Source organism: Salmo salar, chromosome ssa05, assembly GCF_905237065.1.
Source record: "Salmo salar chromosome ssa05, Ssal_v3.1, whole genome shotgun sequence".
Taxonomy (NCBI): domain Eukaryota; kingdom Metazoa; phylum Chordata; class Actinopteri; order Salmoniformes; family Salmonidae; genus Salmo; species Salmo salar.
In genome coordinates, this window is record NC_059446.1 from 28,332,806 (window position 1) to 28,404,811 (window position 72,006).

Sequence of the window (72,006 nt, forward strand, 5' to 3'; positions counted from 1 at the left end):
GAGAGCTGAAACGCGTAGCGCGTACAAAGATCTGTCCACGGTTGCAACACTCATTTCCAAACTGACTCTGGAAGCAACTTCAGCACAATAACTGTTCATCGGGAGCTTCATGAAATGGGTTTCCATGGCCGAGCAGCCACACACAAGCCTAAGATCACCATACGCAATGCCAAGCATTGGCCGGAGTGGCGCCATTGGACTCTGGAGCAGTGGAAACGCGTTTTCTGGAGTGATGAATCACACTTCACAATCTGGCAGTCCGATGGATGAATGTGGGTTTGGCGGATGCCAGGAGAACGCTACCTGCCCAAATGCATTGTGCCACCTGTAAAGTTTGATGGAAGAGGAACAATGGTCTGGGGCTGTTTTTCATGGTTCGGGCAAGGCCCCTTAGTTCCAGTGAAGGGAAATCTTAACGTTACAGCATATAACGACATTCTAGACGATGATGTGCTTCCAACTTTGTGGCAACAGTTTGGAGAAGACCCTTTCCTGTTTCAGCAAGACAATGCCCCTGTGCACAAAGCGAGGTCCATACAGAAATGATTTGCGAGATTGGTGTGGAAGAACTTGACTGGCCTGCACAGAGCCCAGACTTCAACCCCATCGATCACCTTTGGTATGACTTGGAACGATGGCTGTGAGCCAGGCCTAATCGCCCAACATCAGTGCCCGACCTCACTAATGCTCTTGTTGCTGAATGGAAGCAAGTCTCCACAGCAATGTTCCAACATCTAGTGGAAAGCCTTCCGAGAAGAGTGGAGGCTGTTAAAGCAGCAAAGGGGTGACCAACTCCATATTAATGACCATGATTTTGGAATGAGATGTTCGACGAGCAGGTGTCCACATACTTTTGGTTAAGTAGTGTATTTAGCGATAACAAACAAGAATAAACATTTCTCATCTGCTATAACAATAAAGTGACTCAGAAATTACATAAAAATGGCTACAACATAGCTAGCTAGTCAGGCAAAATATGGCTAACAGTAGTTTCTTAGCTGGCAAAAAACAAGTGCATAAAATGCTGTACAATGACTAAAATATGACTAAAATATTGGCAACTATGTCAGGAAACATAAGGAAACAAATACTGTACTCACAGTTCTTGCATTCACACACAGTGAAGGATACAACAGTTAGAATAATAATGTTAGAAAACCGTATATTCTGAACTTGGGAGTTAGACTAATTAACACTGTGAGCTCGCGCTTGCAGTGAGATCATCAGTCACTCTTAAAGGGACAGGTTTTCTTACAGGTGAGTTAAACAGAAATGCATAAAGAAGTGTGCCCTCCCAGGCTCACCCATGGCTGCACCCCTGCCCAGTCATGTGAAATCCATAGATTAGGGCATAATGAATTTATTTCAATTGACTGATTTCCTTGTATGAACTGGAACTCTGTAAACATTTTGAAATTGTTGCATGTTGCTTTTATATTTTTGCTCAGTATATATGATAAGGGTCCCCATGACAACTCCTTGTGATAAACAAATTGAACCTGGATGATTAATATGATTATGAGAATTCCCTTTTGGATTTCTGAAAAATGTTTTTTTCAGTTAAGGAGAAGGTTCACTTAATGCAGCAGAACATAGCCAAGGGGGCTGACAGGCTTAACCATTCTCTCTGAAAAAAGGGGTTATCTGGGTGGGCTGGGTGGGAGAGTGTTCGACACCTCTAAAGAAACACCCCTCCTCCTGGTCTCAGGGTAAGGGGCTGTTTTCAAGGCTGAGCCGGTGTTTCTACCATTGCCTCTCTAAGCTTTCTGTTTTCTGACCACCTGCGCCTTCCTGCAAACATACTTATTCCTGCATACTGAGACCACCCTTTTCCCTCACCACCCCCTGTATTCTCCACTGTTGAGACCAGGTTTTCGGCACTTGCCAGAGCGGCTCGCGATGGACAGCGCTGTGAAGACGCACTGATCTCTCTCATAAATCAACGGCACGACTACTTGAATTAAATCTCTGCTGACAAGCAGTCTGAACACAGAGTAGAGAGAGAGAGAGAGAGAGAAAGAGAGAGACTTCTGTGTATCCCTCAGCCGACAATACACACAGAAACAGAGTTCTGAGCTTTTGTCACATCAGTTGCTCTACATCTAGAATAGCCCAGATGGAAGAAGATATGGATGAGGGGCAGACTCAGAAAGGTAAGGAAAGAGAAGTGTATTTTATTTTTAGGTGGATGGATTGAGATTCCATTTGAGTGAAATCCTGCACTAATTTATTTGTCTGTTGTCAGTGAAGTACTTATGCAGAAAGGTTTGAGAAAATATTTGGTTAATACTCTGGGTATAAAAGAGCATCTGTTTGGGTTGTTCCTTTGTCCATTGATTGTCTGATTGACTAAAGTGTGTGTGTGTGGTGTGGGTGTTGTCTGCTGTCGAAACAGTCAGAGGGGTGTGACCTGCCTCTGTGAGCGTTGACTGTGAAAGCACAGGGAGGATTGTCTTTGTTCACGGGTGTCTCGGTAAGGCTCTCCCATGCCTGTCAAGATGGCTCAGGGGAACTTTGAAGACAAGAGACATCGAGCCAGTCCGCTTTCGCTAATAAAACCATTGCATCCAGACCATATGCATGTCCAGCTATTGTATTCAAATCAAAGCGCTTTCATGCTTTCAGCAGACATTTTTTTGACGCATGTGAAGATTCCTTTCTTGTGCATATGCATGCAGGGTATGTTGTTTGCATTGTGCAAAGGGGTTGCCATTTAAAATGCAAATCCACCCCTTCGCCAGTGTTGCAGAAGTGTAGGCTTGAGCCGAAAATAGCAGTCTATAAATACATGATGTATAAATACATTGATGTTTACAAACGGTTTGTTTGAATGAGCCTTCTTCCATATTAATTCAAATGCTCACTGGATGAATAAAAATGCTGTCGTTCTCTCCACTCTGAGGTGTAATTCTCCCCCTCCACTCCTCCTCCTCCCTTCCTTCCTTCCTTTTCCCCTTCTTCCCAGGTTCTGTGCATGTGACAGGGCTTCGTATGTCTGTGCTTCTTTTCTTCCCTCCTTCCTGAAAACCAGTCCTTCACAGGCATGAGTGCTGTAACAGTTGCCATGGCACTGGCCAAGTCTGGTCATTATCCCTGCAGCCACTCTCTGCTCTCTGTTCTGTTCCTGCAGATGACATTTTGGTATCCTGGACACACAGTTTGCACACTGTCTGTGTGCGTGTGTTTGTGTGCGTGTTTGTGTGAGTGTCATGGATGGTCACTCGTAAAACAAATGGTGCTATCTAGAACCTGAAAGTTCTAGATAGGTTTTTCTGCTGTCCCCATAGGAGAAGCCCTTGAAGAACCCTTGTTGGTTCAAGGTAGAACCCTTTTGGTTCCAAGTAGAACCGCTTTGGGTTCCATGTAAAACCCTTTCCACAGAGGGTTCTACATGGAACCCAAAATTATTCTACCTGGAACCAAAAAGTTTTTTTTACCTGGAACCAAAAAGGGTTCTGCTATGGGGACAGCTGAATAATTGCATGTACTACAAAGTGATAGGCCATTATTGTCTGGTAAGATGTTAAAACCATTGGTGGCTGCAATATAACATTGGATCAGGAATTCTGTTTTCACACTATGATCCATGCCTCTTTGACACTAAGATGTCTCCAACCTGTGGGATGACTACCGGAAACTTATTGATAGCAGTTTTGATTGAATACCCATCCGTCTCCATAATAGAGACTGATGGGTATTGTACTCGCTCTCTCTGTGTGAATTATACATCCTGGAAGGCCAATCTGTCACATCATACAGTTGGCCATCTCCATCAATGTTCACTATACTGAAAGACACCAGCACCCAGACTGTGCATGCGTGTCTCTAGTACACCATGCCCCTTCATTTGAGTGAAGGCCTTGTTAGTCTTTCTATAATACTTATCCAAGCACTCTTTACACTACTAGCGCTGTGGCCCCACTGGCCCAAAGGTGGCTAACTGGCACATCTCTTCTCTATCAAATTTGTAAAGTTATAAATAAAACAGGGTGCTAAAGCAGCTTGGCTGAGTGCTGCTCCACATTAACACTCTTCTTCTATAGTGCTTCCTCTCCGAATCAACACACTGACTGATGAACTTCAGTTGCCTGGTCCCAGAACTGTTTGTGCTGTATAGCCAAGTCCTATGGTTCTACAACATGCTAAACCATAACAATGATCATAGGAGTCGGATACAGCACAAACAGGTCTGGGACCAGGCCACTGAAGTTCAGCTAGGGACACTTAGAAGTCTAGTGCTTGAAACAAGATGATTTGACCCTCCTGTTTCCAATTATGAAGTCTGAATGAATGCATAGTGTAAATGCCATGTAATAGGTTGGCCTACATGCTTCTAGGCCCACTACAGTATGTGCAGTGTGTCTTGCCCACTAGCAAATAATGGAATTTTGGTTCTCTGTTGATATTGGCCATTTGGTTCCTCCATGCAAACCTTAGCCCTAAAACCACCCCCTAAACAGAAAAGGCATCAACCTCAAACAAACATGAAATTGCCCCAAAATGTTCATGACATTCATAGTATTGACACAAGGAAAATACATTTCACTTTACAAAGCTAGAGTAGCCATATTGAGGGGGACTTGGGTATGCTCTCACAGTATTACCCTCACAGTGAGGGAAAGGGAAAGGGAAAGTGGGATACATAGTTGTACAACTGAATGCATTCATCTGAAATGCGTCTTCCGCGTTTAGTGAGGTAATGTGGTTTATGTTATTCATCTTTTAATAACAGTAATAAAATCCTCAGTGCAGCCATAAATAAACCTATTATTTGGCAACGACCAAAATTGTAACTATTTAATAATGATTCATAAACTACATATTATCTAATGATGATCTATAAACTACTTATGTAACCACAACCAGTCATAAACAGTACTTCTATTAATGTAAAGTAATACCAAGTTATAGATTACACCTTACTGTTATATTAAGGGTTCTAAGTCTCTTGTCGCTTGTTTGAGACAATTATTCACATGACCACTGTAAATCTACTGAGCTGAAAGGCTGGTTTAAGAGCACATGAAAGGGGAGATTTAACACCCTCCTGGGAGTTAGGCCAATTAATGACTTTGGGCCTCCGCCTTGAGGGCCTCTCAAATGGCTTTATAATGCTTATATTTAATGTTCAATGTGTTTTTTATGTTTTCTTAGATGACAAATTCATTTCAGTTTTCATTTCCGTGGAGTTGTGGAGATTATGTAATACATTTTAGTATAACTTGTATGGTAACATTGCTCCTGTAGTATTGTTTTTAGTCTGAGCTGAAGTCGTTGATCTTTTAGTTGTCAGGCCACCTTGCTTTAACCATGCATTATATATACATCTGAGCAACTCTCAGGGAGAAGCAGCATCAAACAGTTATGCTTTTATCTAGTAGTTATATTATAATCTACAGTATGTGACCTATCATTTTGGGGTGACTGGTCACAGTCTGACCCCCCACCTCAGAGAACCCTGAGTTCATGACATCTTTAAGAGGACAAGCAGATGTAAGTGCTCTTTCTCTGGGCCATTCCTCTAGCAACTGCCCCCCTGTCACCTCCTATGAGGACATCCGTTATGTGTGGACCAGAGCTCTATAGATCGTCTGTAGCCCTGTCCTGACCTTAGGGGCACCATGGACCAGCCAGGGGGCTACCATGCAAAAATAGTAAAAATGGAATGCACCTACTGTACAGAACATCACACTGTATGGTTTCCAGACACAACATGACTGTACATGCAAATTTAAAACTGTGCATTTTATACCTCTCATGGTTGCTTTGTAAATCCTCAAAATAACAATAAACACCCCCAAATAGTTTACATCACATTTAGTTTCACCGTTAACAAAGAGTTACAAAATCTATTTAAGTCGTTTTTTGACAGGTATTTATCATCTTAGTTTTGATTTTCTGTTGTATTGCTACTAGTGCTGCAGATCTATTTTGGCTGTCAAATGGAAGAGGCTAAGCTTTTTCAGCAACCAAAATCAACCAAATTGGATTCACAATCATCCCATAGCCTGAGGTGTATTGCATTATGATAGTGTCCATACCATAGAGATCTTATAATTCACTAGAGTGGCCGTTGGCATCCAGGTAACATGACAAAAAAAATCATCCCTCTTGGTCAGGAATGTCATGGGCGTCGTTAAGATAGGACCAAGGCGCAGCGGGTAAAGTGCCTATACTTAATTTATTAGAAGTAACGTGAACACTTAAACAAAAATAACAAAACGATGAAACAGTTCCATAAGGCACACAGGCTATACAGAAAATAACCACCCACAAAACACAAGTGAAAACAAACCCAACTAAATATGGCCTCCAATTAGAGACAACGACAACCAGCTGCCTCTAATTGGAGGTCATTGCTAAAAACCCAACATAGAAATAGAAAACTAGATAAACACATAGAAATAGATAACATAGAGCATAAACCAAAAACACCGAAACACACAAAACAAACACCCCCTGCCACGCCCTGACCAAACTACAATGACAAATAACCCCTTTTACTGGTCAGGACGTGACAAGGAAAACTTTCATTCTAGAAACTGGAATTGGAATTCTTGGAATCTATCAGATTATTACAAAAAACATTAATTCAAGTAGGGAGGCCATAATACATAATAATAATAATAATAATAATAATGGCTGTCATATATTCAATGTCATATAATAAAAGATGCAATTTGCAAGTGCGCGAGAAGGGGTAATACAACCCATTGATCAGATAAAAGTAGACTATTTTACCCCATAAACTGGACATGTGTGTCAAGATGCAGCATAACAAATGTTGGGGTGGGGGGTGGGGGGGGTATAGGGAAAGCGAACGTTGAGACACCTACTCTTCCGACATTCACAGACTGAAACATCCCCACTGCTTAGTGTAGGCTTATTTTCCCGTACTCCGCCCCCCATGGATGTCTCCAGGCCACCAGATCAAATGAACGTTATTAAATGTGAAAATGTGCCTTGTGTACACCACAAGCCATTCTAACCAGAAACTAATTAGCTTTTTCTCTTTGAATCTATCTCCTTCTCTCTCACTCTCCCCCTCTGTTTCCCTCCACCCCTTCTCCGTCTCTCGCTCCCCCCTTCCCTGTTTTAATGAAACTAATGCCACTATAGATCTTGTGATTGTGCGGCTGATACTATATAGATTATTTTCTGAATGATCCTTAGGAGTGCTGTTGTCTTCAAGATGCATTATCAATGTTTTCTGAGAGGTGACCATTACATGATGGTAACCTCAACCTTTTAATGAGCCATTGGGTGCTGAGGGTGTGTGTGTGTGTATCCCTTTTGCCTGTCGGACATGACGCTGACAGATGGGAGAGTGGTGACAGTGGTAGTGAGGAGGTGGCATGGGAGGGGCCTGTCCTTTCTCTTTGTGTTAGAGAGAGAGACGGCTTCTGTTGGTTGAACTGGAGAGACATGTTTGGGGTCACAGCCGAATTACAGACTTTACTTTTTGAAGAGGGGTTGTTTGTGTGGAGTACAATTGAAGGTGGAGCTGGAGCCTGCCTCTTGATTCAGCATTTATTGGCAGTTTAGAGATAATCCACATGTAGCCATGTTTTCACATACTGTAGTGATTACAAGTAATATTTAATGGCCTCCCTAATTTGAAGGTTTCATATGAATAAAGTTCAAGAACAAAGTGTGGTCATCATGAGATAAATATAATCCAGGCATAAAGGACTGCAAGTCCCACAGTTCTCTGCAACTGGAACTCTAAAAGACTGTTGAATTCTGGTGTGACTTTTCTACTAATCCAGAACAACAATTTACCACCATCCATTTCGAGATGCGGAACTAGTTGTTTTATATTTTGTAATTACATGTCATTGTTGACCATTAGCCACTATTGGAGGAATGGTTTACTAATGCCAATCTGTAAAAACAACAATTCATTTAACTTTTCTGTTATGCTTGTCTCCAAGAACAACTGTAGCCTAGTCTCAGATCTGTTTGTGCTATCATGACAGCTCCTTGTCATCTTAGTCATGATGACACAAACAGACTGGTGCCCAGGCTAGAAAAACTGGTCTTGTTGTTAAATACATTGCTAGAGAGAGTGAATGGTCCCTTTCATAACATATACCCACCTAAACTGGGCCAGTTGATACCCAACAAGTTCCACAACACACTCAACCCTATTCCACTGTGAACATGATCAATTGGAACCCCAGTGGCAGCTCATTAAACAGGCATCTTTCTCATCCCAGGTAATGTAACAGTAAAGCAGCTGCCGTAAATAATGGATGGAAGTGGCTGGCACTGTGCTGTTACTGTGCTGCTGGTGCTAAATTATGGATCAAGCATCCAGTGGCTCTTTCAGTCAATTCACACTAGTTGTCATTTTCAGTAGCATAGCGCCAACACTCAGACAGATTGAGTCAGGAATCTCAAGTTCAATGTAAGTCTGTAAAAAGGCTGGTAATTAGACTTATGATGGGAGGAGTTGCTGTTGTTTTCCAGTGGAGAATTGTTGAACTTGTTAGAAAACAATAGTGCCATGCAAATGTCTGATTATAACCATATCTGGTTCCCAATGAATCCTTAAGACTTCATACGTATAACATTAAATGGCAATATGGCCACCAGTACTACCGCCCAATGCCCTTGCAATGAAGAACCGTATGAGTTTTGAACAATTCTAATATTGTCAAATATTTCTATTTTTTCCCCAAACTTTTTATAATGATTCATGAAGTCCACAAAACATTTTCAAAACGCACCAGTGGCGGTCGGTGCAGTTTAAGATGAGGGAGGAAGATAATTTTTTGAATCAGCATGGCCTTATTTCTATTACAGCATATTGGATGACTGTCCTTCATATTCCATTCACCCAGCTCAATGTAACATCGACAGGTTTAGATTACCACATGATACTCACATTTTCCCTATACCCATCATGAGGCCTATGAATGAAAGTTTACAACATAGGTGCACAGGTCTTGATCATTTTTTTGTAATCAACGTGACAGACAGTAATGCATTCAATACCGCCTTGCACAGTCTTGCCTGCATCTAGCTGATCTAGGATGTTATCATTAGTTCAACATTTGCTAACGAGAGTTTCTACTGGACAAATTCAGGTATGTTTATCCCCATTTTGTTCCGTTTGATTCCGTTTAAGAAAAGTTTTTCAACAAAATCGACGGAATGTATACACCTCTGATCACATGCAAACACAGTTCACTTTCATAGTAGCCACATACAAACAGCATGATCACTTTGCATGTTGTATAATTCCTTCTTGCATCTACATGCTATCCTCCTCTCACCTTTTCCCTTCGCTTGTGGATGTCAGTGCACAACACATCATCTGTCTGTGACCAGGCGAAAATTACCGCTAAACTCTACACACAGCCTACATCGTTGTCATCATATTAGCTAACGTCATAGTCAACATAGCTAATAGAACCCGCTACAATCATGCAGTACAGTGTACAGTCAGCAAGCAGTTTAGTAGTTACACTTGCGGGCCAAGGTGGAAATAAATTAATAAAACCAAAAGCTTACTTTGACTTGGAAGAGTTCCAGTGTTGGACAGCCATAGCCAGCTAGCTAACATACGATCCCTCTCTGTTTGAGTCATGGTGTTTGAATAGGCTAAACTATCTAGCTGCATTTGCTAGCTAAATAAGAGAAAGTGAAAAATAAAAGGAAATATAGCTATCTCTCTCTCTGGCTTCTCCTTAATTTTTTTAATTAATTTGTTCAAAACTGTTCAACTATTGTCTTTCTCTCTCTTTGAGTCAACTACTCACCAAATGTAATGTACTGCAGTGCTAGCTACAGTGAGGGAAAAAAGTATTTGATCCCCTGCTGATTTTGTATGTTTCCCCACTGACAAAGAAATGATCATTCTATAGTTTTAATGGTAGGTTAATTTGAACAGTGAGAGACAGACAACAATAACAACAAAAAAATCCAGAAAAACGCATGTCAAAAATGGTATAAAATGATTTGCATTTTAATGAGGGAAATAAGTATTTGACCCCTCTGCAAAACATGACTTAGTACTTGGTGGCAAAACCCTTGTTGGCAATCACAGAGGTCAGACGTTTCTTGTAGTTGGCTACCAGGTTTGCACACATCTCAGGAGGGATTTTGTCCCACTCCTCTTTGCAGATCTTCTCAGTCATTAAGGTTTCGAGGCTGACGTTTGGCAACTCGAACCTTCAGCTCCCTCCACAGATTCTCTATGGGATTAAGGTCTGGAGACTGGCTAGGCCACTCCAGGACCTTAATGTGCTTCTTCTTGAGCCACTCCTTTGTTGCCTTGGCCGTGTGTTTTGGGTCATTGCCATGCTGGAATACCCATCCACGACCCATTTTCAATGCCCTGGCTGAGGGAAGGAGGTTCTCACCCAAGATTTGACGGTACATGGCCCCGTCCATCGTCCCTTTGATGCGGTGAAGTTGTCCTGTCCCCTTAGCAGAAAAACACCCCCAAAGCATAATGTTTCCACCTCCATGTTTGACGGTGGGGATGGTGTTCTTGGGGTCATAGGCAGCATTCCTCCTCCTCCAAACATGGCGAGTTGAGTTGATGCCAAAGAGCTCCATTTTGGTCTCATCTGACCACAACACTTTCACCCAGTTGTCCTCTGAATCATTCAGATATTCATTGGCAATCTTCAGACGGGCATGTATATGTGCTTTCTTGAGCAGGGGGACCTTGCGGGCGCTGCAGGATTTCAGTCCTTCACGGTGTAGTGTGTTACCAATTGTTTTCTTGGTGACTATGGTCCCAGCTGCCTTGAGATCATTGACAAGATCCTCCCTGTGTAGTTCTGGGCTGATTCCTCACCGTTCTCATGATCATTGCAACTCCACGAGGTGAGATCTTGCATGTAGCCCCAGGCCGAAGGATATTGACAGTTCTTTTGTGTTTCTTCCATTTGCGAATAATCGCACCAAATGTTGTCACCTTCTCACCAAGCTGCTTGGCGATGGTCTTGTAGCCCATTCCAGCCTTGTGTAGGTCTACAATCTTGTCCCTGACATTCTTTGAGAGCTCTTTGGTCTTGGCCATGGTGGAGAGTTTGGAATCTGATTGATTGATTGCTTCTGTGGACAGGTGTCTTTTATATAGGTAACAAGCTGAGATTAGGAGCACTCCCTTTAAGAGTGTGCTCCTAATCTCAGCTCGTTACCTGTATAAAAGACACCTGGGAGCCAGAAATCTTTCTGATTGAGAGGGGGTCAAATACTTATTTCCCTCATTAAAATGCAAATCAATTTATAACTTTTTTGACATGCTTTTTTCAGGATTTTTTGTTGTTGTTATTCTGTCTCTCACTGTTCAAATAAACCTACCATTAAAATTATAGTCTGATAATTTCTTTGTCAGTGGGCAAACATAGAAAATCAGCAGGGGATCAAATACTTTTTCCCTCACTGTAGCTGTAGCTTATGCTTTCAGTACTAGATTCATTCTCTGATCCTTTGATTGGGTGGACAACATGTCAGTTCATGCTGCAGGAGTTCTGATAGGTTGGAGGACGTTCTCCGGAAGTTGTCATAATTACTGTGTAAGATTATGGAAGGGGGTGAGAACCATGAGCCTCCTTGGTTTTGTATTGAAGTCAATGTACCCAGACGAGGACGGAAACTATCTGTCCTCCAGATTTTTCCCATTCTTCCCTACAGATCCTCTCAAGCTCTGTCAGGTTGGATGGGGAGTGTCGCTGCACAGCTTTTTTAAGGTCTTTCCAGAGATGTTCGATCAGGTTCAAATTCGGGCTCTGGCTGGACCACTCAAAGACATTTGGAGACTTGTCCCGAAGCCACTCCTGCGTTGTCTTGGCTGTGTACTTAGGGTCGTTGTCCTGTTGGAAGGTGAACCTTCGCCACAGTCTGAGTTCCTGAGCGCTCAGAGTGCTCTAGTGCAGGTTTTCATCAAGGATCTTCCTGTACTTTGCTTCGTTCATATTTTCCTCGATTCTGACTAGTCTCCCAGTCCCAGTCACATAGCAGCACCCACCCGTAGCACGTGCTCCAGCAGGTATATTTCACTGGTCATCCCCAAAGCCAACTCCTCCTTTGGCCGCCTTTCCTTCCAGTTCTCTGCTGCCAATGACTGGAACGAATTGCAAATATCACTGAAGCTGGAGTCTTATATCTCCCTCACTAACTTTAAGCATCAGCTGTCAGAGCAGTTTACCGATCATTGCACCTGTACACAGCCCATCTGTAAATAGCCCACCCAACTACCTCATCGTCATATTGATATATATATTTTTTTTCTCCTTTGCACCCCAGTATCTCTACTTGCACATTCATCTTCTGCACGTCTCAACTGGCCTACCTGGTTAAATAAAGGTGAAATTAAAAAATAAAAAATATAGAGTTCCATGTAGCCATGAGAGATGTACATGCATATTATTAATGTTAGCTCTCTGTTTACATTTAAGGGCCAGCCGTGCTGCCCTGTTCTGAGCCAATTGTAATTTTCCAAGGTCCCTCTTTGTGGCACCTAACTACACGACTGAAGTTATATCAACATGTTTTGACATGACAGTTTACAATCCAGGGTTACTCCAAACAGTTTAGTCACCTCAACTTGCTCAATTTCCACATCATTTTTTACAAGATTTAGTTGAGGTTTAGGGTCTAATGAATGATTTGTCCCAAATACAATGCTTTTAGCTTTTGAAATATTTAGGACTAAATTATTCATTGCCACCCATTCTGAAACTAACTGCAGCTCTTTGTTAAGTGTTGCAGTGATTTCACTAACTGTAGTACATGACGTGTATAGTGATGAGTCATCCGCATACATAGACACGCTAACTTTACTCAAAGCCAGTGGCATGTCATTAGTAAAGGTTGAAAAAAGTAAGGGGCCTAGACAGCTGCCCTGGGGAATTCCTGAATCTACGTGGATTATGTTGGAGAGGCTTCCATTAGAGAACACCCTCTGTGTTCTGTTAGACAGGTAACTCTTTATCCACAGTATAACAGGGGGTGTAAAGCTGTAACACATACATTTTTCCATCAGCAGACTATGATTGATAATGTCAAAAGCCGCATTGAAGTCTAACAAAACAGTTCCCACAATCTTTTTATCATCAATTTCTCTGAGCTAATCATCAGTCATTTGTGTAGGTGCCGTGCTTGTTGAATGCACTTCCCTATAAGCATCCTGAAAGTCTGTTGTCAATTTGTTTACAGTAAAATAGCATTGTATCTGGTCAAACACAATTTTTTTCAAAAGTTTACTAAGGGTTGGTAACCGGCTGATTGGTCAGCTATTTGAGCTATTCTTGGTTAGCAGAAAGAATTACTTTTGCTTCCCTCCAAGTCTGAGGACACCACTTTCCAGCAGTCTTAGATTGAAAATATGGCAAATATGAGTGGCAATATCGTCTGCTATTATTCTCAGTAATTTTCCATCCTAGTTGTCAGACCCCAGTGCCTTTTCATTGTTGATAGACCCCCAAAAAATTTCACCAATAGCGTCCCTCCACAAAAACCCATAATCAATAAAAAACACAATTCTTTTTGCAGCCTTTCCTTATTGCTCTGTGTTCACCTTGATCACACCCATATCCAGCACGAATGCCATGGCAACTCTATCCCATTATAGCTTTAGTTCTCATAGTCAGGTCCCAGGGATATTATATCAGCTTTAATATTGTAGATAAATTGTGGGTTCCATCAAGTAATTGTCTGCATCATTTCCAATACCCCATATATTTTGGGGGTAAATATTGACATATATATTTTTGGAAATATATTTTCCTTATTTATTATTTCAATGTGCTATGAGATAGCAATTGCTTTGTAATAATAATTAAACACAACTTTCATAATACACCTCAAATAAATGGGTCCTCCATTTAGCAGTCATACTGTATCTAAATAATGCATAGGTATGTCTAATTAAACCTTCATAACGGACATGACACTTTTTGTCACCCATTCCCACTGAAAGGGACAAGAGCCCCGCAAATGGAAATATCATAGCTGGGAAACGATGGGAATCGGGCTTGATGACGTGACAACACTGGCGGTGGATTACATCTGGAGATAGGCTCGGATGAGGAAAACACATGATTTCGCATGTGGAAAATCACATGATTTTATGAAAATGTGAAATCATGTGAAAATGTGTTTTTGGAACACTTCACGTGATCGGATGTTTTCAAATGTATCGTTTCATGTTATGTTGCTTTATATGTTGTCACGTTATCACAATAATGTAACATAAGATCACATGTGATCACATGTGTTTTTGGAACACTAAACATGTGTTCACATGTGAAATTCATGTGTTTTTTCAATAAAGGATCCCCAACCTAGCAGACTGAGGCGGAGGTAGATAGCTAGCTTACTTGCTATTCCAGTCACAATCTGTATAGAAACAGATGCAGAGCATGGAGGAGGGAGGAGAAAGAGGGCTATTGCTTTCGCAATGAAGTGCGATGGAAAATCGACACGAGGCGTGATAGAGGAGATGGCAAATAAATGACTGCTTGGCTGAGATGAGGGAGATGTCATTGATTGGTATCTCTGAGAATTGCAAATAAAATAGAGTCAGCTCGGTTTTTCAGACTTTTTTTTAAAATGGGAAACATGAGCGGGGATTGAATGGGGAAGAATTAATCAATGGTTCTAATGGTGATGTAGAGGCACTGGAGGAAATTCTCCAGTCGTATGAGCGTGAAATTACATTTGTGCATTTCATTAGTGCTGCGCATTGATTTGGGGAGCATATCAGCTCATATCTGGCCATGAAAAAGAGTGGGGTTCACTAATGAAATTGGAATGGGACAAACTTGATGCATTTGACATTAGTCTGAAACAAAGTTGTGCATGTATGACATGCATTTGTAGAGTATGTAGGCATAGCTGCCGTTAGGATGATGGATGAACTCACTGTCCAGACTGCTTCCATCAAACACATACACAAACCCTAACATACAGTAACACTTCCATGGGATTGTGATTCTGTTATAATATGGCCACAACATTTAGAAACACACCAATCCAGTCAAATACACCCAGACATCCCGCCCACAGACACTTAGACTGAGGCACAGTCTCACACTCACACACGCACACACACACACACACACACACACACACACACACACACACACACACACACACACACACACACACACACACACACACACACACACACACACACACACACACACACACAGACAGACACACACACATACTTCTCGTAACAAGGATTATTCACCCTGATCCCTGACCCATGTGTGGCCAGATAGAGTGGATGCCCGGGACGCCTATGGGTCAGTTCACCTAGGGCTCAGGCTGAAAGGGTCAACCACACCAGGGCTCTGCTGGGTTCAGTAGGGTTTAAGTTGGGTTCACCTCATTCCTCATACTAGAATATCTGTAGCAAAGAGGGGAGTCACTCTCTCACTGCTTCACCTCCGACTGCATTTAACCACCAGTGTGTAGAGGATGACCACTGTATGTGAAATACCATACGGTACCATATTGTTCTTAGGTGAAGGCTGCTGTGTCAAAACCCCATGAAGTGTGCCACGCAATCACATAATATCCATTTTTAGAAACAGTTACCATGTTGATTATGGTACCTACTACTATGATTGCTATGCACCTCATGTAACAACATAATTTTAGTGGTTGTGGTGGTGATATAAAGGCCTTGTACTGACCACAGCTTAGTCTGATTGATTCCTCTCAAGATATCTTCCTGCATTCTCAACCAGTACTCTCAATCCAGTGTTTCTCCCTCTGTTGTCCTGTGATTTACTGTATATAGTGAACATTCCCTCCTGTCTTTCATGAAGTCTGACCTTCTCTGTCTCTCTTCTCTCTGTGTTCTCAGGATGCCTGGAGTGCTGCATCAAATGCCTGGGTGGCATCCCGTACCCGTCGCTTATCGCTACCATCCTGTTGTACGCCGGGGTGGCGCTGTTCTGCGGCTGCGGGCACGAGGCCCTCTCTGGGACCGTCACCATCCTGCAGAACTACTTTGAGGTGGTCAGAGGACCCGTGGATTCCCTTGACGTGTTCACCATGTGAGCAGGCTACACACCTATGACCTACACTGTAAACATTCCAGATACACTGTTGTGTATTACCTGAAAGTTACCCCTATACCGAGTAGCTCTCTGTACTTTAGAAGAACCTGCATTGCAGATGGGCTAGATAAGACCGACATTGTATTCTGGTGAAAGAACACTGTCTCGATTTAAAATGGGTTTCAAATTAGTCACTTGTATAGTTACCGTGTAAATACACTATTCAATGTAACTTGATACGTTTGACCAAACAGAGTTACAGAAGATGTAACAATTTGTTTTTAATGCACAATAACAATGAAACAACAATGTAATAACTGTACATTACAGTTGTTTTCACACACTTTTCACTTTTTCCATCTAGGATTGACATCATTAAATATGTGATCTATGGCATCGCCTCAGCGTTCTTTGTCTACGGCATTCTGTTGATGGTGGAGGGCTTCTTTACCAGCGGAGCCATTAAGGACCTTTATGGAGACTTCAAGATCACCACCTGTGGACGTTGCGTCAGTGCTTGGGTAAGGGGTAATTCATCACTGAATGATGAGGTTTAGTGATCTTCAAGAGTAGCTGGTAACGTTTTCTATGAACAACCTGTGTGTAATGCAATGGCCCTAAGGGACAAAGTAGCTTTTAAAATGGCAGTGCCATCAATCACAATATTGTGGCTAAAATGTGACTATTCTGTGTAAAGGGCAGAATTTAGGCCTCTCTCTGAGTACCCCCATCCGTTCCACTTTCTATACTGGCACAACTGTTTCAAGTGGCCAATCATCAAGTTTAAGTGGAATTAAGTGTGCTAGTACTGGAATAGATCAAAAAGTGGAATGTGGGGTATGTGAGGAGACATTTGGGAAACACTGATATAGACTCAGTCACAATAAATCCTGATGGGAGATACTAACAGCTCTTAATGTTATTGCTAATTCACTTGACACGAGGTATACCTGGAATCTGGAATCTACTGAGTCTCCGCTATCCTATGTCTTAGTTCATCATGCTGACGTACATCTTCATGCTGGCTTGGCTCGGGGTGACTGCGTTCACCTCCCTCCCCGTCTTCATCTACTTCAACATCTGGACCATTTGCCAAAACGCCACCATCCTGGAGGGAGTCACTCTGTGCCTGGACCCACGCCAGTATGGTAAGGATTCATGATATACAGTAGTTGGGTTTACTGCTTCTCTCTGGGTAGTTTCTAACGTATTACCCATGAATGTTGCATAGACATCTGTGGTATAGATATTCTGAGATAAATCAAAACTAATATGAAAATGTCGGAATGGCCAATTGAAATGTTCTCCTCTCTTTTCAGGTATTGTGCCAATTGGGGAGGGGAAGACTGTATGTACTGGATCTGACAAGTTTTACAAAATGTGTGAATCAAATGAGGTAGCTGATACAAATAACATAACTTCAAATACATTGAATGTGAATAACATATGTTTAATAAATAATGTGATACTTGGTTTCAAAGTTCAAAAGCTTTTGCAAAATGAACATTTACGTGCAACATCTATGAAGGTTGTAAATAATGCATATAATAAAATGTGTGTGGGTCTTTGACAGGTTCACTAGGGTTTTTATGGGGAAGCCTGACTCATTTTTTCCTTTCCTTTGTCTTTGATACAGCTGGACATGACATTCCACCTGTTCGTTTGTTCCCTGGCTGGTGCTGGAGCTGCTGTCATTGCTATGGTGAGACACAAAAACCTATTACTTTTCTATCTCTGTTGATATAGCTGATATTACAGCTTTGATTTATATCCATATGAGGGCAATGGATACATGGACCATGTAATCTGTATATGAACGGCTGAGATCTGTGCAGGTCGCTGCATCGATTATATCTCATGTTCCTCATATGACAAAATAGGAATCAGACATGTCAGTAATTTTCCCCTGCACTAGTTTTATTTAACTAGTCCATAGGTAAACAATTGTAACACAAGGTTCTGATTTGACATGGCCATTTTGAAAATGACAGTAATAGGTCAAATACAAGTGGTAACGGGGTAAACCAAATGTCGTGTTTTAATGGGCTCAGTTGATTTCTGTAGCTGAAATCTCTGTTTTGCTGTAAGTCTATGGGAATGGCTGGGGAGGCAGTATTTTGGCGCAGTGGAGAGACAAGGTTTTTCTTTGGCTCAGAGATGCTAGGCATTTCACAGCGTTGTCATGGAAACTGGGAGAAGAAAGGCCCGGAGCTTGTTGAAAACATCTCTCAGTAATTTGTGAGGAGCCATTTTCTAAGAAAGAGAATGTGGTCATCGTTAGTCAAAGATGATGGTGCAAATTGCAGTGAGACATTGCCTCCCATTTTAACAAAACAAATGGCTGGGAAACAATGGTGGTACGCGACAGACACCCACCAACAGAAGGGTGGCAGTAAAAAAAGGAAACTACAATGTTAAAAAAGAATCAATGCAAGTCTGACTTCTATCTCATGATGAACTGAAAAGGTATTAATACAGTAAAAAATGCATGGTCCTTCCATTTTATCTGATTATTTAACTGATTACTGAAACAAATTACTAATTATCAACATCAAATATGAGATGAGATGTTAAATGAAATGGATGCAGTATTTTCACTATTCCAAGTCCTCGCAGCTGAGACTGCAGCTTTTGTTGGAATCCTTAAGAGACCAGTAATTTGGTCTTTGTGTTGATTCAAATCTATTAGTTTCTTATATTGATCTGATTCAGTCTGAAAGGTGTGGCAAAGTAACAACCAGAGTAATTTAAGCAAAATACATTCACAATGGCTGTGCGTCTCCATGAGCTGGGTACTACCGACTGCTTCTACTGTACTGCCACCTGCTGGCACATCAGCAAAACACACCATTGTGAATTGAAAATAAAATAATTCAGAATTTGAGACATTGTTTTTCAGCTGTAGAATACTTAATTTGACTCATTTTCTAGGTTTAATTAAAGCTGTGGGCCACATAATAGCACTTTATATTTCTGCTGATGATGTGATTATGTGAAAATCCATAGAGATCCTATTAAATTACTATATTCTAATTCCTCATTCTATGTGCTCCGTTAAGACAGTATCATGAAATCTGTAGTGATAATACAATATATAAATATGGTACACTTTCTTCCATTTCCTGACAGGCATTCATCTTTCCCTAATGGATGTCAGTGGAAAAGTGAAAGACCAATAATTTTGTTAGATTTTTCTCCCTGACTGAACTTGTTTGTGACTCATCTCTGTTAGATCCACTACCTGATGGTGCTGTCAGCCAACTGGGCCTACGTGAAGGACGCGTGCAGGATGCAGAAGTACGAGGACACCAAGTCCAAGGAGGAGCAGGAGCTCCACGACATCCACTCCACCCGCTCCAAGGAGCGTCTCAACGCCTACACATAAGGCCAGCGTGACACCTGGCCCTGCCACCCTGCCCCTCCATCTCCACCATCCCCTTTAAAGAGGGGGGTGGGTGGCGCCCGGGGTCCTCGCCACCGCTGATGTCACTGGTGCGTCATATGACAAAGTGGTCCAGGGGACCCTCACAACCCCTCCAAACAGCATTTCAGATGATGAGCCCTATTACCTCTCTTATGGACTGTATTATGATTATGATGATGATTATTAGTATTACCTGTATTATTATGGCTTCTATAGTAGTTGGTAGTTCAGTACGTAGTAGAATTGGAAGTATCTAGCAGAAGTTTTTTTCATTTACTTTTTTACTTTGGAGAATTTCTTTGGATTTTTATGAGTTTGTAGTTTTATCAAGTGTCACATTTCCCCCCTTTATAATTTATTTCTATTCATTTTTTAGGTGATCAGTTAGGGCTTAAAGGGTTTCAAGCACATTTCTCATGTGTGTGTGTCTGTATAGATCTCATTTTAAAGCACTATGTACATGGATGGGTGATCGGTGTTGAAGACTACAATATTTTCAATCACACAGGGGAACTTTTAAAGCTTCTGAAGCTTTAAATACCAGTACTGCCAGGGATCTAAATAATAACTTTGAAGTGAAAAGCTTTGTTTTCTACCTGCGGTTACACAATAGCATTACCAAATTATAATAATACAAAAACATGATTTACTAGATGTACCAACCCACTGGGCACAGATGTCAATTAAACGTCTATTCCACATTGGTTCAATGTAATTTCATTGAAATGACGTGGAAACAACATTGATTTAACCAATGTGTGCCCAGCGGGAAGCCTGTTAAACAGGAAACACTTAGGTCTTTATCAAAGAAGAAATTAGTTGCCAATATGATAAACAATGGATTATTTTATTACAATATGAGGCATCTTGCCAATTTAAAGCTATGTATCTAAGGACTGTGAATGATTCCATCGTCTTTAATCATATGCCACACAAGCACACGGACACATGTTCTCATACCCCCATTTTTATTTCATAAAGTGTAACTTTATAAATACAAGTATGAAAGTTTTTGCAGATTTCTGCACTGCATATATTGAGATATAAATGCATACTTTGGTCCTATATGTTAAGCTCTTCAAATTCAGGACAATTCATAAGAGAATAAAAATAAGTTACTGTGGTTTATTTCACTATGAATCCCTCAGTCTTTCAAAAATATTGACGCAAAAAAAAGTATTTAGTGTAAAATTGAACTTTTTGGTGGATTTATCAGACTTAAGAAAAGTGTATGTCACAGTAAGTTATTTTGTTTATGACAGTAAAAGTTGGATTGTATTGCCTACACATCATTATGCCATAGGACTCCGAAGGTGGCCTACCATTTCATTGCCTGGCAATATTTGTTTTGTCAGTATTTCTAAGAGCTAGTTTTGTGCACTTATTTGAACATTTCTGTGCTCTCTCTAGGTGTAAGCTCATTGGTGTTCAACTCAGAGTTGGATCACTGTACTGTTAGGTAAAAACTGTGAATTTAGATGTGTTTTCGTGGCATGGACAATTTATTTTAACACTTTGCCTGTCTTGCTGGGTCAACCTTTTGTTTACATGTGCAGTACTAAACCCCCCCATGATAACAGCATTATGCTACTGATATTAGACGGTAGTGTTTGAGTTGTGTCTGTTTAGTTTGTAATGAGCTTTCAACCATGTCTTGAACTGATTATTGTACCAACGTTGCTTATTCAGTAAATGACCTGAAAATGTTTTCAGCTTTCTCCTCGTATTAGTCTTTTGTACTTTCACAAAGAATGCTTACTTATGTGATAATGCCCTCGAAGCCGATGTTACTAGTGGTGTTATCGGAGGATATACCAGTGTTTTCTGTTTGTCTGTTGCCAGTTCGTCTTGTTTGTCAAGCTTACCAGCGTTTGTCCTGTCAGCTCCTGTCTTTTAGCCGGTGATATCGGAGGACATATTGGCACGGGTGTTGTTAGTCCCGAGACGAAGTCGGCAAACCGTCCCAAAATATCCTCCAAACACCGGCTTCAAGGGCATTATCACTTTTATACAAAGGGTTACCAACATATTTAAATTATGTTTGACTTATTTTAATTAAAAACTTTATTAATACTATTTCATCCCTCCACAAGATACTGTCTAGACATTTACATTTTAGTCATTTAGCAGACGCTCTTATCCAGAGCGACTTACAGTAGTGAATGCATACATTTCATACAATTTTTTTCTGTGCTGGCCCCCCGTGGGAATCAAACCCACAAGCCTGGCGTTGCAAAGACCATGCTCTACCAACTGAGCTACAGGGAAGGCTATCTAGGGTTGCTAGAGACGCAACCCATTCATTCAGTCTTTTTGTTCTGTATCTGTGGACGCGAGCCAGTCGTTCGTTCTAAGTGTTACATAGTAACATTCTCTTAATTGAATCTGTTTTGTACATACATGTGCCAACAGTTGAAGTGGCTTTTCTGGCTTGTAGGATCAAAATTTGCTTATAAATAAAAATCACTGTATTCCCTGTGAAACACTCCACAGTGTTCTTATTACAATAACTGTTCCTTTAAGTACAGTTTAACAAGTATTTGAATTTCCAATGACCAATTGGGTTGGGGTAAGAGTTAGGGTTACTGCAGTAAGTACAGTGTAACACTGAGTAATTACAAACAGAAAATAGTGTGTATCAAATCAAATTTATTTATAAAGCCCTTCTTAAATCAGCTGATATCTCAAAGTGCTGTACAGAAACCCAGCCTAAAACCCCAAACAGCAAGCAATGCAGGTGTAGAAGCACGGTGGCTAGGAAAAACTCCCTAGAAAGGCCAGAATTTAGGAAGAAACCTAGAGAGGAACCAGGCTATGAGGGGTGGCCAGTCCTCTTCTGGCTGTGCCGGGTGGAGATTATAACAGAACATGGCCAAGATGTTCAAATGTTCATAGATGACCAGCAGGGTCAAATAATAATAGTCTGCATGGGTAACTGTGTACAGGTAACTGCCAAAAATAAAATAAACACTTGAGTAAATGAGGGATACTATCAGGAATCAAGGTAAGACCCAGGTGCAGACTGTGTGAAGTAACAATGTTTATTGTAGCCACAGGGGCAGGTAAAAGACAGGTCAAGGTAGATAGGGGTCGATAATCCAGAGCAGAGGCCAAGGTACAGGATGGCAGGCAGGCTCAGGGTCAGGTCAGGCAGAGATCGGTAATCCAAAGATGGAGCAAAGGTACAGGACGGCAGGGTCAGAGACAGGCAGTGGTCAGGCAGGCGGGTACAGGGTCAGGACAGGCAACACCAGGAGGATGAGGAAAAAGAGAGGCTGGGAAAAGACAGGTGCTGACAGGACAAATGCTGGTAAGCTTGACAAACAAGACGAACCCTGCAACAGCCAAACAGAAAACACAGGTATAAATACACAGGGATAATGGGGAAGATGGGCGACACATGGAGGGGGGTGTGGACAAGCACAAAGACAGGTGAAACAGATCAGGGTGTGACAGGATACAAAGTATATTGAAAGTGTAACCGATGTGAAATGGCTAGTTAGTTAGCGGTGATGCGCGCTAATAGCGTTTCAATCGGTGACGTCACTCGCTCTGAGACCTGAAGTGGTTGTTCCCCTTGTGTTTCAAAGGCATGGCTATTGTGGCGCGATGGGTAACAATGCTTCGTGGGTGTCAGTTGTTGATGTGTGCAAGGGTCCCTGGTTCGAGCACGGGTTGGGTCGAAGAGAGGGATGGAACCTATACTGTCCTGACCAGTATAGGGGTTATTTGTGATTGTAGTTTGGTCAGGACGTGGCAGAGGGTATTTGTTTTATGTGGTTCGGGGTGGTGGTTTGTTTAGACGGGTGTTTCATTTATTATTTCCTGGTTTTGGGTTATGTTCTATGTTTTTGTATTTCTATGTTCTTTCTAGTTTAGTCTTTTCTATGTTAGATAATTGGGTGTTGGGACTCTCAATTGAAGGCAGGTGTTTGTAGTTGCCTTTGATTGAGAGTCCTATATATAGGGATGTGTTTTGTTTGTTTATTGTGGGTAGTTGTTTTAGCACTGCTGTTATGTGTATAGCCTGCGAAACTGTTTCCTGTCGTCGTTTCTTTGTTTATTGTTTTTCCGTGTTCACAGTTTAATAAATAATAATGATGCGCACGCAACCTGCTGCGCCTTGGTCCTCTCTTCACGAAGACAGCCGTTACAGTTACAAAAGCATAGCTTCTAACATGTGTGGTTCCTGAGTTAAACAATTTATATCCCATCATGCTTAGGGTCATGCATAAAAATGTCCAGTTGCCTATTATTTTTGCTACCATGGCTAGAAGAAGAGATCTCAGTGACTTTGAAAGAGGGGTCTCAAAGAAGAATAAGGGGGTTTAAAGTTTGTGTGTGTGTCAGTCACCAGATCTCAACCCAATTGAACACTTATGGGAGATTCTGGAGCAGCACCTGAGACAGCGTTTTCCACCAACATCAACAAAACACCAAATTATGGAATTTCTCATGGATGAACGGTGTCGCATCCCTCCAATAGAGTTCAGATATGTGTACAATCTGGTGGTCAAATGACCTAAAAAAGGCACTTTATGTTGGGGTTTCCTTTATTTTGGCAGTTACCTGTATATACAGTTGAAGTCGGAAGTTTACATACACCTTAGCCAAATACATTCAAACTCAGTTTTTCACAATTCCAGACATTTAATCATAGTAAAAATTCTCTGTCTTAGGTCAGTTAGGATCACCACTTTATTTTAAGAATGTGAAATGTCAGAATAATAGTAGAGAGAATGATTTATTTAAGCTTTTATTTCTTTCATCACATTCCCAGTGGGTCAGAAGTTTACAGACAACCAATGAGTATTTGGTAGCATTGCCTTCAAATTGTGGTCAAACGTTTCGGGAAGCCTTCCACAAGCTTCCCACAATAAATTGGGTGAATTTTGGCCCATTCCTTCTGACAGAGCTGGTGTAACGGAGTCAGGTTTGTAGGCCTCCATGCTCGCACACGCTTTTCCAGTTCTGCCCACAAATTTTATATGGGATTGAGGTCAGGGCTTTGTGATGGCCACTCCAATACCTTGACTGTGTTGTCCTTAAGCTATTTTGCCACAACATTGGAAGTATACTTGGGGTCATTGTTCATTTGGAACACCCATTTGCGACCAAGCTTTAACTTCCTGACTGATGTCTTGAGATGTTGCTTCAATATATCCACATCATTTTCCTTCCTCATGATGCGAATTATTTTGTGAAGAGCACCAGTCCCTCCTGCAGCAAAGCACCCCCACAACATGATGCTGCCACCCCCGTGCTTCACGGTTGGGATGGTGTTCAAGCCTGCCCCTTTTTCCTCCAAACATAATGGCCAAACAGTTCTATTTTTTTTCCATCAGACCAGAGGACATTTCTCCAAAAAGTACGATCTTTGTCCCCATGTGCAGTTGCAAACTGTAGTCTGGCTTTTTTATGGTGGTTTTGGAGCAGTGGATTCTTCCTTGCTGAGCGGCTTTTCAGGTTATGTCAATATAGGACTCGTTTTACTGTGGATATAGATACTTGTGTACCTGTTTCCTCCAGCATCTTCACAAGGTTCTTTGCTGTTGTTCGGGATTGATTTGCACTTTTCACACCAAAGTACATGGCTGATTTGTTTTGATTTTCCCATAATGTCAAGCAAAGAGGCACTGAGTTTGAAGGTAGGCCTTGAAATACATCCACAGGTACACCTCTAATTGACTCAAATTATGTCAATTAGCCTATCAGAAGATTCTAAAGCCATGACATAATTTTCTGGAATTTTCCAAGATGTTTAAAGGCACAGTCAACTTAGTCTATGTAAACATCTGACCCACTGGAATTGTGATACAGTGAATTATAAGTGAAATAATCTGTCTTTAAACAATTGTTGGAAAAATTACTTGTGTCATGCACAAACTAGATGTCCTAACCGACTTGCCAAAACTATAGTTCGTTAACAAGAAATGTGTGGATTGGTTGAACAACGTTTTAATGACTCCAACCCAAGTGTATGTAAACTTCCGACTTCAACTGTGTATGTACGTATGTATGTATGCAATGTATGTATTTCCCACACAGGCAAAAGTACTCCAGTATATCTCTCCTCAACCAACTACCATTCTAACACCAGATGTCCCTCTTTCACTAAGTCAGGACCAAGCTAAGACCAGCAGCAGTCTGTTTCTGACCCACTCAAGGGTAAATACACAAAAATCACTAATAATGAAATTAATAACTCTTATTTTTTATGAGTATAATGGTTAATTAATCCATCTTTCCTAGAAAGATGTGTATTCTGGTGTTCTCCATACAATAAATATGTGTTAAGTATGTAACGCGTGTCGAGGACCAAGACTCAACAGGGAAGTGTATACTCATCTTCTCTTTTTAATATATAAGAAGGAGAAACAAAATAAACACGTATACAATTAACAGAAACGACACTAACCGTTCTGTCAACTACCCACAACCCACAATACAAACACACCCCTAATTATAGGACTTTCAATCAAAGGCAACGATAGACAGCTGCCTCCAACTGAAGGCCCCAACACCAATTAGCTAAACATAGAAATACAAACGACTAGACTAAACTAACATAGAACAATAACCAAAACCCTGGCCTAATAAATCAAATACCCCTCTACCTGGACACATACACAAAACCACCCTAAACCACATAAAACAAATACCCCCTGCCACATCCTGACCAAACTAAACACTAACAAATAACACCTTTACAGGTCAGAACGTGACAAAGTAACCATTTCTATACCTTTTAGATTACAGGTGGAGCTCATTCAAGGCAACTTATCTTATATTACATAAATATATATATATATATATATATATATATATCAAAAAAATAAAGGGAACACTTAAACAACACATCCTAGATCTGAATGAAAGAAATAAGAAATAATCTTATTAAATACTTTTTTCTTTACATAGTTGAATGTGCTGACAACAAAATCACACAAAAATAATCAATGGAAATCCAATGTATCAACCCATGGAGGTCTGGATTTGGAGTCACACTCAAAATTAAAGTGGAAAACCACACTACAGGCTGATCCAACTTTGATGTAATGTCCTTAAAACAAGTCAAAATGAGGCTCAGTAGGAGGCTCAGTGTGGCCTCCACATGCCTATATGACCTCCCTACAACGCCTGGGCATGCTCCTGATGAGGTGGCGGATGGTCTCCTGAGGGATCTCCTCTCAGACCTGGACTAAAGCATCCACCAACTCCTGGACAGTCTGTGGTGCAATGTGGCGTTGGTGGATGGAGCGAGACATGATGTCCCAGATGTGCTCAATTGGATTCAGGTCTGGGGAACGGGTGGGCCAGTCCATAGCATCAATGCCTTCCTCTTGCAGGAACTGCTGACACACTCCAGCCACATGAGGTCTAGCATTGTCTTGCATTAGGAGGAACCCAGGGCCAACCGCACCAGCATATGGCCTCACAAGGGGTCTGAGGATCTCATCTCGGTACCTAATGGCAGTCAGGCTACCTCTGGCGAGCACATGGAGGGCTGTGCGGCCCCCCAAAGAAATGCCACCCCACACGATGACTGACCCACCGCCAAACCGGTCATGCTGGAGGATGTTGCAGGCAGCAGAACGTTCTCCACGGCGTCTCCAGACTCTGTCACGTCTGTCACATGTGCTCAGTGTGAACGTGCTTTCATCTGTGAAGAGCACAGGGCGCCAGTGGCGAATTTGCCAATCTTGGTGTTCTCTGGCAAATGCCAAACGTCCTGCACGGTGTTGGGCTGTAAGCACAACCCCCACCTGTGGACGTCGGGCCCTCATACCACCCTCATGGAGTCTGTTTCTGACCGTTTGAGCAGACACATGCACATTTGTGGCCTGCTGGAGGTCATTTTGCAGGGCTCTGGCAGTGCTTCTCCTGCTCCTCCTTGCACAAAGGCGGAGGTAGCGGTCCTGCTGCTGGGTTGTTGCCCTCCTACGGCCTCCTCCACGTCTCCTGATGTACTGGCCTGTCTCCTGGTAGCGCCTCCATGCTCTGGACACTACGCTGACAGACACAGCAAACCTTCTTTCCACAACTCGCATTGATGTGCCATCCTGGATGAGCTGCACTACCTGAGCCACTTGTGTGGGTTGTAGACTCCGTCTCATGCTACCACTAGAGTGAAAGCACCGCCAGCATTCAAAAGTGACCAAAACATCAGCCAGGAAGCATAGGAACTGAGAAGTGGTCTGTGGTCCCCACCTGCAGAACCAGTCCTTTATTGGGGGTGTCTTGCTAATTGCCTATAATTTCCACCTGTTGTCTATTCCATTTGCACAACAGCATGTGAAATGTATTGTCAATCAGTGTTGCTTCCTAAGTGGACAGTTTTATTTCACAGAAGTGTGATTGACTTGGAGTTACATTGTGTTGTTTAAGTGTTCCCTTTATTTTTTTGAACAGTGTATATATATTCATCTGGTACGTCACAGAAGAAAGTCTTACTGTAAAATATCATATTGCAGTGCGTAATATGCTTGATATACTATAAATACAAACTGTCACGTCCTGACCATAGTAAGTTGTTATTTTCTATGGTAGAGTAGGTCAGGGCGTGACAGGGGGTGTTTGTCTGTTTTTGTATTTCTATGTTCAGTTTCTAGTTTTGTATTTCTATGTTGGTGTTGTTTGGGTTGATCTCCAATTGAAGGCAGCTGATCCTCGTTACCTCTAATTGGAGGTCATATTTATGTTGATGTTTGTCCCACCTGTGTTTGTGGGTGATTATATTTTGAGTAGTGTGTTTTCTCTCTGCGTCACGGTTTGTTGTTTTTGTGTGGCAAGTATTAATGTATTGCATTTCAGATTCACGTTAAATAAAATATGTGGAACTACAAACACGCTGCATTTTGGTCCGATCCTTTTGACAGCCGTGACAGAATCACCCACCAAAAATGGACCAAGCAGCGTGCCCAGGAGGAGCAGGGATCCTGGGCCAGGGAAAGGAGAGAATGGAGGACGTCCTGGACATGGGAGGAGGTAATGGCAGGGGACAAGACCCTGTCATGGAAGCAGGTGGAGACAGCGAGGGAGGAACGGCGACATTACGAGGAGCTAGCCCAACGAAGGAAGCACGAGAGGCATCGGCACACGGGAAGTTTGGCAGAGTCAGGATGAAGACCTGAGCCAACTCCCTGTGCTTACTGTGGGGAGTGAGTGACGGGGAAAGCACCGTGTTATGCGATGATGCGCACTGTGTCGTCAGGGCTCATTCACAGGCCGGTGTGATCTGTGCCCGCGCCCTGCATTAGTCGAGCTAGGTTGAGCTAGGTTGAGCAGTGTGCCTCCACGGCCCAGTATATCCTGTGCCTGCCCCATGCATCAGGCCTCCAGTGCGCCTGCCCAGTCCGGGGTGTCCTGTTCCTGGTCCTGTTCCTGCTCCCCGCACTCGCCCTGAGGTGCATGTTACTAGTCTGGCGCCTCCTATACCAGCCCCACGCATCAGGCCTCCAGTGCGCCTGCCCAGTCCGGGGTGTCCTGTTCTGCTGACTCGCCCTGAGGTGTTACTAGTCTGGCGCCTCCTATGCCAGCCCCACGCACAGGCCTCCAGGCTGCCCAGTCCGGGGTGTCCTGTTCCTGCTCCCCGCACTCGCCCTGAGGTGTTACTAGTCTGGCGCCTCCTATGCCAGCCCCACGCATCAGGCCTCCAGTGCGCCTGCCCAGTCCGGGGTGTTCTGTTCCTGCTCCCCGCACTCGCCCTGAGGTGCGTGTTACTAGTCTGGCGCCTCCTATGCCAGCCCCACGCATCAGGCCTCCAGCGACACTCCTCAGTCCAGAGCCTCCAGTGACACTCCTCAGTCCAGAGCCTCCAGCGACACTCCTCAGTCCAGAGCCTCCAGCGACACTCCTCAGTCCAGAGCCTCCAGCGACACTCCTCAGTCCAGAGCCTCCAGCGACACTCCTCAGTCCAGAGCCTCCAGTGACGCTCACAAGTACGGAGCCTCCAGCGATGCTCCCAGCCCGGAGTCTTCGATGGCGGTCTGCAGCCCGGAGTCTTCAGCGGCGGTCTGCAGCCCAGAGTCTTCAGCGGCGGTCTGCATCCCAGAGCCTCTAGCAATGATCTACAGTCCGGTTCTTTCGACGACGATCCACGGTCAGGTGGTAAAGAAACAGAGGGATCAGTTGGTGGGGTGGGGGTTACGCCCCGAACCCGAGCCACCTCCATGGGGGGAGGCGCTAGATAAGAAGGTTCTGGGTACTGCATATGAGCCGCCATAGACATTAGTCGCCCACCCTACCCTCCCTTTGTGTTTTGTTGTTGGGGGGGTTGTTGTTTGGGGGGGTTTGTTTTTGGGGTTTTAAAAAATATATATATTTTTAGGTGCGGTCGGAGTCCGCACCTTTGGGGGAGGTACTGTCACGTCCTGACCATAGTAAGTTGTTATTTTCTATGGTAGAGTAGGTCAGGGCGTGACAGGGGGTGTTTGTCTGTTTTTGTATTTCTATGTTCAGTTTCTAGTTTTGTATTTCTATGTTGGTGTTATTTGGGTTGATCTCCAATTGGAGGCAGCTGATCCTTGTGACCTCTAATTGGAGGTCATATTTATGTTGATGTTTGTCCCACCTGTGTTTGTGGGTGATTATATTTTGAGCAGTGTGTTTTCTCTCTGCGTCATGGTTTGTTGTTTTTGTGTTTCAAGTATTAGTGTATTGCATTTCAGTTTCACGTTAAATAAAATATGTGAAACTACGAACACGCTGCATTTTGGTCCGATCCTTTGACAGCCGTAACACAAACGTATGTGGAGACCCATTCAAATTAGTGGATTCGGCTATTTCAGCCACACCCGTTGCTGACAGGTGTATAACATGCGAGCACACAGCCATGCAATCTCCAAAGACAAATATTGGCAGTAGAATGGCCCGTATTGAAGATCTCAGTGACTTTCAACGTGGCTTTCAATAGGATGACACCTTTCCAACAAGTCAGTTCATCAAATATCGGGCCTGCTAGAGATGCCCGGGTCAACTGTAAGTGCTGTTATTGTGAAATGGAAACGTCTAGGAGCAACAACGGCTCAGCTGCGAAGTGGTAGGCCACACAAGCTCACAGCATGGGACTGCAGAGTGCTGAAGCGCATAGCGCGTAAAAATCGTCTGTCCTCGGTTGCAACACTACCGAGTTCCAAACTGCTTCTAGAGGCAATGTCAGCACTGTTCGTCAGGAGTTTCATGAAATGGGTTTCCATGGCCGAGCAGCCGCACCCAAGCCTAATATCACCAGGCGCAATGCCAAGCGTCGGGTGGAGTGGTGTAAAGCTCTCCGCCATTTGACTCCGCAACAGTGGAAACGCGTTCTCTGGCGTAATGAATCACGCTTCACCATCTGGTAGTCCGACTGACGAATCTGGGTTTGGTGGATGCCAGGAGAACGCTACCTGTGCCAATTCATAGTGCCAACTGTAAAGTTTGGTGGAGGAGGAATAATGATGTGGGGCTGCTATTTATGGTTCAGGCTAGGCCTCTTCGTTCCAGTGAAGGGAAATCTTTACGCTACAGCATTCAATGCCATTCTTCCCACGCCACCCCAGTCACACCCCACCCCCTCCACTCCGGTCCCCTCCATGAGGAGATAAATCACGCCCCAGACTACAGCTTGCACCCTTGTGTCACTCGGAGATCCCTCACACAACTCTTAGGAAAAGGCCCAGCCTAGTGTCAGCACGGGTAGGGCTAGTGTCATAACAGTGAGGGTTAGAAGAGCGGTAAGGGAGGAGAAAACAGTGGGGGGAGTGTGTGTGCGGGAGGGAGGTCTGGGCTAGGTAGACTGGGTTGATGAATGCTGTGGGTGTGTGTTAGGGGGGTTCAGGGCTGGGTAGACAGTGTTGATGAAGGCTGTGGGTGTGTGTTAGGGTGGGTCAGGGCTGGGTGAACTGGGGTGATGAAGGCTGTGGGTGTGTGTTAAGGGGGGTCAGGGATGAGAAGTCTGGGGTGATGAAGACTGGGTGTGTGAGGGTTTCCAGGGGATCGGGTAAGGGGAAACCTCCCCGCCAAGTGTGCTAGCCGATTAGTGTCTGTGTCCCCAAGGCTGATTTCTATCCTCCCTGTCCTGGCTTGCGTGACCTAGTCAGCCCGTGAAATCCTCCACTAATCTGGCCTTACTGTCCTCCCCTCCCCCTTCTCCCATCCTAACGATAGGTCACCTGTAAGCACTTCTTATGCATGCGGGACTTTGGGACTATTCATATTTTCTCCTCTCTACAAAAGATGAGGTGAATTTATTTCAACCTTTCTACTTGAGTTCCGATGTCTTTACCTCTCCTCTTTCTCCTGACCTTGTGGTGTGATCGTCGTGTTTGGTTGATTTGGTGAACCATGCATCTTCTTCTCTACGCCCATGTCTTCCTGTGCTGCTTCAGTGTGGCCCATTCCTTCTGTCCTTCCCAGTGTACCTGTGTCTACCATGGACGGAGTGATGGAACGGGGACCAGGTATTTGCCATGTTTCTTATAGGAGGTTGTCTTTACACATTTTATTATAGTTGAATCTGGACCATTTTCCACAGATATACAGTATCATTATCTTTATTTAAATTATCCATGTATTTTGTATTAGTATTAGAACCTCCTGTCCCTCATAGTATTAGAACCTACTGTCCTCTTAGTATTATAACCACCCGTCCCTCATAGTATTATAACCCCGTCCCTCTTAGTAGTATAACCTCCTGTCTCTCTTAGTATTATAACCCCCTGTCCCTCTTAGTATTATAACCCCCTGTCTCTCTTAGTATTATAACCACCCGTCCCTCATAGTATTATAACTCCTGTCCCTCATAGTATTATAACTCCCGTCCCTCTTAGTAGTATAACCTCCTGTCTCTCTTAGTATTATAACCCCCTGTCCCTCTTAGTATTATAACCCGCTGTCACTCTTAGGATTAGAACCTACTGTCCTCTTAGTATTATAACCCCTTGTCCCTCTTAGTATTAGAACCTCCTGTCCCACTTAGTATTATAACCACCTGTCCACTTAGAATTAGAACCACCTGTCCTTCTTAGTATTATAACCACATTTCCCTCTTAGTATTATAACCCCCCGTCCCTCTTAGTACTATAACCCCCTGTCCCTCTTAGTATTATAACCCCCTGTACCTCTTAGTATTAGAACCCCCTGTACCTCTTAGTATTATAACCCCCTGTCCCTCTTAGTATTATAAACCCCTGTCCCTCTTAGTATTATAACCCCCTGTACCTCTTAGTATTATAACCCCCCGTCCCTCTTAGTATTATAACCCCCTGTCCCTCTTAGTATTATAACCCCCTGTCCTTCTTAGTATTAGAACCCCCTGTACCTCTTAGTATTATAACCCCCTGTCCCTCTTAGTATTATAACCCCCGTCCCTCTTAGTATTATAACCCCCTGTACCTCTTAGTATTATAACCTCCCATCCTTCTTAGTATTATATCCCCCTGTCCCTCTTAGTATTATAACCCCCTGTCCCTCTTAGTATTATATCTCCCTGTCCCTCTTACTATTATAACCTCCTGTCCCTCTTAGTATTAGAACCTCCTGTCCCTCTTAGTATTAGAACCTCCTGTCCCTCTTAGTATTAGAACCTCCTGTCCCTCTTAGTATTAGAACCTCCTGTCCCTCTTAGTATTAGAACCCCCTGTCCCTCTCAGTATTAGAACCTCCTGTCCCACTTAGTATTATAACCCCCTGTCCCTCTTAGTATTATAACCCCCTGTACCTCTTAATATTATAACCCCCTGTCCCTCTTAATATTATAACCCCCTGTCCCTCTTAATATTATAACCCCCTGTCCCTCTTAGTATTAGAACCTCCTGTCCCACTTAGTATTATACCCCCCGTCCCTCTTACTATTAGAACTGTCACGTCCTGGCCAGTATAAGGGTTAATTGGTATTGTAGTTTGGTCAGGACGTGGCAGAGGGTATTTGTTTTATGTGGTTCAGGGTGGTGTTTTTGTAGTAAGGGCATTTGATTTAGTATTCCGGGGTTTTTGGGCACTGTTTGAGATTCACGTATTTCTATGTTGATCTAGTTAGTTGTATGTCTATGTTTGGTTAATTGGGGTGGACTTCCAATTGAAGGCAGCTGTGTGGTGTTGCCTTTGATTGGAAGTCCTATATTAGTTGGGTGTGTTTGTCTGTTTAATTGTGGGAGATTGTTCCGTGTTCCGTGTTTAGTGTGTGTAAACCTAACAGGACTGTCAGTGTATCGTGCGTTCGTTTTTGTTATTTGGTATGTTCGTTTTGGAATTTATTAAAAATTCAAAATGAACCATCTCAACTCTTTCAACTCAACGCTGCATTTTGGTCATCTTTTTCCGACGATGATTTCGCCATATCGTCCACCGACGAAGAAATCCCTGACAAGAACCTCCTGTCCCACTGTAACGATCGTCGTAATGAGTGGACCAAGGTGCAGCGGGAAAATGTATACTCATCTTCTTTAATTGTGAAAAGAAGGAAAAACAAACAAAACACGTATACAAACACAACGAACGACACTAACAGTCCTATCAGGTGCATAGACACTAAATAGGAGACAACTACCCACAATTCCCATTACCAAAACACCCCTTTACATAGGACCTTCAATCAGAGGCAACGATGAACAGCTGCCTCCAATTGAAGGCCAAATCAATAAACTAAACAGAACTAGAACATAGAAATATACTAACATAGAACATAAACCAAAACCCAAAACCCCGGAACACTCTAATCAAACACCCCTCTACAAAACACATAGCCCAACAAACCCCGAAACACTCTAAACAAATATCCCCTGCCACGTCCTAACTAATATAACAAATAACCCCTTTACTGGTCAGGATGTGACAGTACCCCCCCCAAAGGTGCAGATCCCGGATGCACCTCACACAAAAAACACAAAAATAACCCCCCCCCCCAAAAAAAAAATAATCCCAACTAAAGGGAGGGAAGGGAGGGTGGCCACCGTCACCGACGGTTCTTGTGCTACACCCCCCCCAACCCACCTACTATGGAGGTGGCTCAGTTTCCGGCCTTACTCCCCAACCTAACCTGTCCACCCCCGCTAAATATTTATTAATTGTTACCCTTCACGAAGTCTCTGGGCTATGGCGCATCGCTGAAGACCTCGGGCTGATGTGCGTTGCTGGAGACCTCAGGCTGATGCGCGTCGCTGGAGACCTCGGGCTGAAGGGCAACTCTGGCTGCGCCGATTCCGAACTGTAGGGCGACTCTCGCTGCGCCGATTCTGGACTGTAGGGCGACTCTCGCTGCGCCGATTCCGGACTGTAGGGCGACTCTCGCTGCGCCCATTCCGGACTGTAGGGCGACTCTCGCTGCGCCCATTCCGGACTGTAGGGCGACTCTCGCTGCGCCGATTCCGGACTGTAGGGCGACTCTCGCTGCGCCGATTCCGGACTGTAGGGCGACTCTCGCTGCGCCGATTCCGGACTGTAAGGTGACTCTCGCTGCGTCGATTCCGGACTGTAGAGCAACTCTCGCTGCGTCGATTACGGATTGTAGGGTGACTCTCGCTGCGCCAATTCCGGACTGTGGGCCATCTCTCTCGGCTCCGGACTGTGGGCCGTCTCTCTCGGCTCCGGACTGTGGGCTGTCTCTCTACGGGGTGCTGTCGCCGGACACTCTGGACGGGGCACTGTCACCGAACACTCTGGACGGGGCACTGTTGTCGAACACTCTGGACGGGGCACTGTCGTCGAACACTCTGGACGGGGCACTGTCGTCGAACACCCTGGACGGGGCACTGTCGTCGAACACTCTGGACGGGGCATTGTCGTCGAACACCCTGGACGGGGCACTGTCGTCGAACACTCTGGACGGGGCACTGTCGTCGAACACTCTGGACGGGGCACTGTTGTCGAACACTCTGGACGGGGCACTGTCGTCGAACACTCTGGACGGGGCACTGTCGTCGAACACTCTGGACGGGGCACTGTTGCCGGAAGCTCTGGACGAGGCACTGTTGCCGGAAGCTCTGGACGAGGCACTGTCATCGGAAGCTCTGGACAGGTACTGCGCACTGAAGGCCTGATGCGTGGGGCTGGCTTAGGATGCGCCAGACTAGGGACATGCACCATAGGGCTAGTGCGAGGAGCTGGAGCAGGACGAGCTGGACTGGGCTGACGCACTGGAGGCCTGGTGCATGGGGCTGGTAGAAGAGGTACCAGACTGGAGACACGCACCCCAAGGCTAGTGCGAGGAGCGGAAACAGGACGTACTAGACTGGGCTGATGCACTGGAGGCCTGGTGCGTAGTGCTGGCTTTGGACACGCCAGACTGGAGACACGCACCTCAGAGCTAGTGCGAGGAGCGGGAACTGGATACACCGGGCCATGAGTAGGCACTGGAGGTCTGGAGCGTACCTCCTGCACAACCCGTCCTGGCTGGATGGTAATAGCAGCCCTGCACGAGCAGGGCGAACTGGGCTGTGCAGAGGCCTGATGGTTGCCGTGCGTAGAGCAGGTGTAGGGTAGCCTGGGCCTAGGAGGCGCACCGGTGGCCAAATGCGCTGCGCAGGCATCCTCCTTCCAGGCTGGATACTCACTCTAGCACGGCACTTGCGAGGGGCTGGGATCGCTCGCACCGGACTGTGCATGCGCATGGGCGAGATCGAGCGCACTTCCGCATACTCCGGCACTCTCCACTCCATACACTCCCCATAATAAGCACGGGGAGTTGGCTTAGGTCTACTGCCTGCCCTAGCCAAACTACCCGTGTGCCCCCCCAAAAAAATGTATTGGGGCTGCCTCTCCGGCTTCCTTGCCAGCCGTGTTCCCCTGTAGCGTTCCCGGTCTTCTTTAGCCTCTCTTATCTCCGCTCTCCTGGCTGCCTCCAACTGTTCCCATGAGAGGTGATCCCTTCCGGCCAGGATCTCTTCCCAACTGTAGGATCCCTTGCCGTCCAGGATGTCCTCCCATTTCCAGTCCTCTTGCTGCTCCTTCCTCCGCTGCTTGGTCCGTTTGTGGTGGGTAGTTCTGTAACGATCGTCGTAATGAGTGGACCAAGGTGCAGCGGGAAAATGTATACTCATCTTCTTTAATTGTGAAAAGAAGGAAAAACAAACAAAACACGTATACAAAAACAACGAACGACACTAACAGTCCTATCAGGTGCATAGACACTAAACAGGAGACAACTACCCACAATTCCCATTACCAAAACATCCCTATACATAGGACCTTCAATCAGAGGCAACGAGGAACAGCTGCCTCCAATTGAAGGCCAAATCAATAAACTAAACATAGAACTAGAAAGACTAGACTAGAACATAGAAATATACTAACATAGAACATAAGCCAAAACCCCGGAACACTGTAATCAAACACCCCTCTACAAAACACATAGCCCAACAAACCCCGAAACACTCTAAACAAATATCCCCTGCCACGTCCTGACCAAACTAATATAACAAATAACCCCTTTACTGGTCAGGATGTGACACCCACTTAGTATTATAACCCCCGTCCCTCTTACTATTGGAACCTCCTGTCCCTCTTAGTATTATAACCCCCTGTCCCTCTTTGTTTTGTATTCCCCCGTCCCTCTTAGTATTATAACTCCCTGTCCCTCTTAGTATTATAACCTCCTGTCCCTCTTAGTATTATAACCCCCTGTCCCTCTTAGTATTATAACCCCCTGTCCCTCTTAGTATTATAACCCCCTGTACCTCTTAGTATTATAACCACCTGTCCCTCTTAGTATTATAACCCCCTGTCCCTCTTAGTATTATAACCCCCTGTCCCTCTTAGTATTATAACCCCCGTCCCTCTTAGTATTATAACCCCCTGTCCCTCTTAGTATTTGAACCTCCTGTCCCTCTTAGTATTATAACCCCCTGTCCCTCTTAGTATTATAACCCCCTGTCCCTCTTAGTATTATAACCCCCTGTCCCTCTTAGTATTATAACCCCCTGTCCCTTTTAGTATTATAACCCCCTGTCCCTCTTAGTATTTGAACCTCCTGTCCCTCAAAGTATTTGAACCTCCTGTCCCTCTTAGTATTATAACCCCCTGTCCCTCTTAGTATTATAACCCCCTGTCCCTTTTAGTATTATAACCCCCTGTCCCTCTTAGTATTTGAACCTCCTGTCCCTCTTAGTATTTGAACCTCCTGTCCCTCTTAGTATTTGAACCTCCTGTCCCTCTTAGTATTATAACCCCCTGTCCCTCTTAGTATTATAACTCCCTGTCCCTCTTATTATTATAACCTCCTGTCCCTCTTAGTATTATAACTCCCTGTCCCTCTTAGTATTAGAACCTCCTCTCCCTCTTAGTATTATAACCCCCTGTCCCTCTTAGTATTATAACCCCCTGTCCCTCTTAGTATTATAACCCCCTGTCCCTCTTAGTATTATAACCTCCTGTCCTTCTTAGTATTATAACCCCCTGTCCCTCTTAGTATTAGAACCTCCTGTCCCTCTTAGTATTAGAACCTTGTGTCAGACCTCTTAGACTTTGAATCATGAGTTCAATAGAGGAGCACTTTTTCTCAATACCTATCCCATGTTTAGGATGACTGCGTCTCAAGATTTGGGAACAGAGTATGGAGTCGTGAAAAGTATCATAGAACAACTTTTCTTAACTCCCATAAGTTTTTAAGGCATGAATTGTGGAGATGGAAACACAAAGTGCAGAGCTCTTCAATCCTGGTCCGTTTTCTAGGCTTTTGTCCCAGCCCAGCATTAACACACATGACTCAAGCTATTAAGGGCTAGATGATCAGATGAATCAGGTGGTTTAGAAGGCTACTGGGCCGGAACAACACCCTGTGGTTCTCAAGAACAAGAACTGAAGAACCTTCCAACCCCTTCTGAATGGTAATCAGTGATCTGACTAGACTGGATAGGTGAAAGCTATGTAATGGAACTCTAGCTTTGACCTGTCCAGAAGAGTAATAACTCCATGAAAGGGAGAAGGAAAGATTATTTTTTATATATATATTTAAACTGAGCCCATGTATTCTGTTCCTCTCAGATCTGTGCTGTGTAATGACCCAGACATGTCCGACATCCCCGTAAATGTCCCTGTGGATACGGTCAAACTGCGGGTAGAGAAGACAGGCGTGAGGCGCATCCCCACCGAGGCCTTCTACTACCTGAACGACCTGCGCTACCTGTGGATCACCTACAACTCTATCTCCTCTGTGGACGCCGCCGCCTTCTACAACCTCAAGGTCCTCCACGAACTGCGGCTGGACGGGAACCTGATCTCCACCTTCCCCTGGGAGTCCCTAAAGGAGATGCCTAGTCTGAGGACGCTGGATCTTCACAACAACCGCTTGACCAGCATGGCCATGGAGGCTATCCCGTACCTGGTCAACATCACCTACCTGGATATCTCCAGCAACAAGTTGACCACTCTGTCTTCGGACCTCGTGGATATCTGGTCGCCGTTCAACGGAATGCCCGTCTCCTCCAGCCTGTCCCAGAAAGTGGTGCTCGGTAAGAGAACTGATAATGAAGTGTGAGTGGGTGATGTGGGGATGAGGGTTTCAGGTTAGGACTTTGGGCAGGGGTGCACAACCCTCCACCCTCAAGAGCTACAGATGTAGGATCTTATTTTGATCACCCTGATGCTTATTTGATCACCCTGCATTGCAGATTTCCTGCAATGCAAACTTGTAGTGTATTTGAGGTTTAAAAAGGGTTCTGAAGTTTGTAATTTTCCATTAGAAATTTCTGACTTGATTTTTCTTTACAAAAAAATGATTTACCCCTACAAAATCTCCATTAATAATAATTCACATAACAATTTACATTTCCTGTTGCTGCAGAATTATTTTCCTGCTGTAGCAAATTGGCTCAAATTAAGATCCTACATCTGTACTGATTTTGCAGGCTTTTGCCCTGACTACAACATGTGCTTCTACTGATCAGCTACTCTTCAGGAGGACACACCTGAGATTAGCTGACCCACGTGTTAGAGCAGGGCTGGAGCAAAACCCTGAACGCCCAGTGGCTCTCCAGGAGGTGGGTTGGCCACCCCTGCAGTAAAGCAGTGTTCGGTGATAACAGAACATGGCACTGGTCTGCGTAGGAGTGTATCGAGTTTTGGGTTGTTACGTAGCCCGTAAAGGGCGTTTGCTGAACCTCCCTACGAACATTAGGAAGTTGTACAAACATGAAATCCATGGCAATTGTTATGACAACACCTCAACGTGATGTCACTTTTTGTCTGGCACCTGGACTGTAACGCAATGTGTTTACTTAGTGACGGTTACGTTTAACCCAAAGGTATATTTCCATCTTCACATTGAGGTTCCAAACCTATTTGGGCTACTCTTTATTTGGAAACTCTATCTATAGATGCTCAACAAACTATCAATAGACTATCACCTACACGTCCACAACGCTTGGACTTCTATGTGCTGTAGCTGCAGGTTACCAGGTCAACCTATTTTAGATCCACCTCATAAGCAGCAGGGAGTTAAAGTTATCATGCAATGATAGTCCCTTTCTAAACTTTGGCTTTGAGAAATCTAATTAGTTATTTTCCCATGCTTTGATTTGTACAAACATGCCATGTATTTTGGGCTTCACACTGAATCTCACAGAATGTATGAAGGTGTAAGCAGGCCCTCAGATGTATGTACCCAGGTTTTCATTGGCATGCCAAATGCTGAATAGAACGCTGATGTACAAACTGACATATACAGTACATTGTAGAGAGCATTCGGATACAAGACAAATAAATAATTACATCAATAAATAAACCGGGACTTGTTAAGGGACATTTCTCAAACAAATCACATGTACAATGTTCTTTATCAATGAAGTATAGAATTGATTATAAGTGAAGATTGTCCATCTTAAAGTAAATACTCTCTCTTTCACTCTGTCTGAGAACTAGCTTGAAGAGTGAGATAATGTTAATGGGATGTTAAGGACCAGCTAGCTTATCCATGCTGAAAAAGCTTGTTCTATTCATTGGTTTACTGGAAGGAGAAACAAGATTAGCCTATCCCTAAGGAAGACACATAACGTCCCATGTACAGAATATAGACTCTTCCCGTACCATCACATGATAGAATTAAACAAAAACGCATGAGGGGGTGTGGCATCGGCTGTTGTTATGGATACAGCCCTTAGCCGTGGTATATTGGCCATACATCACAAACCCCCAAGGTGTCTTTTTGCTATTATAAACTGGAGGTTCTGTCAGCCAATCAGCATTCGATCTGCAGTTCAAACAATAACAAAGTGTACACCCCGCCATGGTTTTGGTAAAAGCTGAGGAATGGGGCTGGAGAAATGTCAACACTCTCAAATTCATAGACAGAGCTATGGATGGAAAGACTGACCATCCATGATGTCACAATATAGTTTTAACCATGTTGAGGCAATACAGTGTTTGTTTAAAATTAAAGTGTTTACAAACTATTGAGCAAAAAAAGCTTATATTTGGGGGTTTTATGGGGTAAGACAGTTGAACTAAGCTCATGGAGTATTTCTAAGTAAAATTATTCTAGAATCAATGGGTATACTGTACATCATTCATTGAAAAGTGCAAAAATGTAACAACTACAGAATTCCCCTTTAAAAGAACAGGATACAACACTTTTGTATTTTGGGAAGAAAGTCAACACCAGGTTTAGAGTTTGCGTTTGGGTTGTCCCCAGTTAAGTACAACTAATCTGGTTTAGCATAAGGGGTTTCCACAATACACATGCACTTCCACATGCGTGTGTGTATGTGTTTGTGTGTGTGTGTTTGTGTGTGAGTGTGTGTGTATGTGTGTGAGCGTGCATGTGAGTGAATGAGTGAGTGAGAGAGAGAGAGAGAGAGAGGGAGAGGGAGAGAGAGCGAGAGAGAGAGAGATTGTATATGTGTTTGAGTCTGTGTTTGTACAGTAGCTGTGTTTCTGTTAGCTTGTGTGTCTGTGTGTGTGTTCTGGGGAAGCGTCTCTACCCTCCTTTCACACACATGTAACATGCTAGTAACATGTCTGACCCTCGGTCTGGGAAATCCCATTATTAGGGTAATAGAAGGATGGCTCAGTTGTAACTCTACTGTATCCATGCCTAGAATTTTTTTTTTTAAACTAGGCAAGTCAGTTAAGAACAAATTCTTATTTGCAATGATGGTCTACACCAGCCAAACCCGGAAGACACTGGGCCAATTGTGCGCTGCCCTATGGGACTCCCAATCACGGCCGGTTGTGATACACCGTGGATTCGAACTAGGGTGTCTGTAGTGACACCTCTAGCACTGGGATGCAGTGGCTTAGACCTCTGCGCCACTCACCACTGAATGAGAACACTAAGTTACACATGCTAGCTGTACAGAACTGTACAAAAAATTAACTGTGTATAGTTTTTTTTTCTATAATTTTGGCTGGACAATAGATGAACATGGAATTCATAGCATAGTATGCAGTCAAGGCTTTTGTTGACTTTAGATAAGTACAAGATGTGCAAAGAAGAGAACAAATCATGTTAGAGGTATACGTCAACTAAAATACAAAATATGGAGGTAGGACTTTAAAAATAACTTCATGTAATAAAGCATTTATAATGGATCAGTAAATAGTTTATTCATCATTTATTAACAATGGTGGGAAAAGTACTAAATTGTCATACATAAAAGTAAAGATACCTTTATAGAAAATGACTCAAGTAAAAGTGAAAGTCACCAGGTTTTAAATGTACCTAAGTGCATTGGTGGAAAAAGTACTAAATTGTCATAGTTGAGTAATATTAAGTTCAAGTAAATGCTATACATCAAAATCCTGATATTATTAAGCAAACCAGATGGCAGGATTTTATTTTTAAAAAAATGTTTATTTACGGACAGCCAGGGGCACACTCCAACACTCAGATATAATTTACAAATGCAGTATTTGCATTTAGTGAGTCTGCCAGATCAGAGGCAGTAGGGATGACAGCACATTATATTGATAGGTGCATGAATTGGACCATGTTTCTGTTCTGCCTGAGAATTTGAAATGTAGTGAGTACTTTTGGGTATCAGAGAAAATGTATGGGAGTAAAATGTACATTACGTCTTTAGGAATGTAGTGGAGTAAAAGTAAAAGTTGTCAAAAATATAAATAGTAAAGTCAAGTACAGATACCCTAATACTACAGATACCCTAATACTAATGTATTTTTATTGAAGTACTTTACACCACTGTTTATTCATCTTTACTCCCACATTTGTAAACGTCAGTAACCTAGTTATTCACACATTTACAAACAACTATCAAAGTGTTTAATAATGATTCATAAGATAATTTATGACATGTTAAATATAGGTCCTTATAAACCATTTATTAACAATTTACCAGTCTTTTGTGTGTTCTATTTATACTTTATAAATACTTAATACATTTTTTGAGTGACCAGTGTAATTTCTCACAAAAAGACGGACATGCCATTGGTTGTTTAGCAACAAAATGCGTGTGCAACTATAGGGCAGACAGACACCCTTTTTTTTGCCATGCGAAAAGCCTTAACTAATGATTGTTTATAAGGGACATTATTAAACGTGTTATGAATGGAGTAATGATTAGTAAATTATGAATACACTTTTTACTAATCCATTCTAAATGATTTGTTACATGGAGTTATAATAAAGTGCTACCGTTTGTATAATTTGCGTATCAGCTAGGAGAGACTGGAATCCACTCTTTGAGTTTGTTTACATTCGCAGCCACATTACTATTAGCATTGATAATTGTTAGCATGTTCGTCATCTCTGAACCACTGCACATTCCTAACCTTTTTACAAACATTCATGTACATTATATTTAGCATAACTATCACAAACATTTCCTCTCTTGTCCCCTCCAGGTCTTCAGGACAACCCGTGGATCTGCGACTGCAGGATCTCCAAGCTGATCGAGCTCTCCAAAATGTCTGACACATCAGTAGTACTAATGGATAAGTTCCTGTCTTGCAGTGGGCCTGAGAACCTGGCCGGGGTTATGTTCCAAAGGGCGGAGCTGGACCAATGTCTCAAGCCGTCTGTCATGATGTCAGCCACCAAGATTACTGCCTCGTTGGGCAGCAATGTGCTTCTGCGCTGTGATGCCACGGGTTACCCCACACCTACCCTAATCTGGACCACTTCAGATGGCTTACCTGTCAACAACACAGGTATCAACAGTGAGACATTTTATTATAAGAAAAGGCATACAGTGTCTTATTCAACATGGTTATCAAAAATAGTTTTAGATTTCAAAATTGATTTGATAGGATTTGCTTTTACTCTACAGTTGATCTTTGTGTTTTATTTAACGAAAGTCTACATCTTGGTGATTATTAAGTCTTGGCATTTTCATGATCTACCTACAGTGGTCCAGGAGTCTCCGGGTGAAGGTGTCCGATGGTCCATCATCAGCCTAAATGGGATCTCGTACAAAGACGATGGGGAGTACAGCTGCAAGGCTAAGAACTTCGCCGGTAATGCAGAGGCTGCCATCAGCCTGTCTGTGGCAGGTTATGTCACTACAACCATGCCCCCACAGAGGCTCAATGGAGAGGCTGGAGGGAATAGCCCATCCACAACGTCCTCTGCTCCGGCAACTGACTTCCCCAACTCCCCTAGCACCCTGATCACCACCACCACCCCAGCCATGACCACACTGCCACCCGTTCCCACCAAGAAGAAAGTCATGCCCAGCAATGTGCAGCAGAAAGCCCCACCCAAACCATCCAAGATCCAGCAAGGCAGCGACAGGATGCTGGCGGCGGATCAGAGCAAAAAGAAGGACGCTTCCAAGTCTGTCCAAGATCTCGAGATCGTGGAGGAAACGGCGGACAGCGCGGTTCTACTCTGGACCGCCGATGGTTTGCCGAGCGATGCCCCTCTCACCGTTGTGTACTCTACTTACGACGATGAGGATGACTCCAAAAGGACAATGGATACCGATGCCGGGAGTGGCAAGGTCCTCCTTGAAGGCTTAACTTCTGGAATGAGGTACCAGGTTTGTCTGGTTGCCAAGGGAAGTGCGGCAGGGATAGACCCTTGCATCAACTTCTTCACCCTGGACATTGTTGAGGACGATGCCGAGAACCAGCTGTTAATGATCATCAGCGGCATTGCCTGCGCCGTGGCTTTACCTGTCATCGGTCTGCTGGTCTACAAGATCCTCTCACTCTACTGCCAGAGCAGTGTGCCAGGTTTGGACGACGAGCTGTCTAAAGACACGTATGTGAAGTTCGAGACGCTGTCGATGAAGCAGAGGACCTTGAACGCTAATCCCAGTGAATTGTGGGCCCACAGGCAGACCGAGGAGTCCCAAGAGAGGATGCTCCTCTTCTCCAGGTCCAGCATTGACTCACACATGACATACAGGAGTGACAGTTCCAGGTCAGAATTTCTGTGCTAGCACTAGATGAAGACTCTACATAACATCACTGATTGTTGAAGCCTTCATTTCTTCTTTTTTTTAATCACACTTTGAGATTTGGTTTGTCTCAATACCAGTATCGCAAAATTCAGAAGTATCGTGGCAAGAAAGAAAACGTTTTAATTTCTTGAGGAAACAGCCCTAATGCTGGAAACAAACAGCATCATGACAACTCAATTTTATGATTGCTGTCTTTGCAGCTCAGCACTTACCTTTATTCTCAGTTTAATGCAATTTTCCATAATACCATAATGAAATCATCTGCCACAGTGTTCACTATGTCTTGCTTTTTTGTCACTATACACCACACCAGGTTTATTAAACAGATAAGACATTCATTGATCTCAATATGGTATAAATAGACATGCCGACTATCCTAGTCCAACAACACGTTGATTTAAACTGCTAGCAATGGTTCACTCAAAAGTCAAACCTTCAAGCTAATTGTTGCCTTACTTTTCAAAAAAGTTTTCTCGAACCCTAGTATATTAGAGGATTTGACCTGCCCTACATACAATGCAACAGTTTCTGTGTAATGTATTGTTTTTACTTGTACATACAATGGTATTATATTCTTCTTTTTAATAAAACAAATCTTTGTGTATTTCATGTCCTCATATTTCGTATAAGCATTTGGGTATATATGGCGGTGTTGGTCAATGTGAAGTACCCCTTACAGTGCTGTCATTAGCTCTCTGTACAACAACTCAAATATTATCTATGATATTTCCCAATGTGATCATCTCTGGTCTTTAGCCATGAGGAATAGGATTCTGTGCCTTTTCCTCACTTGAGCAACAGGTGTATATACACTACCGTTCAAAAGTTAGGGGTCACTTTTCATGTCTTGTTTTCCATGAAAACATACATGAAAAAAGTTGCAAAATGAATAGCAAATATAGTCAAGACGTTGACAAGGTTATAAATAATGATTTTTAATTGAAATAATAATTGTGTCCTTCAAACTTTGCTTTCGTTAAAGAATCCTCCATTTGCAGCAATTACAGCCTCGCAGACCTTTGGCATTCTAGTTGTCAATTTGTTGAGGTAATCTGAAGAGATTTCACTCCATGCTTCCTGAAGCACCTCCCACAAGTTGGATTGGCTTGATGGGCACTTCTTACGTACTGCTGCTCCCACAACAGCTCAATAGGGTTGAGATCCGGTGACTGCGCTGGCCACTCCATTATAGACAGAATACCAGCTGACTGCTTCTTCCCTAAATAGTTCTTGCATAGTTTGGAGCTGTGCTTTAGATCATTGGCCTGTTGTAGGAGGAAATTGGCTCCAATTAAGCACCGTCCGCAGGGTATGGCATGGCGTTGCAAAATGGAGTGATAGCCTTCCTTCTTCAAGATCCCTTTTACCCTGTACAAATCTCCTACTTTACCACCACCAAAGCATCCTCAGACAATCACATTGCCTCCTCCATGCTTGACAGATGGCGTCAAGCACTCCTCCAGCATCTTTTCCTTTTTTCTGCATCTCACGAATGTTCTTCTTTGTGATTCGATCGCCTCAAACTTAGATTCTTCTGTCCATAACATTTTTTTCCAATTTTTATCCAGTGTCTGTGTTCTTTTGCCCATCTTAATCTTTTCTTTTTATTGGCCAGTCTGAGATATGGATTTTTCTTTGCATCCAAGAGTCGCCTCTTCACTGTTGACGTTGAGAATGGTGTTTTGCGGGTACTATTTAATGAAGCTGCCAGTTGAGGACTTGTGAGGCTTCTGTTTCTCAAACTAGACACTCCAATATACTTGTCCTCTTGCTCAGTTGTGCACCAGAGCCTCCCACACCTCTTTCTATTCTGGTTAGAGCTAGTTTGCTCTGTTCTGTGAAGGGAGTAGTAGACAGCATTGTATGAGATCTTCAGTTTCTTGGCAATTTCTTGCATGGAATAGCCTTCATTTCTCAGAAAAATAATAGATTGTCGAGTTTCAGAAGAAAGTTCTTTGTTTCTGGCCATTTTGAGCCTGTAATCGAACCAACAAATGCTGATGCTCCAGATACTCAACTAGTCTAAAGAAGGCCAGTTTTATTGCTTCTTTAATTAGGACAACAGTTTTCAGCTTTGCTAACATAATTGCAAAAGGGTTTTCTAATGAACAATTAGACTTTTAAAATGCTAAACTTGGACTAGCTAACACAACGTGCCATTAGAACACAGGAGTGATGTTTGCTGATAATGGGCCCCTGTACACCTATGTAGATATTCCATTAAAAATCAGCTGTTTCCAGCTACAATAGTCATTTACAACATTATCAATGTCTACACTGTATTTGTGATCAATTTTATGTTATTTTAATGGACAAAAATGTGTTTTCTTTAAGAAACAAGGACCTTTCTAAGTGACCCCAAACTTTTGAATGGTAGTGTATTTCTCAACATTACAACCCTTCCTCTGCCTTCTCTGTCGATCCCACCCTGATCTCCACTTCCACTGTCTCACAGTTGTTACTTAGTGATTATGTGGATGTCTGTGTATCCACCAACATGCATGTGACTGTGTATTTGATCATGTACATTTCAGAATGTATCCGCTATGATCCATGGGTGTTCCTCTCCGATCCTTTAGCCCCACTGGCTGGCTGCACAGTGAGAGAGCGGGACCATAATCAATGGGTCAAGGCCTAATGTGTGCCTGAAAAGGCGTTGCCGTAAATCCTGATAACATGTGTGGAGCTGGAAAGCCATTCCCATGGATACCCTGGCCTATGCCACCCGCTGCACGTGTCTGGGCGCTACCCGTCATACCAGCTATTTTATTAACATGACAACACCCAAGTTGTTTGACTAACAGATGGGATGAGTTAGTGGGACCTGCTAGTCTTGAACCCCCCTGAACACTTTACTGTGTTATTACTTCTGCATTCTTGAAGGATCCGTGTAACATATAATATTTATAGTTAAACAGTAGTTATAGTAACACAGTAATAAGAACCCTAGTTCATTTGTTACCATGTCCCACATACATACTTAAAAATCTTAGGTAGATGATTAATGTATGATTAATTTGGTCTACATGTAAACATTGTTTACATACAAACAAAACAGTGAACAGTGTCGCAGTATTCCAAGGTGCACTCCATGACATTTCCCAATACATCATAGTGTTCCGATGACAACGAGAGTTCAATGTGTGCAGTATTTGACCTAGACTGACCTAGATTGACCTAGAGTGACCTGGAGTGATATACGTCTTTCAAATGCTGTGAACAGGGGTGAAATCACGGGGCAAAAGCCAGTGAGCAGGCACATTTCTAACTCAACTCAACTACAGCTGGAGACACTGAGCCCTTCCAAGCCTTGTTAGCCTTCCTACAGCTACTTACAAAGCCACTTGTGACACTGCTGCTAACAATATGCTAGTCATCCTGGGTATGAATAGTGGTTTGGTTGGTGGAGTCTGATGATGGCTCTCCTGAGTAAGCAGAAAACAAGTCTTCTCCACTTTTCCAAGTTCCCCCGCTTACTCATCCAGCCTGTTTCACTCAGGGAGAGGAAGACACTTATACAGGATAGAGAGACATACATACAGGGTACACATTCTAATCTGAATACACACACTATCTGGACAACAGGTTACATGACTGTCTCTGGTGGAGAAAATGGAGGGAAGTGGATAACACGACACGACGCAGACCATTCAATTTTATGGAATGGTCTGCCTACCCATGTGAGAGACGCAGACTCAGTCTCAACCTTTAAGTCTTTACTGAAGACTTATCTCTTCAGTAGGTCCTATGATTAAGTATAGTCTGGCCCAGGAGTGTGAATGTGAACGGAAAGGCTGGAGCAACGAACCGCCCTTGCTGTCTCTGCCTTGCCGGTTCCCCTCTCTCCACTGGGATTCTCTGCCTCTAACCCTATTACAGGGGCTGAGTCACTGGCGTACTGGTGTTTTTCCATGCCGTCCATGCGAGGGGTGCGTCACTTGAGTGGGTTGAGTCACTGACGTGTTCTTCCTGTCTGGGTTGGCGCCCCCCCCCTTGGGTTGTGCCGTGGCGGAGATCTTTGTGGGCTATACTCGGCCTTGTCTTAGGACGGTAAGTTGGTGGTTGGAGACATCCCTCTAGTGGTGTGGGGGCTGTGCTTTGGCAAAGTGGGTGGGGTTATATCCTGCCTGTTTGGCCCTGTCCGGGGGTATCATCGGATGGGGCCACAGTGTCTTCTGATCCCTCCTGTCTCAGCCTCCAGTATTTATGCTGCAGTAGTTTATGTGTCGGGGGGCTAGGGTCAGTCTGTTACATCTGGAGTATTTCTCTTGTCTTATCCGGTGTCCTGTGTGAATTTAAATATGCTCTCTCTAATTCTCTCTTTCTCTCTTTCTTTCTTTCTCTCGGAGGACCTGAGCCCTAGGACCATGCCTCAGGACTACCTGGCATGATGACTCCTTGCTGTCCCCAGTCCACCTGGCTATGCTGCTGCTCCAGTTTCAACTGTTCTGCCTGCGGCTATGGAACCCTGACCTGTTCACCGGACGTGCTTGTTGCACCCTCGACAACTACTATGATTATTATTATTTGACCATGCTGGTCATTTATGAACATTTTAACATCTTGACCATGTTCTGTTATAATATCCACCCGGCACAGCCAGAAGAGGACTGGCCACCCCTCATAGCCTGGTTCCTCTCTAGGTTTCTTCCTAGGTTTTTGGCCTTTCTAGGGAGTTTTTCATAGGGAGTTTTTCCTAGCCACCGTGCTTCTTTCACATGCATTGCTTGCTGTTTGCGGTTTTAGGCTGGGTTTCTGTACAGCACTTTGAGATATCAGCTGATGTACGAAGGGCTATATAAATAAATTTGATTTGATTTGATTGATTTGACACAACACACCAAAATACAACACAACTAGTGTTCATGTTTTGGACCGTTTCACTGGGTGGCAAGACAACGGTTGTCTCAGCTTTTCTTTTGCCACTTAAAAATAATATATTGGAATCACCCAGTTAACAGTTTCTCTTCCAAACAACATGACATATTGATATTTTAGTGTAATATAACATTACATGCTAAAGAAAAAAATCTAAATTTTCGACTATTTGAATCAATATTACTCTGCTTGAAAGATACAAAAGATCTCACACATAAGAAATCGTACAAGCCAGACTGTCCAAGACTGTCTTCACTAACATATGAGGATGTTCACCATGTGAAAGGAGAGTGTGAACGCACATGTTGCTAAGAGATGACTGTTTAATTGGGAAAGCCAGAGCTGCCTTGAACTCCACCCCAATAGAACCATATGAAGAAGCTTTTAGCCAGCAACATTGATTCAACAAAGGTATCAACACAATGGTTCACTGTGTTGACATATTCTATTGAGACCATGTTGCATTAGGGCAGCTATCTGTGTTTGGCACTAGAGTAGTATATAATTAGATATCACTTGTAGATCAGGTGTATATCATTGCTAACCTCTCAATATTCTTCCTACCAGGTCTCAATGTTTGGGGATGTCTGTGTTCCTGGATCAAGTCTACTACACTGATGTGAAATCACAGACCATACGGCAAGTCAATAAGTACTCAGGGGGTGAGGCAGAGAACGTCAACCTAAAGTGAATGACACTCCCACTTTTGACCTTGAACTCTGTTCTAAAACTCTCTTCTAAAATCCTGAACTCTGTTTAAAAATGATGTTCTAAAACTGAACTCTGTTCTACAAATATGTTCCAAATGCTTGAACTCTGTTCTAAAACCTTGAACTCCGTTTAAAAACTGTGTTCGAAAACTCTGAACTCTGTTCTACAACTCAGTTCCAAACACTTGAACTCTATTATAAAACATTGAACTTCAATGCAGAGTACGTTGGTTGCACAGGAGAATGTGTGAATGTGTGCTCCAACCCTTTTGAGCAGGAGATCTGCCAGTGCACTGAAGGCTTTGCCCTTAGCAAACATGGGAACTACTGTGATGGTATGATATCCATTAGTTTAGCACCTATGCTGTGCTATGCTGTATGATGTTATGAAATTTCAGTATAACATACTTTTTTTATAAATTTTTAAGTGTGGAATGGATGATTACCTAGGATTACTAATAAATCATTTGACTAAACACACAATAATCACATCCTAGATGTCAACGGCTCCTACATTCCAGGCTCCTACTTCTGCACATGTCCCAATGGTTATGTTCTGCTGCTTGATAGGAAGACCTGCCAAGGTAAGACAGTGCTGCTGAACTACTGATGATCCTGTGCTGCTCCTTGACCAAAAGTGGTATTGTCTTGTTGATTTGGAAAGTGTGGTTATTTATACTCATTCACATAAGCGACAAACACTTTGTTGTACATGTTGTGTTTTTAGACTTTGAGATTGTGTGCAATGGGAGTTTTCATATAGAAGTACTCATCACTAGTTCCAACCAACATCAGTAGTTTCCACATCATATGGTGTGGTATTTGTACACATCCATCCTTACACAACCTTTTGTGGTATTTGGGGCCCCTGTGTGACATGTATCAAAGCCCTGTTTGGGGCCCCTTTGTGACAGGTATCAGAGCCCTGTTTGGGTCCCCTTTGTAATAGGTATCAAAGCCCTGTTTGGGGCCTAATAAAAGCCTAATCAAAGCCCTGTTATTAGGCCTGAGGCCTAATAAAAGAGAAAAGACAGACAGAGGCTAGGTGCCAACTCTCACTCAGGTTATATAGGTAAAATCACTTTTGACTGGCTGTAAATAAGAGTATGGGGGGTGTCACTGGAGAGTAAGGTGTAAGGTAGACAGAGAAAAGAGAGGAAGAAAGGTCAAGGTACAAAATGTTGAATGTAGGCCGTACCTTGTTTTTAAGATGATGCAGAATATGTTGTTTTCAAGGAGACCTTGTGCCAAAGTGGTCTTAATCATCATGGAGATGACTGATTCCTACTCAGAAATTGAATTCTTATTGTGTGGTAGATGTGTATTTACATGTAGGGTATATGGTAGCTTAATAGCTTTTAAATGCTAGTGTATGTAGGCACTCTGCATCAATGGCTTGGCAACGCTCAAACCTTCAGCGATGCATTCAATTACTCATGAGAAAATTGCATTACTAGATTACAAACAAACCCAAGTTAATTGGTTTAACCTACTTCCTAGAATTATGACGACACAAGAAGGGGTATAGGTACTGTATAAGCACTGCAGTGAGAGTTTGTTTGCAGTCAGCTGCAAAGCAGTTAAGTACCTGGTGTCACGCCCTGGCCATAGAGAGGGTTTTGTTCTCTATTTTGGTTAGGCCAGGGTGTGACTAGGGTGGGCATTCTATGTCCTTTTTTCTATGTTTTGTATTTCTTTGTTTTGGCCGGGTATGGTTCTCAATCAAGGACAGCTGTATATCGTTGTCTCTGATTGGGAGCCATACTTAGGCAGCCTGTTTTCCTTTGGGTTTTGTGGGTGGTTACTTTCTGTTTAGTTCATGTTCCTGACAGAACTGTTTAGCTGTCGTTCGTTTTGTTGAAAGTGTTCTATTAAAAGTGAATGATGAGCACTCACCACGCTGCGCCTTGGTCTACTCCTTTCGACGGCCGTTACACCTGGTAACTGTGTCAACCTGCATAGTGGTTACAGTGTTTCTCTCTTTGTGTAATTACATTGTAATTACATCGTTTAAGGGTCTTAAAATAACATAAATATTTTTTTCGATTCCAGGTCCATATCTAAGAATGGGATAATAAAATGAGAAATGGGACTGTAACAATTTTCAACATGGTCTCATTAGAATATATAACAATAGTGAAATCTAACCATTAAGCAATAAGGCACAAGAGAGTGCTATATTTAAGCAATAAGGGCCAAGGGGATGTGGTATATGACCAATATACCATGGCTAAGGGCTGTTCTTAAGCGCGACACAATGCCCAGTGCCTGGACACAGCCCTTAGCAGTGGTATATTGGCAGTTTATTAGCAGTGCCTTATTGCCATTATAAACTGTTTACCAATGGAATTAGAGCAGTAAAAATGAGTGTTTTGTCATACCCGTGGTATACGGTCTGATATACCACGGCTGTCAGCATTCAGGGCTCGAACCACCCAGTTTATGAATTGGAATGATACAGCAGTGACTTGCGTGCCTTATTGCTTTTATAAAACGGCTACAATTTTGTTTTTAAATACCAATGATTTACATATGTTAATTAAACCCGTTATTTAGAAAATGTTATTCATAAAATATAATTATTCCACCAGAAGATATGGTCTGGTCCAAAATGTGGCTGTCACAGTCAGATGCGACCAGTCGTTAATTATTTTGGCATAGATGCAGAAGTTAAAACATTTGTGACGCAAATCCCATTGAAGTCATGGTACCAGTATTTACATTTTTCGAATTATCAAATTATCTATACTGTAAGGGACTTTGTTGAACTTCACAATCAATTTTAGATTATTTCGGGTTCATTCGGACATGTTGCGCAAAAAATGCTAATACCGGTAACATGACATGAATGGCTAAAACGTTTGCATTTGGAAGCAGTTTAAGGGAGATTGATGCAAATTAATTACTTTAAAATCATCCAATGTGATTTTCTGGATTTTTGTTTTAGGTTCCGTCTCTCACAGTTGAAGTGTACCTATGATAAAAATTACAGACCTCTACATGCTTTGTAAGTAGGAAAACCTGCAAAATCGGCAGTGTATGAAATACTTGTTCTCCCCACTGTAAATGTTTCAAGCAGACCACCATTGTCCCTATGCCCAAGAAAGCGAAGGTAACCTGCCTAAATGATTACCGCCCCGTAGCACTCATGTCGGTAGTCATGAAGTGCTCACATCAACACCATCATCCCAGGAAACCCTAGACCCACTCCAATTCGCATACCTCCCCAACAGATCCACAGATGACACAATCTCAATCGCACTCCACACGGCCATTAACTACTTGGACAAAGGTAAACCTTTGTGAGAATGCTGTTCATTGACTACAGCTCAGCGTTCAACACCATAGTGCCCACGAAGCTCATCACTAAGCTAAGGGCCCTGGGACTAAACACCTCCCTCTGCAACTGGATCCTGGACTTCCTGACAGGCCATCCCCAGGTGGTAAGGGTAGGCAACAACACATCTGACATGCTGATCCTGAACACTGGGGCCCCTCAGGGGTGCGTGCATAGTCCCCTTCTTTACTCACTGTTCACCCACAAATGCGCGGCCAAGCATGACTCCAACACCATCATTAAGTTTGCTGACAACATAACAGTGGTAGGCCTGATCACCGACAATGATGATACACCCTATAGGGAGGAGGTCAGAGACCTGGCAGTGTGGTGTAAGGACAACAACCTCTCTCTCAATGTGAGCAAGACAAAGGAGCTGATCATAGACTACAGAAAAAGGAGAGCTGAACAGGCCCCCATTAACATCAACAGGGCAGTAGTGAAGCGGGTGGAAAGTTTCAAGTTCCTTGGTGTCCACATCACCAACAAACTATCATGGTCTAAACACACCAAGACAGTCGTGAAGAGGGCATGACAGCAACTTTTCCCCCCCAAAAAAGTTCTACAGCTTCAGCATCGAGAGCATCCTGACCGGTTGCATCACCGACCTGGTATGGCAACTACTCGGCATCTGACTGTAAGGCGCTACAGAGGGTACTGCGTACTTCCCAGTCCATCACTGGGGCCAAGCTTCCTGCCATCCAGGACCTATGTACTAGGCAGTGTCAGAGGAAGGACCAAAAAATTGTCAGACTTCAGTCACCCAAGTCATAGACTGTCCTCTCTGTCACTGCATGGAAAGCGGTACCATTGTGCCAAGTCTGGGACCAAAAGGCTCCTTAACAACTTCTACCCCCAAGCCATAAGACTGCTGAACAATTAATCAAATGGCCACCTGGACTATTGACCCCTGTACTATTGGTGGCGGTTGGCTTTGGTTTTGGAAAGCATTCTAATTACGCTTTCACCCTTTCGGATGGGATTACAGCTGACTTCAAAAGGGATTTGAGGTGGGTAGGGGTTAGGAGCATTTTTGTCCACTAACCATCTGGCTTTGTCCAGAGAAGACGAAGTTGTTGCCAAAAATAGGCAAGAGAGTAATGTTGTCATCCATACATTACTTACTTAGGCCCATAGCTACTCAGGGAACATAGGCCATTGACAGATCACTCCACTGTCCTGAGCAGTCTTTTCCAACTCATTCCACTGTCCTGAGCAGTCCTCTCCAACTCACTCCACTGTTCTGGGCAGTCCTCTCCAACTGTTACTGAGTGGAGGGTTTATTGCTGTTATTGAGTGGAGGGTTTATCAGTCTTATTGAGTAGAGGGTTTACTGCTGTTACTAAGTGGCGGGTTTAACGCTGTTACTGAGTAAAGGGTTAATCATTGTTACTGAGCGCAGGGTTAATCATTGTTACTGAGTGGAGGATTTTTTGCTGTTAATGAGTGGAGGGTTAATCACTGTGTCACGATCGTCGTAGTAAGTGGACCAAGGCGCAGCGGGTCAAGTGCTCATCTTAACTTTATTTGTGAACACTTATTAAACAAAACAAGAAACGAACTAACTAACAGTCTTGCAGGCTAAATACAGCAGTGCAAAGAACAACCTCCCACAATACCCATAACAAACATACTCCTAAATATAGGACCTTCAATCAGAGGCAACGATAACCAGCTGCCTCCAATTGAAGGCCCCAATCCCAATGACCTAAACATAGATCTAAATACCCTAGAACAGACATAGAACTATACAACATAGAACTAAACCAAAAACCCCGGAATACATAAATCAAACGCCCCTCTTCATGAACACAAACTCAAAACCATAGAAAACAAATACCCCCTGCCACGTCCTGACCAAACTATAATAACAAATAACCCCTTTACTGGTCAGGATGTGACATACTGAGTGGATGGTTTATTGCAGTTACTGAGTGGAGGGTTAATCATTGTTACTGAGTGGAGGGTTTATTGCTGTTACTGTGTGGAGGGTTTATTGCTGTTACTGAGTGGAGGGTTTATTGCTGTTACTGAGTGGAGGGTTTATTGCTGTTACTGAGTGGAGGGTTAATCATTGTTACTGAGAGGAGGGTTTATTGCTGTTACAGATTGGAGGGTTTATTGCTGTTACTGAGTGGAGGGTTAATCATTGTTACAGAGTGGAGGGTTTATTGCTGTTACTGAGTGGAGGGTTTATTGCTGTTACTGAGTGGAGGGTTTATTGCTGTTACTGAATGGAGGGTTTATTTGCTGTTACTGGGTGGAGGGTTTATTGCTGTTACTGGGTGGAGGGTTAATCATTGTTACTGAGTGGAGGGTTTATTGCTGTTACAGAGTGGAGGGTTTATTGCTGTTACTGAGTGGAGGGTTTATTGCTGTTACTGAGTGGAGGGTTTATTGCTGTTACTGAGTGGAGGGTTAATCATTGTTACTGAGTGGAGAGTTTATTGCTGTTACAGATTGGAGGGTTTATTGCTGTTACTGAGTGGAGGATTTATTGCTGTTACTGAGTGGAGGGTTTATTGCTGTTACTGAGTGGAGGGTTTATTGCTGTTACTGAGTGGAGGGTTTATTGCTGTTACTGGGTGGAGGGTTAATCATTGTTACTGAGTGGAGGGTTTATTGCCGTTACAGAGTGGAGGGTTTATTGCTGTTACAGAGTGGAGGGTTTATTGCTGTTACAGAGTGGAGGGTTAATCATTGTTACTGAGTGGAGGGTTTATTGCTGTTACAGAGTGGAGGGTTTATTGCTGTTACAGAGTGGAGGGTTTATTGCTGTTACAGAGTGGAGGGTTAATCATTGTTACAGAGTGGAGGGTTTATTGCTGTTACAGAGTGGAGGGTTTATTGCTGTTGCAGGGTGGAGGGTTTATTGCTGTTACTGAGTGGAGGGTTTATTGCTGTTACTGGGTGGAGGGTTAATCATTGTTACTGAGTGGAGGGTTTATTGCTGTTACAGAGTGGAGGGTTAATCATTGTTACTGAGTGGAGGGTTTATTGCTGTTACTGAGTGGAGGGTTTATTGCTGTTACTGAGTGGAGGGTTTATTGCTGTTCCTGATTGGAGGGTTTATTGTTGTTGCTGAGTGGAGGGTTTATTGCTGTTGCTGAGTGGAGGGTTTATTGCTGTTATAGAGTGGAGGGTTAATCATTGTTTACTGAGTGGAGGGTTTATTGCTGTTACAGAGTGGAGGGTTTATTGCTGTTACAGAGTGGAGGGTTTATTGCTGTTACTGAGTGGAGGGTTTATTGCTGTTACTGAGTGGAGGGTTTATTGCTGTTACAGAGTGGAGGGTTTATTGCTGTTACTGAGTGGAGGGTTTATTGCTGTTACTGAGTGGAGGGTTTATTGCTGTTACTGAGTGGAGGGTTTATTGTTGTTACTGAGTGGAGGGTTTATTGTTGTTACTGAGTGGAGGGTTTATTGCTGTTACTGAGTGGAGGGTTTATTGTTGTTACTGAGTGGAGGGTTATTGCTGTTACTGAGTGGAGGGTTTATTGCTGTTACTGAGTGGAGGGTTTATTGCTGTTACTGAGTGGAGGGTTTATTGTTGTTACTGAGTGGAGGGTTTATTGCTGTTACTGAGTGGAGGGTTTATTGTTGTTGCAGGGTGGAGGGTTTATTGTTGTTGCTGAGTGGAGGGTTTATTGTTGTTACTGAGTGGAGGGTTTATTGCTGTTACAGAGTGGAGGGTTAATCATTGTTACTGAGTGGAGGATTTATTGCTGTTACTGATTGGATGGTTTATTGCTGTTACTGATTGGAGGCTGTGCCACTAAATCTCTCCCTGTGTGTGTATGGGTCTCCCAGGCTCCTCTTCTTCAGACCCAGAGCGTTCCAACCGGCATCCATAGTGGTGGTTAACTCACTTGCCAAGGCAGGTGGCAAGAGAGAGTGGGAGAGAGAGACTCCATATTGTTAAATACCTATGTTAGTTTTATCACAGTCTTTGACCTAAGTTGTACTTATGACACTTTTTTTATTTTTTTATTTCTTCCACAGGAGCAAATGTTTGTCTATCAAAATTAGGGTTGTGCGCAGGTGTGTGAGAGCAGGCATTTGGTATTAAGAGATACAAGTTTGCTCTGCTCATGCTTTTTCCTACAGACTCTTGAGATGGTGATTCTGCAGACCAGTTCTCTCTGAAAAACCAACCGTTGAACGATGAGAGCATGCCGCTCTTCATTTTATTTTATTTTATTTTTTTATTTCACCTTTATTTAACTAGGTAGGCAAGGTGAGAACAAGATCTCATTTACAACTGCGACCTGGCCAAGATAAAGCAAAGCAGTTCGACACATACAACAACACAGAGTTACACATGGAGTAAAACAAACAGACAGTCAATAATACAGTAGAAAAATAAGTCTATATACAATGTGAGCAAATGAGGTGAGATAAGGGAGGTAAAGGCAAAAAAGGCCATGGTGGCAAAGTAAATACAATATAGCAAGTAAAACACTGGAATGGTAGATTTGCAGTGGAAGAAAGTGCAAAGTAGAAATAGAAATAATGGGGTGCAAAGGAGCAAAATAAATATGTACAGTATTTTGTTTTACTTGTATTTAAGAGCAGTTGGAGGCCATGGAAGGAGAGTTGTATGGCATTGAAGCCCGTCTGGAGGGTTGTTAACACAGTGTCCAAAGAAGGGCCACAAGTATACAGAATGGTGTCGTCTGCGTAGAGGTGGATCAGAGACTCACCAACAGCAAGAGCGACAGAATTGAACCCTGTGGCACCCCCATAGAGACTACCAGAGGCCCGGACCACAGGCCATCCGATTTGACACATTGAACTCTATCAGAGAAGTAGTTGGTGAACCAGGTGAGGCAATCATTTGAGAAGCCAAGGCTATTGAGTCTGCCAATGAGGATGTGGTGATTGACAGAGTCGTAAGCCTTGGCCAGGTCAATGAATACGGCAGCACAGTATTGTTTCTTATCGATGGTGGTTACGATATCGTTTAGGACCTTGAGCGTGGCTGCGGTGCACCCATGACCAGCTCTGAAACCAGATTGCATAGCAGAGAAGGTGCGGTGGGATTTGAAATGGTCGATAATTTGTTTGTTGACTTGGCTTTCGAAGACCTTAGAAAGGCAGGGTAGGATAGATATAGGTATGTAGCAGTTTGGGTCAAGAGTGTCCCCTCCTTTGAAGAGGGGGATGACAGCAGCTGCTTTCCAATCTTTTGGAATCTCAGACGATTACGAAAGAGAGGTTGAACAGGCTAGTAGTAGGGCCTGTTCTCTCCTCTGATGGGGAGGAGGCAGAGGACAACATGGACAAAGGGTGTGAGCCCACACTCTTCACTGAAAAGATGGTGTCAGATAAAAACCACACCTCTATAACATCAATACTGGGGATTACCCACTGGCACAAAATGGCTGCCACTCTGATTTTGTCCAGATACTGTACATATTATAGTCCCAGTGAAACTAGTCTTTTGAAAAAGTGTTGACAACATCCTTGCACTTACAGACCAGGATGACTAATGTCTGCTGGATGGATGCAACCCCACCTGCCACTGCCTGGAAGGCTTCACTAGGGATAGAGAGCTGTGTGTGGGTGATTGCATGCACGTGTGTGTATCTATGAACTCGTTTTGATCGATTCCTATTCAGGATAATTCCTGAACTCGAAAAGGGGAAAAGGTAAGTGTCAGGTTGTATATGTTGATGTGTAATGTTGTGTGTTGTGTTTCTAGACCTTGATGAGTGCATGTTGAGGAAGGCCATGTGTAGTAGCCAGAGCTCAGTGTGTCAACACAGCCGGTGGATATGAGTTTCTTAATTTTCATGCCGTTTTCACTCCCGTCTAGATATTGACGAGTGTAAAATGAGAACACACAAATGTGACAAGCGAGCTGAATGCATGAATATTATGGGGTAGCGCTGCAAGTGTCAAACTGGCTACAGTGGGAAGGTGCAGCGCTACATACAGTAAGTATCATAACAAACATTACTACTGCAACAATCTCTAGAAAGACAATTATGTTCAATTTCTGCTTTAAGTTTTTTAAATCACCATAATCCCATTTGTCTCTCCTCCCTTCTTTTGTTGTGTCTCCTTCGTCTCTCTTTCTCTCCCCCCTCTCTCTGTCTCTCTCTCTGTCTCTCTGTCTCTCTCCCTCTCTCTAGTTCGCTCTGTCTCTCTGTCTCTCTCCCTCTCTCTAGTTCTCTCTGTCTCTCTCCCTCTTTCTAGTTCTCTCTGTCTCTCTTGCTCCCTCTCTTTCTCCACTCTCCGTCCCTCTGCGTGTTTGCAGAGTTGACAACTATGTCCTTGTTTGTGACCACCAGTAGCCATATTGACATCACCAGCCGGTGGCTGAACTCCAACACAGCGGAGAGCTGCCCCTCATCTCATGATACTTACGGTCTCTATGAGGGATTCTGCTTTTACTTCCCAGAGATAGAGTCCTACACCTGCAACCAAGTCCCCCTATCTACCTCCTTGTACATGGATCAACACTATTAATGACTGACAAGTCTACAACATTAAGGGGGCAAAAATGCTGTTTTTATTACACTAACCCAGATACAGTGCCTTGGAGTTGGGGTTGAATATTGTTTCTGGATAGGGATTTTCAAGTAAGCCAGTCTAGACAATGGCAGTAGGTGGCACTATTGTTCCATGTGTAAAGCCTTTCCTTGGTAGCTATGGTAACAACGTGAGCTGTAGGGTAAAACAGTAATATTTAGGATTCTAAAGTTTAAATCTGCATGGATCTGCAAGATATACAGGACGTCCTCAGTAGACTTTTCTCATAAATCAGCCAACACTGGTTTTGAGCTTCTTGTTTTCAGAAGTTGTGTTATGTTTACACAAGTAGGTGAAACTGTGCGAGCTATACTAACAGTGAGTTTTGTGCGTGGTGATCCCAGCTGTGTCTCTGGCTACATGTGCGAGCGCTGTCAGTTCAGTTATCAGGAGTGGTGGGAGCTGCAGCAGGCCAAACAGGAGAAACATGGCTTTCGCCCTGGGCATGCTGGTCCTCATTCCACTACTCTCCATCACTGCCTGCGTCAACTACTGCTACAGGTGAGAGGGGAATGGGGGGAGGCTGGAGGAACGGGGTGAGAGGGGAACGAGGGTGAGAGGGGAAGGTGAGGGCGGGGGTGAGAGGGGAACTGGGGTGAGAGGAGAATGGAGGAATGGGGGATGAAGGTGAAAGGGGACTGGAGGTGAGAGGGGAACGGGGGGACGGGGGAATGGGGATGAAGGTGAGAGTGTAATGGGTTGAAGGGGAAAGAGGAGAGAGAGGAAGAAGAGGGGAAAGGAGATGGGGTGAAGGGGGTTTGCTGGTTTGGTCACACTTTACATAAGGTGGGTCTTATACCACAATAACCATCAGTGTAATAAAAACCAATGTACTTACAGGCTATAGTCCTTACCACGTATGCTAGCTTTCTTTATGTATCTTGGTGGAGGTGTTGGTGGCGATGGTGGTGATGGTGGTGGTGATGGAGGTGGTGATGATGTGTGTGTGTCTTTGTGTGTGTGTAAACGTATAAGCGTGATGCATCAAATCTTTTTAGATGGAAGCATCTAAAAAACAGATTAAAGACGTGGACCCTTCGTGGGGTTAACACCACGACAAGTATCCAATCCCTTTGTAGAAACATGCAGAGGTGTCCATCAAACGCACCTTGTCATGGTACGTGTAATATAGGTGAAGGCACAACAGCAGGGAAAAACAAGAATTAAGCTAATCACATGGAACAAATAATGGCTTTTGCTGAGGTGCCAGTAGCATACATAAACTCTATATTCCCGTCCATTTCATTCCACACACACACACACACACACACACACACACACACACACACACACACACACACACACACACACACACACACACACACACACACACACACACACACACACACACACACACACACACACACACACACACACACACACACACACTCCCCTATCTGAGTTAAGTGGCTGATTCACTTGACAGATGTTTTGGTGGCTTAGAGAGACACAGCGGTGGCTCTGCGGTTCTTCTGACTCACAAAGCAAGGCCTTTTCGAGGGTGTTTTCGTTTGGCTTCCTGGTGGAAGAGGCACGCTTTCAATGACATGCTTGGTTTAGCTTGTTCTACAGCAATTACACACGAAAATAGGTAATTTCTCTGCCTCAAGATGGACCCACTGAGCTATAACCCAGTTCAATTTCTGCACAGTTGACAATAGGTAATAGTTCTTTCCCCAAATTGCCTTTCGCACTTGGCTGCATGCGCAGACATACCCTTGCGGTTTTGTTTTTCTAGCTGATGCACCCCACACATGCAAGTGTTTGGGGACACTCACACACACAGTCACAGTCACACTCACACACTCGCTCTCTCTCTGCGTGTCTCTCTCTTTCTTCACATCTGCCGAAAATGTAGTTTACTTTCAAACATACACACACCTCTCTTCTCCAGGTGGAAGGACAGGTCACATAGATCAAACATACACCATTGTAAAAGTAATAAAGCCACTTACTATATCCACTGTAAAAACATACTCTATTTACTGTAAAATGTTGTTTCACCATCTTTTCCTTTGAGTCATGTCTGTTTGCATGTAATATTATCTTGGGAAGCTGTAGGCTGTGGGGACAGGTTTTACTGTGGAAGTGATATGGTCTGTCAAAATTATATCAAAATGATACCACCAGTCAGAATTCCCAGGTCATCATTTACATAGATAGGAGCATCCATATTTACATGGTGGTATTTACACAGCTTATATCCGTAGTGACACTGGTGTTGGAGCTGTCATGTGAAATGCATTGAAGAGAACTGAACATAACGCCATTCCCTTGACCTTTGACCTGTGATTGAGACTCACTATGTTGCAATGCGTGTCAACATTATGATATGAAGGGAAGTATCTTCTATCATTCTATGCTTGTTAACAGCTCATGGTAGCTAACAGCAGCCTATATAAATCATGTTTATAATGCATTATGGACAGATGGATCACATGTTACTCTATTCTTTGTCTACCAGAATGATTTGACACATATGACATAGGACACAATGATATACAGAGCCGTGGCTGAACGACAACATTAAGAACATACAGCTGGCGGGTTATACACTATCAGCAGGACAGAACAGCAGCCTCTGGTAAGACACTGGGTGAAGGCCTATGCATATTTGTAAACAATAGCTGGTGCACGAAGGAAGTCTCGGGGTTTTGCTCGCCTGCGGTATCTCATGAAGAGCTGTAGACCACACTATCTACATAGAGAGTTTTCATCTGTATTTTTTGTAGCTGTCTACATACCACCACAGACCGAGGCTGGCACTAAAATCGAACTCAGTGAGTTGTATTCTTCCATAAGCAAACAGGAAAACGCTCATCCAAAGACAGCGCTCCTAGTGGCCGGAGACTTTAATGCAGGGAAACTTAAATCAGATTGACCTAATTTCTATCAGAATGTTAAATATGCAACCAGAGGGAAAAAAATTCTAGACCACCTTTACTGTAAACACAGAGATGCGTACAAAGCTCTTCCTCGCCCTCCAATTGGCAAATCTGACCATAACTCTATCCTCCTGATTACTGCTGACAACGGAAATTAAAGCAGGAAGCACCAGTGACTCGGTCTATAAAAAGTGGTCAGTTGAAGCAGATGCTAAACTACAGGACTGTTTTGCTAGCACAGACTGGAATATGTTCCGGGATTCTTCCGATGGCATTGAGGAGTACACCACATCAGTCACTGGCTTTATCAATAAGTGCATCAAGGATGTAGCTCTCACAGTGACTGTACGTACATACCCCAACCAGAAGCCATGGATTCCAAGCAACATTCGCACTGAGCTAAAGGGTAGAGCTGCTGCTTTCAAGGAGCGAGACTCTAACCCAGAAGCTTATAAGAAATCCTGCTATGCCCTCCGATGAACCATCAAACAGGCAAAGCGTTAATACAGGACTAAGATTGAATCGTACTACACTGGCTCCGACGGTTGTCAGATGTGGCAGAGCTTGCAAACTATTACAGACTACAAAGGGAAGCTCATCCAAGAGCTGCCCAGTGACACGAGCCTACCAGATGAGCAAAGTAACTTCTATGCTCGCTTCGAGGCAAGTAACACTGAAACATGCATGAGAGCATCAGCTGTTCCGGATGACTGTGTGATCACGCTCTCCACAGCTGATGTGAGGAAGACCTTTAAACAGGTCAACATTCAGAAGGCTGCTGGGCCTGACGGATTACCAGGACCTGTACTCCGAGGATGCGCTGACCAACTGGCAAGTGTCTTCATTGACATTTTCAACCTCTCCCTGTCTGAGTCTGTAATACCAACATGTTTCAAGCAGACCAAGAACTGTGCCCAAGAACACTAAGGTAACCTGCCTAAATAACTACCAACCCGTAGCACTCACATCTGTAGCCATGAAATGCTTTGAAAGGCTGGTCATGGCTCACATCAACACCATTATCCCAGAAACCCTAGACCCACTCCAATTTGCATACCGCACCAACAGATCCACAGACGATGCGATCTCTATTGCACTCCACACTGCCCTTTCTCACCTGGACAAAAGGAACACCTATGTGAGAATGCTGTTCATTGACTACAGCTCAGCATTCAACACCATAGTGCCCTCAAAGCTCATCAATAAGCTAAGGACCCTGAGACTAAACAGCTCCCTCTGCAACTGGATCCTGGACTTCCTGACGGGCCGCCCCCAGGTGGTAAGGGTAGGTAACAACACATCCGCCACGCTGATCCTCAACACGGGGGCCCCTCAGGGGTGCGTGCTCAGTCCCCTCCTGTACTCCCTGTTCACTCATGACTGCACAGCCAGGCACACCTCCAAAACCACCTTTAAGTCTGCTGATGACACAACAGTGGTAGGCCTGATCACCGACAACGATGATATAGCCTATAGGGAGGAAGTCAGAGACCTGACCGTGTGGTGTAAGGACAACAACCTCTCCCTCAACGTAATCATGACAAAGGAGATGATTGTGGACTACAGGAAAAGGAGGACCGAGCACGCCCCCATTCTCATCGACGGGGCTATAGTGGAGCAGGTTGAGAGCTTCAAGTTCCTTGGGGTCCACATCACCAACAAACTAACATGGTCCAAGCACACCAAGACAGTCGTGAAAAGGGCATGACAAAACCTATTCCCCCTCAGGAGACTGAAAAGATTTGGCATGGGTCCTCAGATCCTCAAAAGGTTCTTCAGCTGCACCATCGAGAGCATCCTGACGGGTTGCATCACTGCCTGGTATGGCAGCTGCTCGGCCTCTGACCACAAGGCACTACAGAGGGTAGTGTGTACTGCCTTGTACACCACAGCTTCCTGCTATCCAGGACCTCCATACCAGGCGGTGTCAGAGGAAGGCCCTAAATATTGTCAAAGACTCCAGCCACCCTAATCATAGACTGTTCTCTCTGCTAACACATGGCAAGCGGTACCGGAGCAATTCTAGGTCCAAGAGGCTTCTAAACAGCTTCTACCCCCAAGCCATAAGACTCCTGAACTGCTAATCAAATGGCTACCCAGACTATTTGCATTGCCCCCCCCGCTGCATAGCCACTTTAATAACTCTACCTACATGTACATATTACCTCAATTACCTCGACACCGATGCCCCCCGCACATTGACAAATTGACTCTGTACCGGTACCCCCTGTATATAGCCCTGCTATTGTTATTTACTGCTGCTCTTTAATTATTTGTTATTCTTATCTCTTAATTTGGGGTGAATTTTCTTAAAACTGCATTGTTGGTTAAGGGCTTGTAAGTAAGCATTTCACTGTAAGGTATTCGGCGCATGTGACAAATAAAATTTGATTTGATTTATACTATGTGATTTCAGGTCCAGGAGATTCTTTTGGAAGCACCCCTCTGTGGATGACATGAGCGAGACAAGCACAAGTGCCCAACTCGCAAAGGGTAAGTTTGAACCCAGTCAATGGTGACTTACATACTCTGACCAATCACAAAAGGCTGTGTTGGTCAGCGGCAGAAAGTTTGACCATGCACTAGTAGGCTATGTTACCTTACTGTGCCCCCCAACGGTTATCCCTTCTGTTTTAGTTCTATGTTGTTTTGGAACATGGTGGCGATGGAAAGGTCATTCACGTCATGAGCTGTCCAAGAAGAGCTGTTAGTCCCTCTTGCTCCTCCGAAACAGGTACCATCACACATGCTTGTTTTAAGGATTCCCAATCAAACAAAACATGTAATTCATAGGTTATAACTATGTCATTATGATTTTACTATGATATTTCTTCGTAAATACCTTACAATTCCTATATAGTGAAGCAAAGCTCTGGACTGAGACAAGCTTGGCTTTTTAAATGTATTTTATTTTTAAACTAGGCAAGTCAGTTGAGATCAAATTCTTATTTACAATGATGGCCTACTTGTAAAACACCCCGGCCAAACCCTCCCCTAACCCAGACAACGCTGGGCCAATTGTGCGCTACTCTATGGGACTCCCGATCACAGCCGGATGTGATACAGCCGGGATTGAACCCGGGTCTGTAGTGCCTTAGACCCGGGCGATGCAGTGCCTTAGACTGCTGCGCCACTCGGGAGGCTTTGATTGTCCACGTGAAAGCTTTGTGTCAGAGGAGGCGGGGACTCTCCCCAGACTCAGGAGAAGGAACGAGTGCTCCTGTGGATCGGCTACCATGGAGACCAACAAGAAGGGCGCTAACCACCTCAAGTCCATCTACAACCTCATCTTCCTGGACGACCCTCAGCCCGCCCCCACAGTGACACAGCCCCCAAACCCACCAAACAAGAACCAAAAAACACACTCGGGAACCTGGAGATTGCTAGACTGGAATCCAAACTCATTATTTGTTCTCCAGGACAGATACTCTTCTATTGGAGCTGCTTCAGACTGAATCGCTGAAACAATAGTGAAACAGAATGATATTCAGTGTGGATTCCAGGCTAGGAGAACCCTTGGGTTGCTTCAGATTCTGTCTTGCTTTGATGTTTATAGCACTATACTCTATATTTAGGTAGGCCTATGAGGGGAAACAAATCTCTAACCCCTAACATTTGCCTGTCCTTCATTCCACTGGGGTTTTCAACTAGGATATTTGTTTATAGTCACTTTTCCTTGATGCTGGTTTAAAACAACATTGTTTTGTCTGGAAGGTTCCATTGGAGATGCTGTGGGTGTCTGAATAAAAAAAGAAGAAAGAGAATGCATCCCAAATAGCACCCCACTTCCTATATAGTGCACTACTTTAGACCAGGGCCCATAGGGCTATGTAGGGAGCACTTTGTAGGCCGTGCCGTTTGGGACGTAACCATAGTGACACACTATCTGTGAATACTGGTGTAGAACGCTACTAACAGTAGAGAAGGAAAGTGGAGACTTGTTATGCTACTGATTTCTGCTTTTTTACTGCTTCTATATGACTTTGTCTATACCTGGTCAAGTTATTGACAGTGAGTGTGATCTTGATAACAACTGGTTTCCTTTTCTATTCTCTTTTGCTGTATTTTTGTTGTTCATCATATACATTCTCCATTTAACTGGACTGACCTGTTAAAGCTTACATATGGGTCAGTGCTTGTGTATAAGAATAGTTCAAAAGCCTTGGGGGGAGATGACCTTTATCAGCCTAATGCCTCAAGCCATAAGAAGAGCTAACAACGAGGAGAGAACCAATGGCAGTGACTTCTTTGAACAGTCATTGTGAAACTTCTAAATAACCTTTTCGAGAAAGGCTATTGGTGATTATTTCATGGAATACCTCATGGATTGCATGAGCCTCTCTGGCTATGCTTTCCCGTCAAGGGACCAAATGATTCTATCTGTAACACTCTGGCAACTTTGGTGCCCAATGCACCCGCCTTTCTCTCAAGACTCACTGGGGATGGTTAATGGAGGGCCACCGTCGCTTCTTTGTTTCGAGCTGATAGGAGAAAACCAAATACTTTCCTTCAAAAACTATTAGAGGCCACATCGATATTGATTTCCTGGCAAGGGAACACATCTGTATATTGCCCTGCATTGTAGCCTTTTTAGCCCTCTACTCTAAATAGTGGCAGATCGGCCATGAAATAAAGATGAAATTGGACCCGTATCAATTTATTTTGTATTAGGGGCAATAGAGTCAATGGTAAGTAAAAGGTGTTTTCTCTCACAATATTAACCTCTCATTTTCAAGGATGTTTTTATATACTCACCATCTAAACTTTTGTGTTTAAAGAAATTGTATTTGTTTGACGATGAGGTGCTAGTTGTATGACCATGAAGGATACATACTTAATCTAATGAATACATGACCTGTGTTGCGCTACAATTACTGCTACTGCTACTGCTACAACTGCTACTGCTACTACTGCTACTGCTACTACTACTGCTGCTGCTGCTGCTGCTGCTGCTGCTACTACTACTACTACTACTACTACCGCTACTACCGCTACTAGTACTACAGCTACTACAGCTACTACTGCTACTACTGCTACTACTACTAATACTGCTGACAACTAATATGACTACTACTACTGGTACTACTACTACTACGGCTACTACTACTACTACTATTACTACTACCACTGCTGCTACTACTTCTACTACTACTACTAATGCTACTACTTCTATTACTCCCTCTACAAGAGGGTAGAGGGAGTCCGATAGATAGGGAGGGGCAGAGGGATTGATGATGTGAACTGTGTTTACCATTACCAAGGGCTACTACTACTACTACTACTAACACTACTAATAGTGCTATGACAACTAATATGACCACCACTACTGCTACTACTACTACTGCTACTATTACTAATACTGCTACTACTTCTACTACTGCTGCCACTACTACTGCTGCTACTAATACCACTGATGCTGCCACTACTACTACTGATACTGCTACTAATACTACTACCACTCCTGCTGCTGCTGCTGCTACTACTACTACTTCTACTACTAAATACTACTACTAAATACTACTACTACAAACACTGATATGACTACTACTACTGCTTCTACTACTACTACTACTAATGCTACTGCTGCTACTACTACTAATACTGCTACAACTACAACTACTACTAACACTGCTACTACTGCTACTAATACTACTACTGCTACCACTGCTACTACTACTACCACTGATGCTGCCACTACTACTACTGATACTGCTACTAATACTACTACCACTACTGCTGCTGCTGCTACTACTACTCCTACCACTGATGCTGCTACTGCTACTGCTACTACTACTACTGCTAGTACTACGACTACTAAATAATAATAATACTACTACTAATACTGCTATGACTACTACTATGACTACTAATAGTATTACTACTGCTTCTACTTCTACTACTAATGCTACTACTACTACTACTGCTACTACTGCTACTGCTACTACTACTGCTACTACTACTACTACTAATGCTGCTACTTCTACTACTACTACTGATACTATTACTACTGCTACTGCTACTGATAATACTATTACTGCTTCTACTACTACTACTACTACTACTACTGATACTACTGCTACTACTACTCCAACTGCTACTACTACTAATGCTGCTACTATTACTACTAATGGTGTTACTACTAATAATACTGCTACTACTACTAATGCTACTACTACTACTAATGCTGCTACTAATGCTGCTACTATTACTACTAATGGTGTTACTACTACTAATACTGCTACTACTACTAATGCTACTACTACTACTAATGCTGCTACTAATGCTGCTACTATTACTGATACTACTACTACTCCAAATACTGCTACTACTACTACTGATAGCACTACTACTGCTGCTACTGCTGCTGCTACTACTACTACTACAAATACTGCTTCTACTGCTGTTGCTACTGCTGCTACTACTGATACTGCTATGACTACTACTATGACTACTAATACTATTACTACTGCTTCTACTTCTACTACTAATGCTACTACTACTACTACTGCTACTACTGCTACTGCTACTACTACTGCTACTACTACTACTACTAATGCGGCTACTTCTACTACTACTACTGATACTATTACTACTGCTACTGCTACTGATAATACTATTACTGCTTCTACTACTACTACTACTACTACTACTGATACTACTGCTACTACTACTCCAACTGCTACTACTACTAATGCTGCTACTATTACTACTAATGGTGTTACTACTAATAATACTGCTACTACTACTAATGCTACTACTACTACTAATGCTGCTACTAATGCTGCTACTATTACTACTAATGGTGTTACTACTAGTAATACTGCTACTACTACTAATGCTACTACTACTACTAATGCTGCTACTAATGCTGCTACTATTACTGATACTACTACTACTCCAAATACTGCTACTACTACTACTGATAGCACTACTACTGCTGCTACTGCTGCTGCTACTACTACTACTACAAATACTGCTTCTACTGCTGTTGCTACTGCTGCTACTACTGATACCACTGCTACTACTACTACTGCTATTACTACTACTAATACTACTACTGCTACTACTTCATTCAGTGTGTGTGTCCAGTCCCATTTTCGCTTCAGCTGTTGGGAATTTCAAATGAGGGATCAAGGGATGAGGAGATAATCCACCTGAGAGCGGAAGGGAGAGACAGAACGAGAGAGGGAGGGAGAGACAGAGAGGGAGAGAGAGAGCGAGATAAGGGAGAGACAGAGAGAGAGGGAGGGAGAGAGAGAGAGAGAGGGAGGGAGAGAGAGGTAGGGAGAGAGAGAGAGAGGGAGAGAGAGAGAGAGAGGGAGGGAGAGAGAGAGAGGGAGAGACAGAGGGAGAGAGAGAGAGAGACGGAGGGAGCGGGAGAGAGACAGAGGGAGGGGGAGAGAGAGGGAGAGAGAGAGACGGGGAGAGAGAGGGAGAGAGAGACAGAGCGAGAGGGAAGGAGAGAGAGAGGGAGGGAGAAATATAGAGAAAGCTACAAAGAGAGTGGGAGAGGGAGAGGAGAGAAAGAGGAGAGCGAGACGGTGAGAGTAAGAGAAAAAGCAAGAGAGCCAGAACGACAGAGCGAGAACGACAGAGAGAGAGAGAAAACAACATCTTACCTTCCCAGAAAAATATTACTGTATCTTATTCTTACCCCCTAATTTCCCAGTCATATGGTAGATGGAAGCAGTTGGCCCAAGATGGCCATCGTCTGTTCACTCTGCTAGGTCCACAGATGAGAGTGGCTAAACACAGTATTAGCTGTCCACTCAAAGGCTTTACCCTGATCCTTCAGGTCACATCTTTGTCCCCCTGGCGTCTAAACTGGGCACTTTAGGTCTGTTTTGCAAGCCTTTGGGCAGATTTAGAAAGAATGGGGGATAATGTTTATTTAGTGTGTTTGGGCATGAACACTTGTGCCCAAAAAGCTGAGTGAGTGAGTTACTTGTTGCTCCCTTGATTGAGTTGTCGAGAGGTTAGAGGTGGTAGAGGGAGTCCGATAGAGATGGAGGGGAGGAGGGATTGATGATGTGAACTGTGTTTACCCATACCAAGGGCTAAGCCATGCAAGATGGTACGCTGGTCACCTATATCAGCCTTTCTGCAGCAGTATGTCTTCAAGTGGTGATTCCATAGCGCAAAGAAGCATATATTCACAGAATATCAAGCAACTTGATCTATCCAAGAAAAGTAAACTGACTAAATATATAACATTTCCAACTATGTCTAAATGTACGTTTGCTATGTTTGAAAATATGTACATAAACACACATAAATCCAACCGATGCAGAATCAGAGGAAGAGATTGATCATAAAATATGATAGGAGTGCTGTAACAGAGATTCAAATATCAGTGAAGTATGCAGTGCTCTAGGCCATGAAGTAGATTGTCACCTAAATCTGAGTTGTAAGCGTCTTTTGTCCAGAAGATGGCGATAGAGGACTGAATAAACCTTGACAATAGTTCTTGCTCTGAGTCAGCTCTATTCTACCACTAGGGACAATCCACTGCTGAGTCACACATTCACAATTACAGTTTTTGACAATTGCTTACACAAGATTTCTGAAACTATGGTTCCTTTTCTCTGGACTCTACACACAAAACCCCAGAACACAGACACGACATGCAAAACGTCACACAATTCTTGCAAAACCAAACGCTTCATTCAAAACTATTTAAACTCTTCTCAAAATTGTGTTTTTTTGCGTTAAAACTCTACACACAAACCATCAAATAATTAGCTCTTACACACGCCATCTACACACGGATGTGACAAATGTAACACTACTATCTTGTGTCTTTTGCATGTTCAGTGCGCAGTGGAGTCCACGGCAGTTTGTTATAGCACTCACACATACATGTATGT

The 72,006-nt window shown here is 43.4% G+C and overlaps 2 protein-coding genes across 2 annotated transcripts; both read left to right on the plus strand.

Moving 5' to 3' along the window:
• The first annotated feature begins 1,714 nt into the window (after positions 1-1,714).
• On the plus strand, positions 1,715-21,166 carry gpm6aa (glycoprotein M6Aa). The gene is made up of 7 exons (XM_014199192.2): positions 1,715-2,153; positions 15,839-16,031; positions 16,399-16,555; positions 17,029-17,182; positions 17,354-17,430; positions 17,671-17,736; positions 19,267-21,166. Exons 1-7 carry the CDS (start codon positions 2,117-2,119, stop codon positions 19,417-19,419), a joined length of 837 nt encoding a protein of 278 aa, XP_014054667.1. The 5' UTR covers positions 1,715-2,116; the 3' UTR covers positions 19,420-21,166.
• Positions 21,167-31,615: 10,449 nt separating this feature from the next.
• On the plus strand, positions 31,616-45,389 carry lrit3a (info leucine-rich repeat, immunoglobulin-like and transmembrane domains 3a). Its single transcript, XM_014199307.2, has 4 exons — positions 31,616-31,898; positions 38,416-38,882; positions 43,231-43,536; positions 43,735-45,389. The coding sequence occupies exons 1-4, from the start codon at positions 31,783-31,785 to the stop codon at positions 44,769-44,771; spliced, it is 1,926 nt and encodes a 641-aa protein (XP_014054782.1). The 5' UTR covers positions 31,616-31,782; the 3' UTR covers positions 44,772-45,389.
• Positions 45,390-72,006: the final 26,617 nt, after the last annotated feature.

Excerpts from the sequence above, each read along its gene's own strand:
- lrit3a (XM_014199307.2), top strand. The coding sequence starts at position 31,783 with ATGCATCTTCTTCTCTACGCCCATGTCTTCCTGTGCTGCTTCAGTGTG. Across the intron at positions 38,883-43,230 it reads GTCCCAGAAAGTGGTGCTCG|GTCTTCAGGACAACCCGTGG; the intron begins GTAAGAGAACTG and ends TGTCCCCTCCAG. Across the intron at positions 43,537-43,734 it reads CTTACCTGTCAACAACACAG|TGGTCCAGGAGTCTCCGGGT; the intron begins GTATCAACAGTG and ends ATCTACCTACAG.
- gpm6aa (XM_014199192.2), top strand. The coding sequence starts at position 2,117 with ATGGAAGAAGATATGGATGAGGGGCAGACTCAGAAAG. Across the intron at positions 2,154-15,838 it reads TGAGGGGCAGACTCAGAAAG|GATGCCTGGAGTGCTGCATC; the intron begins GTAAGGAAAGAG and ends CTGTGTTCTCAG. Across the intron at positions 17,737-19,266 it reads GAGCTGCTGTCATTGCTATG|ATCCACTACCTGATGGTGCT; the intron begins GTGAGACACAAA and ends CATCTCTGTTAG.